Below are 72089 nucleotides of genomic sequence, written 5' to 3' on the forward strand. Positions count from 1 at the left end.
GGCCTGAATGTTTATGTCCCCTTTCAAATTCATATGTGTATAATTTTAAGCGTGAGGACTTTGGGAAAGTGGTGAAGCCAAGAGTTCTTCATCTTCATGAATGGAATCAGTGCTCTTTCAAAGGAAGTTGAAGGGAATGCCCTTGTCCCGTGTGCGAGATGGTACCATCTATGGGGAACAGGGCTCTCACAATATACTAAATTTGCTGCTGCCTTGATCTTGCACTTTCCAGCCTCCATAACTGTGAAAAATACATTTCTCTTATTTATCCTTTACCCAGTCTAAGGTATTTTGTTATAGCAGCCAAGATGCACTATGACACTTTCTTAGGCACTTTGGTTTATTTCTGAATTTTTAGTTTCAGTGATCTATGAGATTTTTAATCAATCAAGATTTTTCACAGGGCTTGCCAGTGTTTTTTTTTTTTCAGAGTTTTCTTGTCTATTCTTGTTTGTGTTTTCATCTATATAATATTTTATAGTAACGTGTACTTGCAATATTTAATGGTATCAATATAGGAACAAAATTGAATTTATAAATAACTTTAAGGACAATTGATGTTGATAATATTGAGTTTTTCTGCCTAAGAATATGATACAAATTGTCTATTTTCTTATGTCTACATTCATATATTTCATAAACTTTCTATGTTTTTTCCATATTCCGTACACATTTTTGTAATATTTATTCCTAGCTTATTCTGCTAAAAAGTAATTTAAGAGACAATGAAATTGCAAAGTGTTTATTTGAGTAAGAGAAATTGATAAATTATAAAATATCAGATGGAAAGATATTGAGTGCTTCATTGACAGTGTAAGAAGCAAGTATTTATTTGAAAAATGTAGAAACAAAGAAATCATTTGATTGGTGGTAGCACAACTTTTTTTATTGTTTTTTGTTTGTCTGTTTACCTTGTTGGACAGTTTCTATTTATATAAGATTGTTGGCTACTCCTGACTGGTTGAGCTTCATTTCTCTTTTTTAAATATGCAGCTACAAGAAATAATTTAAGTTTTGTTTGTATTTGCAAATCAAGCAAGGTTGAGATCACTTATGAGACCTAACTGATTTTGTCTGCTCAGAGATTATTGAGACATGATCTCCATTTTAATTTACTTTAACAAATTTTCTGTACTTTTACTTTCCATCCAAACTGTAACTTATAAATTATTATTGTTGTACATATGTAGGCCCATGTTGTGTATGCTTTGAAGACCTGTCCTGCATTCAAACTCATTTGTATTATGTTATTATTGAATTTGCCCCATTTATTGGAATTATAAACTGCAATCCCCCAACTACAAGAGGTATGAGCTCTGATGAGATAAGAGTAAAGATGAATCAGAAGTGAAAACAGTCCTCCAACCCACACATGCAGTAAAAACAAATTTCACATGAATACAATGAGTAATTATCTAAAATTTTAAATACCCTGAAAACATTAACGTTTATCTCATTATTATGTAATATGGAAATTACAAGACAAAAAAATCCAAAGACTTACTGTTTAAATATAATTGAAGCTTTTTATATGATGAAGTGGTCCATAATTTAAATGTAAAAAGCCAATAGGAAATATATGAAATAAAATAAAATTATATGTAAAAGTGACAATGCCTGTATTAGATTTAACAGTATCTTACAATAAAATAAGTTGAAACCTACAAAATGGAAGAAAGTTTAAAATTAGGCAGATATTATCAGCCAGATGAAGAATAAATACATATGTCAATAAGCATTTAATATATTTTGTCTTAGATTTTATATGAAATAATAAAAAGTAAGCAAACCAATAGCATGGTAGTTTCACCGTGATTGATTCAAACTGAAAAAATATTAACATTTCTGCATTAGAAGTTGGATTCATGGATTGGCCTCATGCTGCATTCAAGGCACTTTAGCCAGCATCCAACACTCATTGCCAAGAGTCAGCAGGCTAGAAGTTTGCTTTTGAGATGTTCCCTGGCCTGCGACCAAGACACTTTTTCCTGACTACTTTTTCAACTCTGACATAGGTTTTGCTGATATAAATGCAAACCCAGCTCTACACCTACCAAGCATCTACGTGGCTAGAGCTGTAAATGGAGCATTTAGGCACTAGGCAAGAGCTCTTCCCACGTTTCCGTGCAGATTTTCTAGAATTTCCCAAAAATACTGACATTGTCTTTTTCAGACCCCATCTCCCAAAGAGAATCAGAGAGGCGGTCTGGAAGCCATTTAGAATCTCCAGCCTCCAACCTAGTAACAACGGACTTGGATACAAAGACGCAACCTACTGACCTCAAAGACACCAGCCCAGATTCTGGGCATTGAATTCCTTCCTCCCCGTGAAAGATCTCATCTGAGTCACATCAAAGCCCACACTCTTCTTCAACGTTCACCTTCCAGACACGTTCCAAAAGAGCCCCTCAGAATTGTCTTGAGATGAAACAAAAGGTGATGAAGGTCCAGGTTTGGAATGCCTGCCTCATTCCTCACTCCTGAAAAGTCTACACCTGCTGGTTAGAACTCTCACACCTTATGGAGCCTGGCCTCTCAGACTGCATCCTCTAACAGGACCTCCTGGCCTTTTCCTCCTTGGAGGAGAGTGCTCAAGAATAATAGGGAATACATGGCCTCCACTCTCACATGACTTGATTGACTGATGAACTGATGTTAGAGGAGGAAACATATGTAGGGAACAACCTGGTTCTTGTGAATCCCTGTTTCCCCAGGTATGATGCCTGTGCAAATGGAGGGAGAATCCTCAAGTATTATTGGGTGGTAGACAGACACTGCCTAATAAAATTAAGTAAATGTGAGGTGACTTGAAGGTGAATTTATCATATGTCATATACAAAATTTTAGTTGGTCAACTTTATTAAAAACAGTCACAATTTGTAAGGGCATTCAAATATAATTTTAATAGGGAGCTATGAAAATTATCTGCACTTGCTATGTAAATGATTGAGTTAGGGGTAACTATCTGAAGGTCATGAGCTTGATATCTGCTACTTAATTTCATAAGACATTTACTTGCAAATGGTTGCCATTTTTGCTCTCACTGTATGAAAATTTTTTCTTGCAAAGAGCATTCTTATGAAAGAAAAAGTAGAAATTTTGCCAATTTCGGCTATGAAAACGATAAAACTGGTTTGTTTGTTATTCTTAACCAAATGCTGTTACCGATAGCACATAGTACCCATGCTTTGATACTTTTTTGGGTTTTTTTCCACCTTAGGTCAATTGCCTTTCATTTTATTCATCAAACTGCATTTACTGTAGATAGACATTGCAGTTGTCATGTGCCCTATGGATTTGTACTTTGTTAGAAATACGAATTCTCAGGCCGAGTATATTGGCTCACGCCTGTAATCCCAGCACTTTGGGAAGCCGAAGCGGTTGGATCACCTGAGGACAGGAGTTCAAGACTAGCCTGGCCAACATGGTGAAACCACATCTCTCTACTATTTGCAGTTCACATTGTACCTTGCAATGAATATACATTTTATCCAAAAAGCCTAAAAAGTAATGAAATTGGGGTGGGAATGGTTGGAAGTATAGGTGAAACAAAAATGACACATGACTAGTAGCTGTTAAAGCTGGGTGAGTGGTCTGCTATCCTTTTTTTGTATTGTGTATACGTTTTTAATGTTCTGTAATAAAACACTTGTAGAAAATGACAAAGTTTATCTACACTTAGCTCTTAAGGTCTTGGTTACCTTTGGGAAGGAGAAAGTGTCAAGGACATGAGCAAATCTGATTCTTACATACACAAGTGTATTTATTTAGTAATAATTCATCAAGCATTCCATAAATATTTTGTTCCTATATTGCTGTATGCATGTTATTCATCAATAAATATTTAAATAGTACATATTTGCATAACAATCCTAAATTAATATTTTAGAATAATAGCAATGTTTTGTTTTGTTTTAAAGTGGGGCGTGTTCACTCAGGACATCATCAGGTGTATATTAATGTTCCAAGTTATTTATTTATGTTTTAACTTTTGGATGAGTCCCCTAGGTCTTTTAATTTTTACCTCAGTACAGTAAGTAGCATGGTTTTAACTTTTTGGAATGCAGCTTTGTTTTCAGAAAGGTTCTCCCCGAAGAATGATGCTTACCTAGGCAGTAGCACACAGCACAGTGACGCTTGCACAGGATGCAATGAGCACACACTGCACTCGGTGAACCAGGAACAGAAGGAGAAGCCAGCCTGGGTCTGCAAAATATACTGTGCAGGAAAAGCAGGTAAAATTGAAAGGTCACAATTCAGCAGCAAACGTTTTTACATTCATTTGAGAAATCATTTCTAACAAAAGCTGCTGGTTAAAGCCATGGTTTTCTGGCTTGTCTACACATTGTAATCATCTGCACAACTTTCAACCGTATTTTTTTTTCAGATCCAGCTCCCATGATTCTGATTTAGTTGTGCGGTTACAACTTGCGTTTAAGGGATTTTGGAAGTTTTCCTCCCCGCAGGTGATTCTCTTGCGCCAGGGGTAAGAAGCGCTGGATAGGGATGAGGGATGCTTTAGCTGTGAGAGATATCCATGTACGCTTCAGGATTTGCCCCATCGCATATCTGGAGTTCGGGGTCTTAGAAAATATTCTTGCCCGGTTAAAAATTAAAGGATGGCTTCAATACATACTTAGCTAGTTGGCTACGTTGCAGAAAAAGAAAATGCCTTTCCAGAGATCAGTTTTTTGAGTCAGAGTTTTGTTCTGTCAGTGAGGCTGGAGTGCAGTGGTGTGATCATGGCTCACTGCAGCCTTGACCTCCCAGGCTCAGATGATCCTCCAACTCCAGCCTTCTGAGTCGCTGGGACTGAAGGCATGCACCAGGCCTGGCTAATTTTTCAATTTTTTTTTTTTTTTTTTTTTTTTTTTTTTGTAGAGATGGCTTTCTCTATGCTGCCTGGGCTGGTCTCAAACTCCTGGCCTCAAATGATCCTCCTACATCAGTCTCCCAAACAGTTCGACCTACAGGCACAGGCAAGGCATGCCTGGTGTATTTATTAAAATGTAGCTACTAGAATATTTAAAATTTACATGTGCCTCACATAGTATTTCTTAGAGAATTGCCTCATTTTTGAAATCTCAGGCTGCCTGCTCTAAAACCTGGATGTGCCAGGAAAGTAAAAAATCTGAAATTTTAAAATAATTGTCATTATATTGCTTCCATGTATGAATAACACATATATATTTTTCATAAATACAAATAATCTTACACACAAATGTAAATGCAAGTATTTTACAGGCAGGGCCAGTGTCCAGTGCATGAAGGAAGCCCTGCCAGAAAAGGATCCAGGAAAAACCTATAATTCTTTCTTTATTCAATCCAGTGTCAAATCACATATGTCACTCATGGCCTGAGGGGGCGTGGTGGGGAATTGAACTATATCCAATCATGGGTGCTGGAGTGGAAATTATCTAATCAGATGCACAGCTGGAGAAGAATGGGCAGCTTTTTGGATCTAGGGAGGCCTTTGCCTGTCTCTCCACTCAGAGCTCAGGACACTAGAGCCACCTCAACGCAATCGCCTGTTTTTTAGTTGTTTTAACACTCCAAAAGAGAATTAGTTTTCTCATTCATTTTCCAAATGTGTGGCAAGAAGAGCCTCAAGTCTACCACCCTGTTACCCCAGCCTAACTCTGGCTTGCAGTCAGATTTTAAATTTCCAGTTCTTTCCTGACACTCACCAACACTAACTAACCTTGTGTAACTCACAACATTATCAACTGTTCTTTATTGTACATTTTAGAGACAGTATTTTAATTCTGCATTTCTTCAAAAAGTAGTGGGTGACACTTAAAAAAAAATTTCATTTGTAAACATTTTACAGGACATGAAAGCAGACAATAATCCCCTGACAATCCACAGTAAAAAAAAAAAAAAAAAAAAAAAAAGGAAAGAAAATATTTGTGCCCCTTTCTTTAATCTTCCCTTGGCACAGACACCCCGTCAGAATGTCTTTGGGTTGAGGTTTCATTTCGGAAACCTCACAGGGCAATACATCCTCAGCCATCCTGTGTTATTTTCTTGGTTTTGGGTTTCAAAAGTGTTTGAGAATCCCCAAGACACCAACACTGGCCATGACTCTTGAAGTGTCTAGTAAATAGCATCCCTTGTGTCATCTCCTCTCAGGGAACAGCCCAAGGTATGGGAATGCAGCCTCTTTTTGGAGTGGTTGGATGCACTATACCTGGAAGGAATCTCCAGGTATACCTTTGCGTTAAAAGCAAACCCCTTAGGACATTAAGAATTTCTTACCCCAATGCTTAGTTTCCATTCCTTAGAGACACATTGCAGGCCAGGCAACTGGATGCTGATATTGAGGAAAAAATGTCCTCAGATTGAAGGGAGAGAAAATATTTCAAAGGACAAAGAAACCCAACCTAGTGAGGCAGTGCAAAAACCTGCAAAGTAAAATGCACCTCACAGACACAGTGGAGCACAGCGTAGCGGATTCTGGTAGGACGCTCATGACCCACTTCACTGAACCAGATGGGAGTAGGGAAAATACCCCAAGTAATAGAATGGATTGACTTGACCCTTGGGTCAGATATGTCTGTGTTTCAATCGTCATTTTCACCTTCTAATTTTGTCACCTTGAAAATATGACTGTATTTATTTTAACTTCACTTTTTCATTAACTGTAAATTATGTTTTATCAGTAGAGCTTCAAAAGTATGAAAATATTTATAAAGCACATTAAGTTGGTGAATTTTGAATAAAATTAAGTAGTAATATATTTCATTTGTTAAAAATTGTTACTTACCTATTTCTTCAGCAGAATGAGTGTAGCATGTCTCCCAGGTCTGTTTTTTATTTGTCTGAGAGGTGATTTCAAGCAGAATCTCACAGCTTACTTTTGGAAATGCTACCAGGTGTAAAGACACGGATAGTCTCTCTTCCACTACGGTGGTAGGAAATGAATACATATCTGCAAGCACATGAGGTAGATTAATTGTCAAATTACATATATTTATCACATAAGTTATTCTTTTTTTCAAAACAGAGAACTTGTGAAAGTGAATATCTCTATTTCATATGCTGCCATCTGGGTGTTTGAGGGTAATGCTAAGTTTTAGGAGCTGGGACTTGGCACCTCCTGGAAGTGTTCACATATGATTAATTGTTTACTAAATGATTTGTTATGAACATAATTAAATTACATGTTTATTTTCTGAAAGAGATAGATACTTTGGCTTTTCTTGATGAGTTATAAGATACAAGCCCCTTATAATGTTTTTATTTTATTTTATTCTGTTATTTTTTAGAAGTAGTTTCACTCTTGTTGCCCAGGCTGGAGTGCAATGGCAAGACCTCTGCTCACTGTAACCTCCATCTCCTGGGTTCAAGCGATTCTCCTGCCTCGGCCTCCCGAGTACCTGGGATTACAGGCATACACCACCACACCAGGCTAATTTTGTATTTTTAGTAGAGACGGGGTTTCTTCATGTTGGTCAGGCTGGTCTCAAACTCCTGATCTCAGGTCATCTGCCCACCTAGGCCTCCCAAAATGCAGGGATTACAGGCATGAATCACCATGCCCGGCCAAAATTTCCTCTTTTATACCTTAGATTTGAATAATTTTTGCTGGATTCTTCAAACATGAAGTATTTTTTAAATTGAAAACTAACTGAACGACTAACTGGTAAGTAGAAGTCTTAGACCATTGACTAAAAGCTAAGGCCCACCTTGACCCTTCAAAAGAGGACCACTGAAGGCACAGTTGATTATTCCTGGGTGTCTGCCCTGCAAGTGTCCAAGCCTACTCACACCAACCACGGAAGGAGCCTTTGTCACTGCCAGAAGATATAGAGCCTTGGTAAACTGGAAGTTCACAGGCAGATGCAGTTGAGGTTGAGAAAGAAGAAATGTTGGGAGATTCTTTTTAGAATGGAATTGTTATTGTCCTGAGACTGTTTCTAGACTTGGTCTATGAAGTTACCTAAGAAGTATTGCAACAAAGAAAAAGTACAAATGATTAGATCTTTGAGGATCTCAAAGGTTAAGTGGAAAAGGGCCTTATTTCATAGGGAGGAGAAAACAAGTTTACAAAGAAGGTTGGAAAGGAAACACAGGATGAAGTGTAGCAAAATCAGATCCCAGATAAGATTATGTTTCACCTTGAAGTCAGCCTGTTCTTAGGAGGGGTATGTATAAATAAGGGTTGTAGGTTTGCTGAAACTGTGGATGAGTCAAAGTTCAGGGGCTGGTTGGAAGAAGAGAAACAAGCAAAGTTTCTGTAAAGAGTATGTTATTTTGACCACTGAAGACTAAATTACTGAATGGTTGTTCATTTTTAAAAATGGGAATTTGCAATCTGTGTCCATCTTTGTGATAGGTTAAAAAAACAGTGGGGAGCATCCTCAAAGTCATCAGGGCAAGCACGTTTCTCTTCACTAAGCTGTTCTTTGAGAATGTAAAGAATGGGGGAATTTCTTTAAATATAGCTATTTCCAGGATTACCTTCACCCACAACTGTTCCTTGCCCTACACATCTCTTCAATTTGGCTGTTTCTGAGTTATATTTTTATAATAAAGTAGTAAATATAATTACAGTTATTTGTTGAGGTTTTTTTTTTTTTAGTAATTCTATCAAATTATTTAACTTGAAAAGGGATTTATGATAGTCTCAGATTTATAGGAGGTCGCTCAGAAGTGTAGATGGGCTTCAGGGACGTGTAACTCTCCTCTGCAGTGAGAGAGGTGATGTGGGACTGAACCCTGAATTTGTGGGGTCTGTGCGAACTCTAAGTTGTGTCAGAATTAAATTTTGGGGCAACAAATGGGTGTTGGAGAATCAGTGGGTTTTCAGGGAACTTTCCACATTTAGGATCAAAAGCATTGTAAAAAGAAAGACAATGTGGGGTCCTCCGCTGGAGAGAGACTCCAGGTGTCTCGGGGAAGGTAGGCTCTGCTCTGCACACAGGCTAATACACCATGAACTGCCCTGTGTTTCCAGGCATCCTCCCAGTGTGAGAAGGACCGAGGACTCTGAGGGAAGAAGTTCTGAGAACAGATGACTTCTACCCTCCTGCCAACCTGAGGCCACCACATGTTTTTCACCCACTGAACATACGCACCGCATGTTGATGTGGTCAAGCCCCTCCCAGGGCAGGGCTTCGGCATCAAGATTGTTGCCCATCCTACCTTTCCTCATAGACTTTCCCACCAAAAACCCACACACGTGCCTACAAGACCCCTGGCATATGCTCTACGTCAGACACCGAATCTGCAGTGGCAACCTGGTTTCTTCACCATCCCAGGTTTCTGTGCCACCTGATCATAATCTCATCTTCCTGCATGAACATAGAAATAAGTCAGAGCAATGTTTCACCTAAATCAGTATCTGTAGCATGAACCAGTCCTTCCACCAACCCTGTGCTATCTCCCAATTGTGGGTTCTTAATAGCACCTTCCCCTATTTTACCTTTTAGTTCACCTCAAACCTTTTTTTTTACGTGCACTCAGTGTGTCCAAGCCACCCCTCAGTTGCCTGAATCCAGCACCTACTAAAATTCAGATATCCAGTAGTTCAAGACCATGGGCCTAGACCATGTTTTTTCAGAAGGAAATACAAATTAGAAATGAGAGGCTCTATTCTCCCATTTGAAAATAAAAAAAGATATTTTTTCTTTTCCCTTTTCTTAAACAATGTAATTTAGAAAACTTTTATTATTAATTTTTTGAGACGGAATCTTACTCTTTTGCTTAGTCTGAAGTGCAATGGCATAATCATAGCTCACTATAACCTTAACTTCTTGGGTTTGAGCAGTCCTCCTGCGTCAACCTCTTAATTACCTAGGACTACAGGCATGCACCACCATGCCTGGCTAACTTTATTTATTTATTTATTTATTTATTTATTTATTTATTTATTTATTTATTTTTTCAAGACAGTGTCTTGCTCTGTGGGCCAGGCTGGAGTGTAGTGGCATGATCTTAGCTCAATGCAACCTCTGCCTCCCAGGTTCAAGCAATTCTCTTGCTTCAACCTTTTGAGTAGCTGGCATTACAGGCGCACACCACCATGCCTGGCTAATTTTTTATTGTTATTATTTTTAGGACAGAAAGGGTTTCACCATTTTGGCCAGGCTGGTCTCAAATCCCTGACCTCATTATCCACCTGCCTCTGACTCCCAAAGTTCTGGGATTACAAGCGTGAGCCAACATGCCCAGCCATATTTATTTTATTTATTTTTTTATGGTGACAGAATTTCACCATGTTGCCTGTACTGGACTCAAACATTTGGCTTCAAGAGATCCTCCTGCCTTGGCTTCCCCAAATGTTGGGATTACAGGCATGAACAACCATGCCTGGCCTGGAAAACTTTTATATGTACCTTTTTTTCTCTGCTTCTTTGAAATATAAGCAAATCATTTTAACAGCTAAATAAACCTTTCACCTTTCTTCATGACAAAGAATTGTCTTTGTCTAAGACCTGGAAACTATTGTTTTGTTTTTTAATTTGGCAAAGATTTATTTATTTTTTATTTTCAGTCTTTTGAAGTAGGCACAGCTCAGTACAGTGGCTCATGTTTTTAATCCCAGTGTTTTGGGAGGCTGAGATGAGAGAATTGCTTGGGCCCAGGAGCTTGAGACCAGCCTGGGCAGCATAATGAGTCTCGTTCTTTATAAAAAATTAAAATCAACTAGCAGGGCATGGTGGCACAGGAGGCTGAGGTGAGAGAATCATTTGAGCCCAAGAGTTTGAAGCTACAATGAGCCATGATCATACCACTCTACCACTGTACTCCAGCTTGGGTAACAGAGGGAGATCCTGTCTCTAAATAAATAAGTAAATAAAAAAAGTGTTATTCCATACATAAAAATAAGTAAATAAACAGATAAATAAAATAGACATGGATTTGTTGAGAATAAAGCTAATTACAAGATAACAGAAAAGTGAGCACCAAAGATGGGGTTCACCCTAGCAAATGATTCCAGCCTATTAGGACACTCACAGAATTTTCCCTGCAGCATGACCGACATGAAAGTAGGATGTTATCATGCCAGGCTGTACCAGCGTTGGAAGACTAAACACTGTGGGGAAGAACCTCCCTTATGGAATATTATCAACAGGTGAGAGCCCAGCTCCTGCCCTGATGGGCTACAGAAATGAGTTCTTGAGATAACACATTGCAGAAACATGCATAGAGTAGTTTAACCTTTTTTGTGTGTAACCCTTTCTCCATTTTCCTGCGAAATCCTCCCTAGTAATACTGTTAGCTTTTAAGTTTTGAGGGTCCGATAGGACTGAAGCTGCATGCTGCAGGAGATACCTGGGGCAGGAAACTAATACAAACTGCAGCCACAGGCATAAATACTCATGGTCTAATGTAAAGTGAAAACAATACAAAAGTCTTTACTGTTATTCGCACAAGTGTGTGAAGAGAGATTTTCCATATAACCAACTTGCCACTGAGACGAATGAAGGCCAGATTCCACTGGAACAAGACTATGAGTTACTCATGGGAAGGCCATAGGACAAAGCCCAGAGATTTTTCATATTTGAGTCTGGGCCCTGGGTGTGTCCCGGTCTTCTCGGCTTTCTGTCTCTAGAGACCCCTATGTGGCTGCTCTCAGCACAGCTCAGTGCTGGCTGTGTTTGCTGGTTTAGAGGGAGGAGTTGGCCACATCAAAGTGAATGATGAAGCTCCTCATCAATCTGAATGCAGCTTTGTAAATGTGCCTAGAAACCACGCAAAGAAAAGTCTGTGATCTGCCTTACTTTGACCGTATGTGACACCTCCATTAGAAATTCTGTTTTTCTCTGCACTCCAGCCTGGGTAACAGAGTGAGACTTCATGATAAATAAAAAAGAAAGAGAGAGAGAAGGAAAGAAAGAAAGAGAGAGACGGAAGGAAAGAAAGAGAAAGAAAAAAGAAAGAAAGAAGAAAGAGAGAGAAAGAAAAGAAAAGAGAAGAGAAGAAAGGAAAAAAGAAAAGAAAAGAAAAGGAAAGAAATTCTGCTCTTCAAATTAGGCCCATAAGGAGAATCTGTATAAATCTCCATGAAGGAAGGAAACCAGAGGACAAGCTAAAGTCTTGGAATTCACATCTGAGTACACAGAATCGTTCTCCAACCCTCTTCTTTTTATTCTGCCAGCTATGGCCCAGGTATGAACATGACAGGTACACAAGAGTTCCAACACCAGACAATCTACTTCAGTCCAAGAAGAGTGCCCTCCCTCTTGCTCCCCATCCAACTCATGGTACTAAGAAGTGGTGTGGGACTGCCCAGATGAGTTGACAAGAGAGGCTGGCGTGGAGGGGCCTGTCCTTGGCTGCCCTGTGTTATTTGTAGGTTCACCCGGCCAATAGCCAGGGACATCAGTGATGAGGGCTCAGTTGACATCAGTTACATCTGTGTTATCAGATAAGACTTTTACATTGAGCCTTTGTAAGGCTGAAACTCAGAAATTTCAGGGCACAATGAAAGAGCATCTCACTCTCTTGAGCAACTCTCACCAACAGAGGTGGATACAGAGCTGTCTCAAGAATGTGGATTCCTGGTTTGTTAACTGCTGTTGGGTTCTGACACCAAGAAAGTGTGTTAAACTCTTCAAGGTTCCATCTACTGGGCCCCTTGTTTCCGAAAGACATACCGAAAGGCCCCACTATGCTACTGATTGCTCAGTCTCCTTTTCCATGTCAACTCTTTATTTGTACACAATTATGCAAACACAACTTCCCCTTAATTCCCTGGAAAGACCTAAATGCAACCTGGGTTCCAGGATAGAAGAGACAGCTGGAACATAACCTTGTTTTTCTTACCATCTCTGGGACCAGGTAAAAGTCACTGTATTCAAGGCTTCCCCAGCTTCCTAGCATGCACAGTGGGGATGATGCTAACATCTACTTCCTAGGGAATGTATTAGGTGTATATAAGATAAGACATAAAAATAATGATGTAGTGTCACCTGTAGATAATGCACACACTTAGAGATGGAAGCATTAGGAGAACAGGTGGGAGGTAGCATGGGCCACAACTCAAACAGGCCTGATGTCTGGCAGGGTGATCTTGGGAATGTCACTTCTCCACTGGGCCTCATTTTCATTCTGCTCCAGTATGAAGTTGAAATTAAATGTAGATACTGTCCACTGGCATTCATATATTTTAGCTGTGTGTCCCCACCCAAAACTCATTGTGTATTATAACCCCCAGGTGTTAAGGGAGAAACCTGAGGGGAGATGATTGGATTATGGGGACGGGTTCTCCTCATGCTGTTTTTGTGACAGTGAGTTCTCACGAGATCTGATAGCTTCATAAGCATCTGGTACATCCCCTGCTCTCACTCACTTCACTTGTCAGCCACTGTAATTGGAAGGTTTCTGAGGTGCCCCCCCAATTATGTGGAACTGAGTCAATTAAACTTTTGTTTATAAGTTACCCAGTCTCAGGTACTTCATCATTGCAGTATGAGAATGTTCTAATACAGGAATTCAACATTCTAGTGCTTTCTCTTTATATTTAGAATCATATCCATGTGCCTTATCACGCCTATGACAAGGGAAGTCTTCACAAAGTCTCCCAGTACTTGGTGGTGAGTGACTCAATTTTTTATTGAATAAAATGGAATACTTCCTGATGCCAGTAGTATGGCCCTTCGGTTTTGAGGAAAATATCATCTTGTAAGTTGGCTAACAAGGAGATAGGAGATCAGATCAAATTTGTTTTGTCATACTGGCTTTAAGGCAGTGATTAGAAAAGGCCTAAGAGGTGGGTTCTGTAGGGGATTGCTGGAAGGAAAGTAGGAATATGGAAAGTCATGAGACATACACAGTCATCTCTTCTTGCTTCCTCTAAGGTCACATGCAAATTCAGGGAGAGTTAGTATGAAGCACACAATGGAAATTTGGGCTTCAACATCTGCAAACTGATGCTTCATGGACTTCAGTTGGCCATATTGGTTCCAACAATTTCAGCCAATGTTTAAAAATCTTATAGCAGTTAAAATTTTAGTGTTTCAACAAGCCGTTTCCTATCTTTCATTCTGAAGATCCATCTTTTAAGTCTTTTTTTTAACAGTATAGGGGGTACAAATTCAGCTTCTGTCCAATGAAATACAGAAAAGGATATCACTTTTGTATTAGTTCAGGCTGCTATGCCAAAGAACCATAGATAGGCAGCATATAGACAACAGGACTTAATTTCTCATACCACCAGAGGTTCAAATTTGAGATCAGGGTGTCAGCATGGTTGAGCTCTGGTGATGACTCGCTTCTGAATTTCAGCCTGCACAGTTCAGGTTTTACCCTCATTTTGCAGGAGGATGAGAGCACTCTGCGGTTTCTTGTATAAAGCCAGTAATCTCTATTATGAGGGTCCCACCCTAAGGGGTTAATTACATCCTACCTCCTTATAGCATTACACTGGGGGTTACAATTTTAACACAAATATAGAAGAAAAATTATAGTAACTCTCAAGTTTTTTTTCTTTTTTCTTTTTTTTTTTTTTTTTTTTGAGACGCAGTTTCACTCTTGTATCCCAGGTGTGATTTCGGCTTATTGGAACCTTCGCATCCCAGGTTCAATTGATTCTCCTGCCTCAGTCTCCCAAGTAGCTGGGATTACAGGCATGTGCCACCACATCTGGCTCATTTTGTATTTTTAGAAGAGACGTTGGTTTCACCATGTTGTCCAGGTTGCTTTCAAACTCTTAACCTCAGGCGATCCACACGTCTCAGCATCCCAAAGTGCTGGGATTACAGGTGTGAGACACCGCACCGTCAGGATTTTTTTAAAGCTCTAATTTTTCTCCTACTGGGTTTTTCTTGTTTGCGCCCTCGATCTTTCTCTCTGTCTCTTTTTGTGTAAACCTTTTTGTCTAATTCTCTCTCTCCATTGTATTCCTCAAACACAGGAAGCAAGCTCCAATGCTATGAGATGCTCCATGTAGAGACCCACATAACAAAGGGCTGAGGGGGTGCTCAGATGAGTAGAGAGAAAGTCAGGCTCTCTGTCCACACTAAACCCTGTCAGTTTTCACATGAGTCAGCTTAAAGGCTCATGCTTTCCAAGTCCAGCTTCAATTAAGACCACAGCCCCCAGTCTCATAAAAGACCTGAAGGCAGAGGTAGCCAGCTGAACTGTGTCCAGATTCTGGTCCACACAAATTATGAGATATTATATGTTGTTGAAAAGTGCTGAGTTTTAGGGCAATGTTGTCAGAAAGGAGCAGATATCTAACCTCATCTCCCAGGCCCTAGGATTCTCCATCCCTCTGCTTATCTCTTCCTCAGGCTGTCTGCAGCCAAACTATTCCCTTTTTACCTCTGCCAAACTCACACCTATGAGTCTTTTCACTAAGGGTGGCTTCTCCCTGACACATGCTTGTGCAGATGCCTCCCTGCTGTCATCATGGATTAGAAGTCACCTCAGTGAGGCCTGAGGTCCTCCCATGCAATAATTTTCCAGCTTTTCTTCTCAATAATCTACTTTATATTATAGTCTTTGCTCTTTTCTTTCACAAATACTTGCTTTAGTGCTTTTTTCCAGTGGTCCTCAGACTGTTTGGTCCTGCATTGGGGGGTGCAGGCATCATGTAATAATTTTCTGTACCACATGTTGGACCCACCAGGGTAGCTGGCAAATGGTGAGTGCAAGGGAAAGAAGACTGGCTAAGTGATTACATGGGGGATCTCTAATATCCCTTCCTCTTTTGACCACATGATAATGTGGAGATCACTGATAACAACATGAGGTGTGTGACTCTTACTTGTTCCAGCTGCTCCAGCAAAACTCAGTGGGCACCAGAAACACAGCAGGCTGTAACCACCTCCAGGCCATCACTAACCCTACAGCCCCATGCAGGAGCACTACGGAATAAATCTGGTACCTTGATTTTTCTGTCCTCAAGACACTGGTTCTTCAAGGTCCTAGGGGATAAAGTAGCAGGATCTGAAGGCCCCAAGTATAATGAGTGACCTAGGAATCCCGTTTTGCCCTCTCTTTGCCTCCACCTTTTGGGTTGTGCTATTTACTCATGAGGTATCCTCCCCTTATCCAGTGAAATTATTTTCTACCACTTTCAAATGAGGACCTTAAGAACCCAACAGTAGCTGAGATTTTCCGTGGACATCAGCCTCAGAGTCAAATGCTCTGGCACATTTAACTCTGTCTCATCTTCATCTACCCAAGATGCCTCTCAAGTGGCCATGCCTCCCTCTGATTTGAAGGATCTGCAGAGAGTGGGTGCATTTTTGCAGTCTCAGAGCAAGAATCCAGGCTGGCAGACACTTATGAGTATGTGAAATCATTGAGGTCACCCACTTCAGGCACCACTATTTATAAGGAAGAAAACAGGCTTTCCTGTAGGCACTGTCTACATTAGGCTGAGGTGGAGCATAGTTCATTTTACTTCCAGTTGCCCTCAGAGCTGGATGCAGAACCCCAGTCCTGTTATCTTGAAACTGACATGGAGAGGTCCCCATGTGAACAGAACCCTGAATCTGCTCATTTTCTGTGCTCCTGAATGTGTAGCTACAGACTCTAATTTCCAAAACAAGCCTGATAGGTGGGACAGAGCCAAGGCCTAGGAAGCTGGAGCCCTCTCTAATGCTCTGGAGCCTGCCCACCTCCTGAGACCTGGACCAGCATCTGCCTCTTCTGGGGCCTCAGTTTCCCAACTGTAATGTAATGAGAAATTAAATGTAAAACTGCATAAACATATGCTCTGTGAGAATTTGGTGTCAGAGTTCTCAATACTGGATGATATTTTGGGATGGGGTGGGTTTGGGACCCATGGGTTCTCAGGCCTCCTGTCACACCCAGTGCAGTAGGTGTAGAGCTCTGGACAGCCAGGTGTTCTTTCCTGAGCCAGCTGATTACAACACAATGGACCAAGGGGTCTGATCTTAAATATGGTTTCACAGGATACCCCACCTTCAGCCACCACCTGCTCTGTGCTTCCCATATTTTGGGGAGCTGATGACAAACCCCATTATAGTGAGGAAGACCCAGAAACTAGACTTGTGGGCCTGGGGAAAAGAAAAAAACACTTTTCTATTTCTCCCAAACTGTAGAATCTCTTGTCAAATATTTAATTTTGATTATATCTGAGCTTGATAATACGTTCATGTGTTAACAGCTGCTTAAATTTATTTTTTCTGTGAAGTGTGGGCTAATGTCTTTGCCACATTTTAAATCAAATTCTAAAAGCTCTCTTTAGAGTGGAGAAGTGAGCATCTTTGTAATATAAACTTCACATATTTGTTGCCAGTTTGTTCTTTTTATTTTTGTTAAAATGTTTTGTTTTATTCTGATTTGGATGTCTTTTGGGGTTTTGCTTTGTGGCTATTTATTACTGCAGTGTAACTTCTCCTCTAATTGACTGACAGGTTTGTACATTCTCAATAAAATATTTTTGTAAAATCTTTGTAAAAATTGTGTAGTCAATTTTACATTACATAAACATAAAACAGTCAAGACTATCATGATGAAAAAGAAAGATTGAGGGCTTAAAAAGTAAAATATGACACAGCTAAAGTAGTGTGTAAAGGGAAATTTACAGCATTAAATCCCCACAAGAGAAAGCAGAAAAATGTCTAAAATCGACACCGTAATATCACAAATGAGAAAACTAGGGAAGCAAGAGCAAACAAATTCAAAAGCTAGCAGAAGACAAAATTTAAGATCAGAGCAGAACTGAAGGAGATAGAGACACAAAAAGCCCGTCAAAAAAATCAATGAATCCAGGAGCTGGTTTTTTGAAAAGATCAAGAAAATAAATAAACTTCTAGCCAGACTAATAAGGAAGAAGGGAATAATCAAATACATGCAATAGGAAATGATAAAGGGGATATAACTATTGATCCCACAGAAATAAAAAGTATCATTAGAGAATATTATAAATACCTCTTTGCAAATTAACTAGAAAATCTAGACGAAATGGATAAATTCCTGGACACATATACCCTCCCAAGTGCAAACCAGTAAGAAGTCGAATCCCTGAATAGGCCAATAAAAAGTTCTAAAATTGAGGCAGTAATTAGTAGCCTACCAACAGAAAGAAGTCCAGGACCAGACGGATTCACAGCCGAATTCTACCAAAGGTACAAAGAGGAGCTGGTACCATTCCTTCTGAAACTATTTCAAACAATAGAAACAGAGGTACTCCTCCCTAACTCATTTTATGTGGCCAGCATCATCCTGAAACCAAAACCTGGCAGAGGCACAACAAAAAAAGAAAATTTCAGGCCCGTATCCCTGATGAACATCGATGTGAAAATCCTCAATAAAATACTGGCAAACTGAATCCAGCAGCACATCAAAGAGCTTATCCACCACGATCTAGTCAGCTTAATCCCTGGGATACAAAGCTGGTTCAACATATGCAAATCAATAAATGAAATCCATCACATAAACAGAACTAATGACAAAAACCACATGATTATCTCAATAGATGCAAAAAAGTCCTTCAATAAAATTCCACACCTCTTCATGGTAAAAACTCTCAATGAATTATGTATTGATGGAACCTATCTCAACATAATAAGAGTTATTCATGACAAATGCACAGCTAATATCATACTGAATGGGCAAAAACTGGAAGCATTCCCTTTGAAAACCTGTACAAGACAAGAACACCCTTTCTCCCCACTCCTATTCATTATAGTATTGGAAGTTCTGGCAATCAGCCAAAGAAAGAAAGAAAGAAAGCGTATTCAGATAGGAAGAGAGGAAGTCAAATTGTCTCTGTTTGCAGATGACATGATTGTATATCTAGAAAACCCTACCATCTCAGCCCAAAATTTCCTTAAACTGATAAGCAACTTCAGCAAAGTCTCAGGATACAAAATCAATGTTCAAAAATCACAAGCATTCCTATACGCAATAATAGGCAAACAGAGAGCCAAATCATGTGTGAACTCTCATTCACAATTGCTACAAAGGGAATAAAATACCTAGGAATCCAACTTAAAAATGATGTAAAGGACCTCTTCAAGGAGAACTACAAACCACTGCTCAAGGAAATGAAAGAGGACACAAACAATTGGAAAACAATCCATGCTTATGGATAGGAAGAATCAATATTGTGAAAATGGCCATACTGCCCAAAGTAATTTATAAATTCAGTGCTATCCCCATCAAGCTCCCATTGACTTTCTTCACAGAATTAGAAAAAAAACTACTTCAAATTTCATATGAAATCAAAAAAGATCTTGCATAGACAAGACAATACTAAGCAAAAAGAACAAAGTTGGAGGCATCATGCTAGCTGTCTTCAAACTATACTAAAAGGCCACAGTAACCAAGACAGGATGGTACTCGTACCAAAACAGATATATTGACAAATGGAACAGAACAGAGGCCTCAGAAATAACACTGAACATCTAGAATCATCTGATCTTTGATGAACCTGACAAAAAAAAGTAATGGGGAAAGGATTCCCTATTTAATAAATGGTGTTGGAAAACTAGCTAGCCATATGCAAAAAACTGAAACTGGACTTCTTCGTTACTCGTTATACAAAACATAACTGAAAATGAACTATATCAGAGTGAACAGGCAACCTACAGAATGGGAGAAAATTTCTGCAATCTATCCATCTGACAATGGGCTATGTAGAATCTACAAAGAACTTAAACAAATTTACAAGAAAAAAAGAAACAACAACATCGAAAATGGGCAAAGGATTTGAACAGACACTTCTCAAAAGGAGACACTTATGCAGCCAATAAACATATGAAAAAAAGCACATCATCACTAGTTATTAGTCACATGCACATCAAAAACACAATGAGAAACCATCCCACACCAGTTAGAATGGTGATCATTAAAAAAATCAGGAAACAGCAAAGGATGTGGAAAAATAGGAAGACTTATACACTGTTGGTGAGAGTGTAAATTAGTTCAACCATTGTGGAAGACAGTATGGTGATTCCTCAAGGATCCACAATGAGAAATACCATTTGACCCAGCAATCCCATTACTGGGTATATACCCAAAGGATTATAAATTATTCTATTATAAAGATACATGCGTACGTATGTTTATTATGGCACTGTTCACAAGAGCAAAAACTTTGAAACAAACCAAATGACCATCAATGATAGACTGAATAAAGAAAACTTGGCACGTACACATCATGGAATACGATGCAGTCATAAAAAGAATGAGTTCATGTCCTTTGCAGGGACATGGATGAAGCTGGAAACCATCATTCTCAGCAAACTAACACAAGAGTAGAAAAGCTAACATCGCATGTTCTCACTCATAATAGGGAGTTAAACAAAGAGAACACATGGACACAGGAAGGGGAACATCACACACTGGAGCCTGTCGGGAAGTGAGAGACTATGGGAGGGATAGCATTAGAAGAAATATTCCTGGCCTAGGCCACTATTTTGATTTTCTAAATTTTGTTTCTAAAACATGATATGTTTCAAAAATTGTTATTGGTACGTAATTATATAAATATATAGTTCAGAAAAAAGAATCAACATTAATTATGCTTTTTCCAAAATACTTTATGGTTTTGAGCTCTTCTAGCAGTGACATTTTTGCTGTAGGTAGTTGCTCTATATCTGGTATATTCATCATAGCATCCTTTGTGCCCTTTACACTTATCCTTCAATTTCCCACTCTCCTTAAGTGTAAAAGTTCAAGGCCAGAGCTCCCATATCATCCCAATATTACTTTTTGAAAAGAAGCTTCTATGTACTGTTTTCTCTGGGTCTTGGTTGGATATAATGCTAAAAGAGCTGAAAAATAATAATTTTTTAAAAAATTCGGTGATGAGATTAAGGTAAATATATTTTATAAATCTAATGTACAAAACGAGGTCAGCTGAGAAGACAGTGATAGTTGAAGCAGAACCTGAGATCCTGTTTCTCTCAGTTGACATATGAACTTAACTACAATTGGGTGAGCAAAGCCAGTTGAGTTTGTAGCACCCCACATGAGAAAAAAGCCAACCATAACCACATTTAGAAGAAAACTTGGTCACATTTGTGCACTACAGAACAGCGCAGTTAAATAAAAATATGTCCATTCCATGATTCTCCTTCGGGAAAGAGAAAAGAGTGAAATGCGTATGCAAGCTTCTGACTTACTGAGTTGTACCGGGGTTATCCAAAGACTGGAAATTGCTTCCTTTAACACTTAGTGTTGACGAGAATAGAGACAGAGTTTAAATGACAGCTTGGGTTAACTGAGAATAAAGATAAATGCTTCTTACAACAACTGAGACTGTAGTGCCTACAACAGTGATGAAAGGAAGAGACTAAAGGCTCCTAAGAGGAAACAGAGGTAAACCTTATTAACAAGAAAATACATACAGTAGTCCAAAGAAGACACATTTTGACAACAGATTGGAGAATCTCCCAGAATGACTACTGTGGTTGAATGTTGCCAATTTTCCCATGTATAAAGCTCTTTCATAAAGGATAAAATAGGTAGTGGTTTCTTAATTGATCAAAACCTTAACAAAACTACAGTATGTAAAAGCAACCAGGAAATATAACCTAATCAAAGGAGAAAAATATATATTCAAGGGAACCTAAAGAAGTGGAGATCTAGGAATTTTTTTTAACTTAAAATCATTTATTTTTCTTTACTTTTTCATTTTATGCACAGGATCTTACTTTATCTCCTGGGACAGAGTACAGTGGTGGAATCACAGCTCACTGTAACCTCAAATTTCTGAAGTCAAGCAGTCATGCCACTTATGTCTCCTGAGTAAATATTACCACAGTTGTGCACACTACCACTCCTGTATAGTTTCTTTAAAAAAATTTGTACAAACAGTATGTTGCTGTGTTGCCTCGGCTGGTCTCAAACTCGTGGTCTCAGGCAATCCGACTGCTTCAGTCTGAAAGTGCTGGCACAAGCCACCATACCTGGAAATGTTTCTCTTTTAAGAAAAAAGAGCTTTAAATCATTAATAGTAAAATAAAACAAAGAAAGATATTGCGTAACGATAAAGGGTTCAATTCAACAAGAAGACTTAACTATCCTAAATGTAGATGCACCCAACTTTGGGGAACATAGAGTTATACAACAAGTACTGCTAGACCTACAATAAGACTCAAGTAGACACACAATAATAGTAGGGGAATGCAACTCCCCACTAAGTGTTTGTCAGATTATCTAGGCAGAAACTTAACAAAGAAATTCTGGAGTTTGATTCGACACTTGATCAATTGAAACTAATAGACATTTATAGTATACGTGACACATCATCTAAGGAAAGTACGATACATTTTAAAAAAATCAAAATTATGCCAACCATCCTGACAGGCCACAATGGAACAAAGATAAAAATCAATACCAAGAAAATCTCACAAAATCACAAAATGATATTGAAATTAAACAACTTGCTCCTCAATGAATTTTGGATAAACAAAGAAATTAAGGCAGAAAATTAAAAAGATTTTGAAATAGAAGAGACACAATATAACAAAATGTCTGGGATGTAGGAAAACCACTGTTAAGAGGAAAGTTTAGAGTGCTAAATACCTGCATCAAAAAGTTAGAATGATTTCAAACGAACAATTTAACATCACACTTAGAGAAAATAGAAAAATAAAAACTAACTAACCCCAAAGCTAGCAGAATGGGAAAAATATTCATAACCTATGAACCTGACAAAATCTAATACTCAGAACCTGTAAGAAACTTAAAGAATTCACAAGGAAAAAACTACACCATGAAAAAGTGGGCAACAACAGACACTGTTCAAAAGAATACATACAAGTGGTCAAATAACATGAAAAAGCTTATCATCACTAACCATCAAGGAAACGTAAATAAAAACCACAGTAAGACACCATCATACACCAGTTAGAATGGCTTTTGTTAAAAAGTAAAATGATAATAGATGTTGATGAGGTTTTAGAGGGAAAAAACCACTTATACACTGTTAATAGGAATGTAAACTAGTTCAGCCACTGTGGAGAACAGCTTGGAGATTTTCCAAATAACTGAGAGTTAAACTGTGATTCAACCCAGCAATTTCACCGCTGGGTATATACCCAAAAGAGAATAAACTATTCTACCAAAATAGCACATGCACTTGTTGGTTCATCGCTGCATTATTTATAATAGGAAAGACATGAATCAACCTAGGTGCCTATTAATGGTAATTTTTTATTTTTTTGAGATGAAGTCTCACTCTGTTGCCCAGGCTGGATTGCAGTGGCACAATCTCAGCTCACTACAACCTCCGCCTCCCAGGTACAAGCAATTCTCCTGCCTCAGCCACCCGAGTAGCTGGGACAATAGGCGCATACCACCAAGCCCAGCCAACTTTTGTATTTCCAGTAGAGACGGGGTTTCATTATGTTGTCCAGGATGGTCTCGATCTCCTGACCTCATGATCTACCCGCCTTGGCCTCCCACAGTGCTGGGATTACAAGCATCAGCCACCGTGTCCAGCCTATTAATGGTAAATTGAATTTAAAAAGTGTCACATGTACAGCAATACTACATAGCAAAAACAAACAAAAAAAACTTGTCCTTTGCAGCAGTGTTAATACAACTAAAGGCCATTATACAAAGCAAATTAATGCAGAAATAGAAAATGAAGATACTGCATATTCTCACTTATAAATGGAAATTAACACTGGGTACACATGGACATAAAAACAAAAATAATAGACAACTCTTAGAGGGTGGAGAGAGGGAGGGACCAAGAACTGAAAAACTGTCTACTTAGTACTATGCTCCCTACCTGAGTGATGGAATTACTCATAGTTCAAACCTCAGCATTATACAAAATACCCATGGAAGAAACCTGTGTAGGTACCTCCTAAATCTAAAATAAATTTGAAATTCTGAAAAGAGGTCTTACTCTCTCACGCAGACAGGAATACAATACAATGATTATACCTCAATGGAGCCTCAAGTTTCTGGGGAACTCAAGGAATAATCTTACATCAGCCTCCAACTTCCTGAGACTACAGGAACATTCCACAATGCCTGACTAATCTGTGAAAATATTTTTTACCTATAGCTTCTCACAATATTGCTCCGGGTAGTCTCAAACTCCTGGCTTTAAGTAATTGATAGGGTTTGGCTCTGTGTTCCCAATCAAATCTCATCTTAAATTGTAATAATCCCCACATGTCCTGGGAGGGACCTTGTGGGAGGTAATTGAATCATGCGGGTGGGATTTTCCCGTGCTGTTCTCATGATAACAAATAAGTCTCACGTGATCTGATGGTTTTATAAGTGGAGGTTCCCATGAACAAAGTCTCTTGCTTGTTCCAATAATGGTGAGACCTCCCTAACCATGTGAAACTGTGAGGCCATTAAATCTTTTTTCATGATAAATTATGTAGTCTTGTTTATGTCCTTATTATCAGCATGATAATGGATTAATACAGTCGTCCTCTTGCCTTAGCTTTCAAAGTAGCTGGAGTTGCATGCACATGTCACTGTGCCTGGCTAAAACACCTAGCTTAAAGATGCTCAGTCAGCTAAAGAAGAATATAGAAAACTAAACAGAAAAAGAAAACAATGCATGAAGATAATGAGATTATCAAAGAAGTGATTAAAAGTGCAAACTAGAAACAAAGAGTGGAGCTGAAAAGTAAAATACCTGAGTTTAGAGATTCACTAGAAGGTTTGATCTAGCAGGAAAAAATTCAGCAAGCCTCATAAGAAGTCATTTGAAATTATAGGGTGAGGAGGCTAAAAATAATTTAAAAAATTAAGAGAGCCTAAGGGACTTATAGGATACCATTAAGATGGCCAATATACTCATAATGGGAATTCTAAAATAAAAAGAGAAAAGAGAGCAGCAAAGTTATTTCAAGAAACAAACAGTGACAGAGAACTCAGAATTTGAGGAAGAAAATGACCTAAAATTTAATGAAACTTTACCAACTCTAACTAGTAACAACACAGGGAGACCCATGACAAGACACATTATAATCAGAGATTCAAAAGTTAAAACACCGAGAATCTTGAAGTCAGCAAGAAAAAAGTGACTTAGCATGTACAAGTTTACCCCTGCAGGATGACCAGCAGATGTCTCAGCAAAAAAACTTACAGGCAAGAGGTAGTAGGATGACATACTCAAAGTGCTGAAAAAATGGCAAGTACCAGCCAAGAACACTGTGTCTGCCAAAACTATCATTTCAAATGAATTAAAAAATAAAAATAAAGAATATACAAGTTCAACAAAAACTGTATAAATTTATACCCACTAGGCCTGTCTAAAAAAATGCTAAATAGTCATTCACATTAAAAAATGAAATAATGATGAGAGCAACACAAAATTATGTAAAATATGACGTTTTCTAATAGAGAAAATTATGTACACAATCATAATATTATTTGTAATTATAATGCAGATGCACAGAATACTTTAATTCTGCTATATATTTGAGATAACAAAGACTTAAAAATGACTATAAATCTGTGCCAATAGATTCACAATACAAAATGATGTAATTTGTGACATCAATAAAACACATAGGGAGCCATAAAGAGGCAGGGTTTTATATGCAATAGTAGTTATTCATGGTAATATCTATAGTAACAACAAAGAAAATACCTACAGTACTTAGGATTTTGAGACTAGTCTGGGCAACATTGCAAAACCCTCTCTCTATGCAAAATAACAACTGTTAGCCAGGAGTAGTGGTGCACATCTGTGGTCCCAGGTACTCAGAAGGCTGTGGTGGGAGGATTGTTTGAGTTGAGCCTGAGAGGCAGAGCTTGAGTAAGCAGAGATTGTGCCACTGCACTCCAGCCTGGGTGACAGAGTAAGACCCTGTCAAAAAAAAAAAAAAGGAAATACCTATAGTACACACACACAAAGACATACACACACAGAGAGTAGTGAGAAAAGAATTAAAACATGTCACTACAAAAATCAATAGTACACTAAGAAAGAGAACAATAGAGAAAAACAGGAACAAAATAGCTACAGGACCGTCCAGGGGCGGTGGCTCACGCTTGTAATCCTAGCAATTTGGGAGGCCGAGGTGGGTGGATCAACGAGGTCAGGCGATCGAGCCCATCCTGGCTAACACGGTGAAACCACGTCTCTACCAAAAAAAAAAAAAAAAAAAAAATAGCCGGGCGTGGTGGCAGCCTCCTGCAATCCCAGCTGCTGGGGAATCTGAGACAGGAGAATGGCATGAACCCGGGAGGCGGAGCTTACATTGAGCCAAGATCTCACCACTGCACTCCAACCTGGGCGACAGAGCGAGACTCCGTCTCAAAAAAAAAAAAAAAAAAAAAAAAAGGTACAGGACCTAAAACAAAAAAGAAACAAAATGCAATACGAAATCATTCCCTTTTAGTAATTTTTTTATATAAATCAATTATGTCAATCAAAAACATACTTTCACTAAATAAATTCATGAAACAAGATTCAACTCTCTGCTTCCTACAAATAACCAAATTATGATCTGGAACACATATAACCTGTACATGAAAGAATAATAAAAAATATTAAATGCAAAATCAAATACTGTCATGGTAGACAAAATACATATTATATCAAAAACTTCCTCAAGAGACAAGAGGAAAAGGACAATAAAAACAACAACAATAAAAGCAACAACAATAAAGCAACATACAACAATAAAAGCAACAACATTAAAACAACATACAACAATAAAAGCAACAACAGTAACGTATGTGCCTTACATCACAGTTCCCAAATATATGAAGCAACATTTTACAGAATTGAAACATGAAGTAGCCAGCACCTGATAACAGTAAATGACTTTTATATCTGACTTTTAGTAATGTAAATTAAAAAACAAACATAAGATGGATAAGTAAACAGAGGATTTCAACAACACAATAGAACAATTAGACCTAACAGTCACATTTATATCTCTCCACTCAACAGTAGAATCTGCAATACTTTTAATCACACATGCCACAATATTCCAGATAGACCACCTGTTAAGTTAAAAAGTGAATCTTAGCAAATTTAAGCAGATGGAATTACAAAATTATTGCTAACTATGATACAATAAAACAAGAAGTTAAAAACACTAGCATGTCAAAGAATAAGTAAAAATTAAACAACAAATTCTCAAACACACTCTTGTTCAAGAGGTTATAGACTTAATATTGTTAACATGTCACTACTACCGAAAGTGGTTTACTGATTCCATGCTCTTTCTTTTCTTTTCTTTCTTTTTATCTTGAGATGGGTTTTTGCTCTTGTTGCCCAAGGTGGAGTGCAATGGTGTGATCTCAGTTCACTGCAACCTCCACCTCCTGGGTTCAAGCAATTCTCCTGCCTCAGCCTCCTGAGTAGCTGGGATTACAGGCAAGTGCCACCACACCTGGCTAATTTTGTATTTTTAGTAAAGACGGGGTTTCTCCGTGGCTGGTCTCGAACTCCTGACCTCAGGTGATCCACCTTCCTCAGTCTCCCAAAGTGCTGGGATTACAGGCATGAGCCACCACCCCTAGCTGATTCAGTATACTTTCTATCAAAATACAAATGAAACTTTTTGCAGAAGTTTTAAAATATTCTATAATTTTTATGGAATTTCAAATGATTGCAAACAGTCAAATAATATTGGGAAAAAAATATAAAGCTACAGGCATCATACTTTCTAATTTCAAAACATACTACAAAGGTATAGTAATCAAAACAGTTTGGTACTGACATGAAGACAAATGAATGATGAAACAGATGAGAGAGTTCGGACATAAGACCTCATGGGTTTAGTAAACATATTTTTAAAAACTGTTCCAAGAATTCACAATAAGGAAAGAACAGTCTCTTCAACAAACAGTATTGGGAATAATAAAAATTTACAAGGAAAAAATAACAAAGTTAGACCTTACCTTGCACTAATAAAAACAAGCTCAAGGCCAGGTGTGGTGGCTCACGCCTGTAATCCCAGCACTTTGGGAGGCTGAGACAAGTGAATCACAAGGTCAGGAGATCAAGACCATCCTAGCCAACATGGGGAAACCACGTCTCTACTAAAAATACAAACAAAAATTAGTTGGCAGTGGTGGCACACGCCTATAGTTCCAGACACTCAGGAGGCTGAGGCAGGAGAGTCTCTGGAACCCGGGAGGCAAGAGTTTCAGTGAGCCGAGATCACACCACTGTGCTCCAGCCTGGCGACAGAGAAAGACTCCACCTCGTATAAAGAAATAAACTCAAAATAACTAATTTTTGGTAGTTATTAAAATGGAATTTTAAACTTTATTTTTCAGATAGTTTGCTATCAGCATACAGAAAGCTGCTACTCTGTTGATTTTCTGCAGTGTTACAGAATTTGTTTAGTAGTTCTATTAGTTTTTGGTGTAGTGTTTAGAGTTTTTCACATATAAGATTATTTTGTCCACAATCAGAGACCATTTGACTTCATCCTTTCCTATTAGTATGAGTTTATTTCTACCTCTTGCATAATGTCCTTGGCTAGGACTTCCAGTACTATGTTGAATAAGAGGTCTGAAAGTGGGGATGATTTCTCTTGTTCCGGATCTCAGAGAGAAAGCTTTCAGCTTTTCCTTATTCAGTATAATGTTATCATTGCTTTGTCATAAATGGCCTTTATTGTGTTGAGGAACATAACTTCTATTCCTAATTTGTTGAGAGTTTTCATCATAATCAATGTTGAATTTCATCCAAAGTTTCTTCTGCATATGCAAAAGGTACAAAAATGAAAATACTTAATGTGATGGTTAATACTGGCTGTCAAATTGATTGGATTGGAGGATAGAAAGCATTGATCCTGGGTATGCCTGTGAGGGTGTTGACAAACGAGATTAACATTTGAGTCAGTGGGCTGGGAAAGGGAGGCCCACTCTTAATTGGGTGAGCACCATCTAATAAGCTGCCAGTGAATATAAAGCAGAAAGGAAAACGTAAAAAGGAGAGACTGGCCTAATCTCCCAGCCTGCATCTTTCTCCTGTGCTGGACGCTTCCAGCCCTCAAACACCAGACTCCAAGTTCTTCAGCTTTGGGATGTGGACTGCCTCTCCTTGCTCCTAAAACTTGCAGACAACCTATTGTGGGATCTTGTGATCTCTCTAGGGAGCCCGACTAATACACCTAGCAACAAACTTAACTAAAAAGGTAAAAGATCTCTACTCTGAAAACGACAAAACATGGATAAAAAATATAAAATACAAATGAATAAATGAAAAAATCTTGTGTTTATACACTGGAATAATATTGTTAATATAGCTACCCAAAGTGATCTACAGATGTAACGTGATTTTTATCAAAATATCAATGACATTTTTTCACAGAAATAGAAAAAATATTTTAAATTTATGTGGATCCACAAAAAACTCTGAATAGACAAATAACTTTGAGCAAAATAAGCAAAGCTAAAGGCGTCACTTTATCAAACTTCAAAACTTGCTACAAAGCTATAGTAACTAAAACAGCACTGTACTGGCATAAAAACAAACACATAGACTAATGTGCCCAATAAGCCCAGAAGTTAGTTTATGCACCTAAAGCCAACTGATTGTCAACAAAATTGCCAACAACACACTTTAGGGAAAAGCTAATCTCTTCAATAAATGGTGCAGGGCCATTTAAATATTTAAATTCAGAAAAATTATACTAGACCCCTGTGCCTTGCCTTATATGAAAATCAATTCAAACTAAAGACTTAAATGTAATGCCACCAATTATGAAACTATTAGAGAAAAACTAAAAAATGCTTTATAACATTGGACGGAGGAAGGATTATTAAAATAACATGTCAAAACATAGGCAACAAAATCAAAAATAAGCAAACAACATTATGTCAAACTAAAATGCTTTTTCATATTAAAAAAAACTAAAAGATTGAAGAGACAGCTTGGGCAATAAAAGAAAATGCTTTCAGGCTATACATATGACAAAAGACTAATATTCAGAATAAATAAGAAACTTTAAAATCTCAAAATAAAAAACACTTATAATCTAATTTAAAAAATGTAAAAGATCTTAATAGATGTTTGTCAAAAAGTGATACAAAAATGGCTAACTGGAACATAAAAAGATGTTCTACATTACTAATCACCAAGGAAATGAAAATCCAAACCACAATGAGGTACCGCCTCACTCCCATTTAGAATGGCTATAATAAAAATAAATAAATAAGTAAAACAAGTACTAATGAGGATATAAAATGAGTGAATGTATACATTGGTGGTGGAATTGTAAATTTCTATGGCCACTCTAGAAAATACTATGGAGGTTTCTGAAAGAATTTAAAAATAGATCTATTACATGATCCAGAGATTTTACTCCTGTGTGTATATACAAAAGAAAGGATATCACTGTGTCAAAAAGATATTTGCATTTCCATGTTAGTTACAGATCTAGTTATAATAGCTTATATATGGAATCAATTCAAATGTACAGCAACAGATAAATGGATAAGGAAAATGTACTATATATGCACAGTGAAATCCTATTCAGCCATATGAAAGGAAAAAATTCTGTCAGTTAAAAGAGCATGGATGAACCTTGAGCATACCATGTTAAGTAAAATAAGCCACACAGAGAAACACAAATACTTTATGATCTTATTAACTCACTCATTTGAGGAAGCTGAAAAAAAGGGTTGATATAAGCAAAGAGTACAACAGGGGTTACCAGAGACTGAAGCAGGGAGATGGGAAAAGGCTGCTTCAAAAGCATTGTGTTACAATTAGATAGGAAAAATAAGTTTTTGTTTTTTGTTACACAGCAGAATAATAATAATTAATGAAAAGGTATTGCATATTACAAAATAGCTAAAAGAGACCAGTTGTGGTGGCACATTCCTGCCATCCATACATTTTGGGAGAATGAGGTAGGAGAATCACTTGAAGACAGAAGTTCAAGATGAGCCTGGACAACATAGTGTGACCCCGTCTCTATGAAAAATTAAAACATTAGCCAGGAATGGTAGCAGGTTCCTGTAGTCTCAGCTAATTGGGAAGCTGAGGTTAGAAGATTGTTTGAGGTTACAGTGAGCTAGTATTGCACCACTGCACTCCAATCTGTGTGTTAGAGCAAGATCCTGTCTCTAAAAAAGTTAATACATAAAGATAAAAAAATAGGTAGAGAAGAAGCTTTTGAATGTTCTCACCACAAAAATAACAAATCTATGAGGCAATAAATACACTGAGTACTCTGATTTTTATTGCTATACAACGTATCTACATAATTGTTTCCCCAAAATATGTACAATTACATGTGTCAATTTTAAAAAATGAAGACTATAATGTAAAATCTATAGCTGTAAAATTCCTAGCACAATACAGAAGGGTGAAGCTTCATGACAATTGGTCTCGGCAATAATTTGGGGGACGTAACATCAAAGGATCAGACAACAAAAGCAAGGGAATACACATGGTACTAAATCAGTGTGTGAAAAATATCCCAAACAGCCAAAGCAGAACATGGAATAGACATATGCACATTTATGTACACTGTAGCATTACTCACAAACATACTACCTGGAAGCAAATGTACCCTTAAGGATGAGTAGATTCAACAAACAGGGCACGTATATTCACTGGGATAGCATTCAGCCTTAAAAATAAGGAAATCTTGAAAAGTACTACAATAAGGACAAATCTCGAAAACATTCTGTTAAGTAAAACAAGACAGTCAAAAAGGAAAACTGTATAATTACACCTGTGTAAAGTATTTAGTCAAACTCAAAGAAACCAAGTGTTGTAGTCTCAGCAGTGCACCAAGGGGTAACAGTCTCTCGTAGTCTGAGATAGCATCCAAAGTTCTTTGTTCTACTTCTGAGGAGATTAAGGAGCGTGAACACAAACGTGAGGTTAGAGTGAAAGTTTAATAAGCAAGAAAAGAAAGCTCTTTGCCAGCAGAGATAGTTTCTGAATGGGGTGACCTCTGTGAGGCTAGGGTCCAAGGTTTTTATGGACTGGGAAAGGAAGAGAAGGAAATGTGCCTAGTTCACAGGCTGTCTTGAAAAAAGTGTGGCTCAGCTTGGCCCAGGACTTTGGCCCGGGACCAATTAGGATCTGAAGGGATGATTCATAGATGCTATTTAGATTGGCCCAGGACTTATCAGAAGCTAAGGTGAAAGCTTGGCGCAGGAGCTTGTCCCGGGAGCAATCAGGGGCTGAAGTAATTATTCACAGAGGTCAGACTTACAGTCCAAATAAAGGAGGGTGTCGACCGGAATGCACCAGAGCCCACTGTGCTTATGCCCACAAAAGGAGAAGAAACTTTTTCCTGGGAGCTCACTGACTGCACAAAGTACAAAGGTGTTTCTTTTTTTCTTTTTCTTTTCTTTCTTTCTTTCATTTTTTTTTGGGATGTACTTTCTTATTATTTATTTATTTATTTATTTATTTTGAGACATAGTTTTGCTCTTGTTGCCCAGGCTGGAGTGCAATGGTGTGATCTCGGCTCACAGCAACCTCCGCCACCTGGGTTTAAGTGATTCTCCTGCCTCAGCCTCCCAAGTAGCTGGGATTACAGGCATGAGGCACCATGCCTGGCTAATTTTGTATTTTTAGTAGAGACGGGGTTTCTCCATGTTGGTCATGCTGGTCTCGAACTCCCGACCTCAGGTGATCCGCCCACTTCTGCCTCCCAAATTGCTGGAATTACAGGCATGAGCCACCATGCCTGGCCAAACAAAGGCATTTCTATGCCAGGTCGGTCTTGTTCCCTTATCTCAGTGAGCTGGAGGTTTGTACAAGTTTTTATCCAAATGGGCCAGAGGTTTTTCTGTCTGTGCAGCCATGGGCAGGTCTCCAAGCACAACACCATGTGCTAGTTACCTTGTTAGTGTCTGCAGCTTGATTTTTTCCAGGATTCCTTTTATGTTATGCAGGGATGAGACACTCACCCAAGGGCCAGGCACTTTCCAGGGACCCTTCTCTTGCTATCCAACTAAAGCAAGCTAACTAACTTGTTTCACAATTAATGAGTATTCACTTTTACATATGTAAGACAAAAATTATCTGAAACCTATTGCAAAAAAAAGAACTATACTTACCACTTCTAAACCATATACTTAAAATGTTAGAAAGGAAAATGTCATGTTTTTAACTACAATTAGAAATTTAGGACTGCCTAAAAGGCACGGTTACAAAATCTTCAAACATCCCCTTCAAATAACAAAGGGTTCTTCTCACATAATTATTTAGATTTAAACTATAAGTTGATTGTGAATTTAAGATTATTTCCCTGACTACTCACCAAGATAGAATAAAATAATCACTAGAAACCAAGAAAAGAGGGAAATTTACAGCACTAATGTCCACATCAAAAAGCTAGAAAGGGCCGGTCATGGTGGCTCATGCCTGTAATTCCAGCACTTTGGGAGGCTGGGGTAGGCAGATCACTTGAGACCAGGTGTTCAGGACCAGCCTGGCCAAAAGCAAAACCATATCTCTACAAAAACATACAAAAATTAGCTGGGTGTGGTGATGCACATCTGTAATCCCAGCTACTCAGAAGGCTGAGACAGCAGAAATGACTTAAAACCGAGAAGTGGAGGTTGCAGTGAGCCGAGATCATGCCACTGTACTCCAGCCTGGGTGACAGAGTGAGACTCTCCCACAAGAAAAAAAAAAAAAAACTAGAAAGATCTAAAGTTAACAGACTAACATCTTGATTAAAAGAACAGGAAAACCAAGTGAAAACAATCCTGAAAGCTGGCAGAAAACAAGAAATAGCCAAGATCAGAGTAGAGCTGAAGGAGATAGAGACACTGAGAACTCTTCCAAAAAAAAAAAAAAAAAAAAAACTCAACCAATCCAGGAGCTGTTTTTATGAAAAAAAAAATTAATAAACTAGATGGAGCACTAGCTAGGCAAATAAATAAGGAAAGAAAGAAGAACCAAACACAAATAGAAATAATAAGGGAGATATCATCACTGATCCCATGGAAATATGAACAACCATCAGAGAATACTATAAACACCTCTATGCCCATAAACCAGAAAATCTAGAAGAAATGGACAATTTCCTTGCAAAATAAACTCTCCACAAGACTGAACCCAGAATAGATCAATAATGTGTTCTGCAATTGAGGCAGTAAGAACTAGCCTACCAAGCAAGCTGAATTTGACCAGAGGTAAAGAGGAGATAGTACATATTCTCCTAAAATTATCCAAAAAAAATTGAAGACAAAGAAGTTCTCTCTAACTCATTCTATCAGGCCAGCATCATCCTGATACCAAAACCTAACATAGATACAACAACAACAACAACAACAACACATCATGCCAATGTCTTTGATGAACACTGTGCAAAAATCCTCAACAAAATACTGGCAAACCAAATACAGCAGCACATTAAAAAGTGCATCCACCACAATGGAATTGGCTTTGTCCCCAGGATGCAAGGTTGATTCAACATATGCAAATCAACAAATGTGACTCATCACATAAAGAGAACTAAATAAAAAAACCACATGATTATCTCAATAGATGCAGAAAAAGCATCCAATAAAATTCAATATTCCTTCACGTTTAAAATTCTCAATAAACTAGGAACTGAAGAAACATACCTCAAAATAATAAGAGCCATATACAACAAACCCACAGCCAATATCATACTGAATGTGCAAAAGCTGGAAACATTACCCCTGAAAACCGGCACAAGAAAAGTATGCTCTCTCTCACCACTCCCATTACGACTCCCATTCGGAAAACTTGTCCAGGAAAATCAGGCCAGAGGAAGAAATAAAGAGTATTCAAACAGAAAGAGAGGAAGACAAATTATCTTTGTTTACAGATGACCTGATCATATATCTAGAAAGCCTCTTCATCTCAGCCCCAAAGCTTCTTAAGATGATAAGCAACAGTAGCAAAATCTCAGGATATAAAATCAATGTGCAAAAATAGCTAGCATTCCCATACACAAGCAACAGGCAAGCAAGGAGACAAATCATGAATGAACTTTCATTCACATTTGCTATAAAGAGAAAAAAATACCAAGGAATACAGCTAAGAAGGAAAGTGAAGGATATCTTCAAGGAGAACTACAAACAACTACTCAGAGGAATCAGAGTGGACACAAAACAAATGGAGAAACATTCCATGCTTATGGAGAGGAAGAATCAGTACCACGAATATGAGCATATTGCCCTAAGTAATTTATAGATTCAATGCTGTTCCTATTGAACTACTGACATTCTTCAGATAATTAGAAAAAAAAACTTTTAAAATTCATATGGAACCAAAAAAGAGCCCAAATGGCCAAGCCAACCTTAAGAAAAAAAAAAAAAAAAGCTGAAAGGGTCATTGACTAACTTCAAACTATACTAGAAGAGTACAGTAACAAAAACAGCATGGTACTGGTATAGAAACAGACACATAGACAAATGAAACAAAATAAACAGCATAGAAATAAAGCCAAAAACCTACAACAAACTGATCTTTGACAAAGTCAACAAAAACAAGGCATTAGGGAAAAGTCTCCCTATTCAATAAATGGTGCTAGGATAACTGGCTAGTCATATGCAGAGAATTAAAACTGGAACCCTTCTTAACACCATAGAAAAAATTGGCTCAAGATGGATTAAAGACTTGAATGTAAAACCCAAAACTATAAAAACCTTAGAAGAAAAAATCTAGAGAATACCATTCAGGATATAGGCATGAGGAAAGATTTGATGACAAAAAGATCAAAAGACATAGCAACGAAAGCAAAAATTGACTAATGGGGTCTAATTAAACTAAAGAGCTTCCGCAGAGCCAAAGAAGCTATCATCAGAGCAGAGAAGCTAGAGAATGGGAGAAAAATTTTGCAACCTATTCATCTGACAAATGTCTAATACCCAGAATCTACGAGGGACTTAAAATTTACAAGAGAAAAACAAATAACCCCATTAAAAAGTGGTCAAAGGACATGAACAGACATATCTCAAAAGAAGACATACATGTGCCCAACAAACGTGGAAAGCTCAACATCACTGATAACTGGATAAATACACATCAAAACAACAATGAGATACCATCTCACACCAATTACAATGGCTATTAATAAAAAGTAAAAAAGAAATAAAAACAGATGCTGGTGAGGTTGTGGAGAAAAGGGAACAGTTTTACACTGTTGGTGGGATTGTAAATTATTTCAAGCATTGTGGAAGAGAGTGTGGAGATTCCTCAAAGACCTAGAAGCAGAAATACCATTTGACCCAGCAATACTATTACTGGGCATACACCCAAAGGAATATAAATCTATTTTAAATATACATGTATACATATGTTCATTGCAGCAATATTTACAATAGCAACGTCATGTAATCAATCTACATGCCCATCAATGATACACTGGATAAAGAAAATGTGGTACATATACACCATGGAACACTATGAAGCCATAAAATGTAATGAGATGGTGTCCTTTGCAGGGACATGGTTGGAATTTGAAGCCATTACTCCCAGCGAACTAATGCAGGAACAGAAAACCAAACACCACCTATTATTATTCTAACTTATTAGTGGAAGCAGATCAATAAGAACACATGGACACATCAGGAAGAACAACACACACTTGACACCAGTTTCATGGCATGGGGGAGGGGAAGGAGAGCAGCAGGAAGAAGAGCTGCGGATGCTGGGCTTAGTACCTGGGTGTTGAGATGATCTGTGCAGTAAAGCACAATGGCACACGTTTATCTATGTAAGAGACCTGCATATCCTGCATATGGACCCCTAAACTTAAAATAAAAGTTGAAAAAAAAAGCTTATCACATATGGACCACTGAACTTAAAATAAAACTTGAAAAAACATGAGTATCAGGTGGATTCCCTATGTTAGACCCAAACTGAGGATCCTGAAGCTCCTGCTGGGGGAATTGGGGCTGGGGGCACCCTGGGGAGCTGCTGCCAAGGCCGTCCACTGTCCCTACAGGCCGCCTCCCTTCCCGGCCTGTGATGGAAAGGAGAAGGGGTATGTGAACAGCTGTGGAAGTCAGACTCTCGGGAACTGAATCAGGCCCCAGCCCATGCCCCCCAGCCCAGTCCAGCCAACGTGCCCGCTGTCTTCCCACCCAGCCAGCCGAGCCCTCAGGATTGTTAGATGGAACCAGGCTCCATCATCACCCAGGCATGGAGGGAAGATGCCCTGGTCCTTAGCAAGCAAGGCTTGGTTTCCAAAGTGCTCTCCGAAGAGGCCTCATGTTTGTCACATCTTAGAAGGTACCTTTCTGCTGTTCTTGCACCCAGCATGTTGGCAAGTCAAGTTCCCCCACTGAGTTCTCCACACATAAGGAGGGAGTCAACACCATTGCTAAGTCGGATCAGCTCCAGGGTCTCCAGTATCAGTTTTATCAGATCCCAGGGACCTGCCTGCTCCCAGAGGTGACAGAGAAAAATCAAGGAACGATCTGTATGGTCACTGACATGGATGAAACCCTTGTGCATAGCTCCATTAAGCCAATCAGCAATGCTGACTGCCTAGTGACTGTAGAGATTGAGGGGACCATGAGGCCTTATATGGATGAGTTCCTGAGATGACTGGAGGAAATATTTAAATGTGTTTTCTTCATTGCTCTCTTCATTCCAGCCTGAACAAGTATGCAGATCCTATTGAGAGGTGACAGCGTGCTGGCAGTCCTCACAACCCTTGCTCGCTCTCGGGGCCTCCTCTGCCTGGGCTCCTACTTTGGCGGCACTTTAGGAGCCCTTCAGCCTGTCGCTGCACTGTGGGAGCCCCTTTCTGGGCTGGCCAAGGCCGGAGCCGGCTCCCTCAGCTTGCGATGAGGTGTGGAGGGAGAGGTGCGTGTGGGAACCGGGGTGGCATGCAGTGCTTGCAGGCCAGTGTGAGCTCGGCAGACCCTTCAATCGGAGCTGCCGGCTTGCCCCACCGGCCCCAGGCAGTGAGGGGCTTAACACCTCGGCCAGCAGCTGCTGTGCTCAATTTCTCTCTGGGCCTTAGCTGCCTTCCCACAGGGCAGGGGTTGGGTCCTGCAGCCTGCCATGCCTGAGCCTCCCCACCATCCGTGGGCTCCTGTGTGCCCAAGCCTCCTGGATGAGTGCCGCCCCCTGCTCCATGGCACCCAGTCCCATCAACCACCCAAGGGCTGAGAAGTGGGGGTGCACAGTGCCAGACTGGCAGGCAGCTACACCTGCAGACCCTGTGGGGGATCCACTGGGTGAAGCCAGCTGGGCTCCTGAGTATGGTGGGGATGTGGAGAACCTTTGTGTCTAGCTCAGGGATTGTAAATACACCAATCGGCACTGTGTATCTAGCTCAAGGTTTGTAAACACACCAATCAGCACCCTGTGTCTAGCTCAGGGTTTGTGAATGCACCAATCAACACTCTGTATCTAGCTACACTGGTGGGGATGTGGAGAACCTTTGTGTCTAGCTCAGGGATTGTAAACGCACCAATCAGTGCCCTGTGAAAAAAGACCACTCAGCTTTAACAATCAGCAAGATGTGGGTGGGGCCAGATAAGAGAATAAAAGCAGGCTGCCCCAGCCAGCAGTGGTAACCCACTCGGGTCCCTTTCCACACTGTGGAAGCTTTGTTCTTTCGCTCTTTGCAATAAATCTTGCTGCTCCTCACTCTTTGGGTCCATAATGCCTTTATGAGCTGTAACACTCACTGTGAAGGTCCACAACTTCACTCCTGAAGCCAGCGAGACCACGAACCCACCTGGAGGAATGAACAACTCCAGACGCGACGCCTTAAGAGCTGTAACACTCACCGCGAACGTCTGCAGCTTCACTCCTGAGCCAGCAAGACCATGAGCCCACCAGAAGGAAGAAACTCTCAACACATCCGAATGTCAGAAGGAACAAACTCCAGACATGCCGCCTTTAAGAACTGTAACACTCACCGCGAGGGTCTGTGGCTTCTTTCTTGAAGTCAGTGAGAACAAGAACCCACCAATTCCAGACACACTGTGATGGGTGTGCTGGACCAGTGTGGGGTGTTCTGGGGTTGCCTAGCCCATGAATCATGTTTGTTCCAACAGGGCTGCTATGTCAACGACCTCAGCCATCTGGGGAGGGACCTGAGGAAAACTCTCATCCTGGACAACTTGCCTGCTTCTTATGTCTTCCACACAGAGAATGCAGTGCCTGTGCAGTCCTGTTTTGATAACATTCCAGACAGCAGCTGCTGCACCTGATATCAATCTTTGAGGAGATGAGTGGAGCAGAGGGCGTCTACACTAGCCTTGGGCACCAGTGGGCCCTTAGCCTTTCCTGCTTCCCAGCAATGGCCATCACAGTAGGGGATTTTCCCACACTGGGCCTTTATGATCAGCCTGAAAGAGTGAAGGCTGGAACACCTATCCACATGGGCCTGGAAAGGGTGGGAAGTGATTGAAAAGAGCTTTAGGACAGCTTAGATGCCCAGTGGGTGAATGCCAGACCAAGGATATCCAGAGCTACCTGCCATCAAGTTGTTGGGTTCCCGAGATATGGGTGTGAGAGAAAGAAAGAGAGCATGTGTGTTTTGCGATGAACTGTGGGCCCAATATATAGTGTTTCAGTAGGGGAGAAGCTGAAGGACAAAGACTCTTCCCAAGTTAGCTTTGTCTCCTCTCCTGTCATCCTATGAGACTCTGAGTTCCATAGGGATGAAGACTGTTGAAGGCTCCACTGCAAACCTGGTCTTTCCTCAGTGCTGCAAGGCCTATGCCAAGGAGAAAGGAAAAGTATGCCTTTGGGTGTTCCAGACACACATCTTTCTGAAATATTTCTCCAGCCAGTTGTTGCAGACAAAAGACGATATTTCTGGGAAGATGGGGACTTATGTCCAGACCAGTACCCAAGCCATCAGGTCTTGTGGCCCAAAGGCTATGCTTACTTAAGTCCAGCCAAGTGCCTGGAATGGATACTTTCTGCATCTCCCCAAGACTCACCACTTAGGCATAACCTCAAACCTGTGGGGAAGGAATCTGTCTCCCCGCCCTGCAAGAGGACAAATAACTGATTTCTGTTCTTTCGACTCTGTTTTAAAATTCTCTTAAAAAAAAAAAAAAGCCTATCTGAAACCGAAAAGAAAAAAACAAAAAAAAAAAAGGAAAAAGATGTCATACTTACATAAATGAAAAACATACAGATATATCTATAAGCAACAAACACAGCTAATTCACACTTATATTAAACATCACATTGAGATAAAGTGTACCGAGCTAAAAATTATCTCTCGACTGATGATATCAAGCTTTAAAACAAAAATACAGTTAACTGATCTGAGAAAACATAACCCCCAAGAAAAGAAACACAATAACACGGAATTGAAAATAAGAAGAGAGATTTTCGTGCATAAAATCCTGAATACAACATAGATTTACAATGAAAAATAACCGTTTTTTTTTTTTTTTTTTTTTTTGAGACAGAGTCTTGCCCTGTTGCCCAGGCTGGAGTGCAGTGGCGTGATCTCGGCTCACTGCAAACTCTGCCCACTGGGTTCACGCCATTCTCCTGCCTCAGCCTCCTGAGTAGCTGGGAATACAGGCGCCTGCCACTATGCCCGGCTAATTTTTTGTATATTTAGTAGAGACGGGGTTTCACCATGTTAGTCAAGGTTGTCTCGATCTCCTGACTTCGTGATCCACCCGCCTTGGCCTCCCAAAGTGCTGGGAATACACGCATGAGCCACCACAACCAGCCAAAAAATAATTCTTTAGATATCTACAGCATTCAACAGTGTGCACTCATGAAAAGCAGACAATTTAAGTCATTAGAATTTAATAAATTGCAGTAAAATTATACAGAAAATACATTACAATCATTAATAACAGGCTCTAATGAGAGTAATTTAATAAATAATCATTAAAAATACAGGATAATTTTATTATGTTCTCAATGTGTTGCTGCACTTCTTACCACAAAATATAATAAAACTATATGACTATAATATAGCTTTCAGGAGCTATAAAAGCCTTATTTTCCAAAAGAACAACATAAATTTTGCAAAATATGACAAGCATTACTGCAGTATAAAGTAAATATCTGGAATTAAAATATACCATCATTTATATACAGACTAAAAAAAAGAATATAAACGTTAATGATTCCTTTCTGCCTGCAGTGAGATTAAAATTACAACCAAAAATTTTAATAAATATGTAGCACCTACAAGACATTTTATTAATAGCTTACATAATGTGGAAATTTGAGCAATTTATTTTAGAATTTTTGAATCTAAAAATCACCAGCTTGACATTCATTTCAGAAAGTGAAACATGAAGGGGAGTAACATAAGCAAGATGACAGAATGGGAGGTTCGGCATCCACATCCCCCACAACAGAATGCAGCTGCCACAGGAAACATAAGTGCATTCATGAAAGCCTTAGAATCCAGTTCAGAGTTTGTGACACCCAGCTGGAGGCAAAGACCAAGGAAGACATCTTTAGAGGGTAAGCACTTGACCAAGTGGCAAGCTTGCCAATCATGGTCCTGGCTTCAAAACAGAATACTACCACATCTTACTGTAGACTTGGCTATGACTCATTTTACTTTGGTCCTGCCACTGCAAAAATCTGTGAAAAACACAAGAGAATTCATACTCACCTGAGACTTAGGTGACAGGCCTGCAGAACTTGGTTCTCTCTATAGTCCCTGAATCAGGCAAAACACACCTTCTTTACTTCTCCAGCCATGGTCTGGAAGAAATCTTCACATTGATATGATGAAATGCTAACTAACAATATGAAAAATACTAAAGTATAAATGTCACTAAATGGCAAATACATACTGAAATTCAGAATACTCTAAATTGTTATCATCTTAAACTAGACTATTAAAATACAAGATGTTTTACATAAGTCTCATGAGAACCACTGGGAAAAAAAATAGTAAAGAAAAAGAGAAAGTAATTAAAGCATACACAAACAACAAAAATTACACATTGGATATGGTGGCTCTTGCTTATAATTCCAACACTTTCGGAGGCCAAGGTGGAAGAATCATAAGCTCCCTGGTTGTTGTGGGACATGTCCAAGTAGTCCAAGCTACTTGGGTGGCTAAGTTGGGAGGATTCCTTGAGCCCAGGAGATTGAGGCTACAGTGAGCTGTGATATGCCACTGAACTTCAGTCTGAGCAAGAAAGCATAACTTTTTCTCAACAAAAATGAGCAACACCACAGGAAAGACAGAACCAGAAAAAAAAGAAGCAAACTTAAAATGGACAGAAAACTACAAATGTACAATAGTAACTGCTTACCTATCACTACCTTACAAATAAAAAGATTAAATTATCTACTAAACAGATACTGCCGTAGACTGAATGTCATCTCCAAAATTTAGGATAAAATAGCCAATGTGATAGAATTAAGAGGCGGAACCTTTAAAAATTAATTATGCTATAAGCACTCTGCCCTCATGAATAGATTAGTGTTCTTATTATGGGAATGGGCTAATTTTAACAAGAATGGATCTGTTATATATTAAAAAAAAAAAAAGGTCTCTCTCCCTCACATCTTTGGCCATGTTATTATCCAGCAACTAGACCTTCAACAGATACCAGTAACATGTTGTTTTGCCTTCCCAGCCTGCAGAATCACGAGTCAAATAAAATTCTGTTCTTTATTAATTAGCAGTCTGTGATATTCTGTTATAACAGCCAAAAGAGACTAAAGCAGACAGAGTGGATAAATGAAACTTTTAAACCTCGTAATATGCTGCTTACAGGAGACTCAATTATGAATAAAGAGCATAGTCTAAAAGTGAAAGGATAGAAAATGATATTCCGTGCAAATAATAACCAAAAAAGTGCAATGGTAGTTATGCTTAAATTAGACAAAATAGACTTTCTAGCAATGTCTCTCACAAGCATGAAATGAGTTTACCATACAATAATAATAGAGGTTAATTTGTCAAGCAAATATAGCTATATATATTTATGCACCCAAAAGGGAGGCTTCTAAATATAAAAAGCAAATATGGGCAGAACTGTAGGGAGAAGTAGAAAGAAATGCAATAATAGAAAATTTAATGAAATGTATAATAAAGGACAAATAGTTAATAGCATTGTAAATTGGCAAGGGAAAGCTGTTCTCATGTGTTGCATTTGAGAATGCAGCAAAGAAAGTGGGAACTGATAATTTTACCGCAAGTCTGAGTTAGGCTGAAAAACAGGGTGGTCGATTAGAGGTTCCACTTGCCATATATTAAAAAAACACAGGAGAAAACCAGTCCTCCTCTGGAGTGTTAAAATAATTAAAGATCAGAGAATTAGACTAAAGTGGCTCTAGTGCCCTGTGTTCATAGGTTAAAAAAAAAAAATCTAAAACCTAACTCAAATACATTTCCTATAAACCATTATCTTAGCCTGAAACAAAATGCACGTTTAACCAATGGCAAACATGCAATTAACCTCTGAATATGTAACCAGGACATTTCCATCTGGATAGTTCAAATAAGGTGACTACATAACTGGAACCAATTCTTGAATTTGGGTTGCTTTCTCATGCATCTTATGAAAGCCTTTACTTTATGCCCCTCGGGTGGACCACAAATCATGGCTGGGTGCTTTCCATTTCACCAATCACTGTTTGTTCAGATAAACTGGTTAACGTTTTAACGTAGACGCCCCTTAATTTTTTTTTTTTTTTTTTGAGACGGAGTCTCGCTTTGTCACCCAGGCTGGAGTGCAGTGGCGCAATCTCGGCTCACTGCAAGCTCCGCCTCCCAGGTTCACGCCATTCTCCTGCCTCAGCCTCCCGAGTAGCTGGGACTATAGGCGCCCGCCACCACGCCCGGCTAATTTTTTGTATTTTTAGTAGAGACGGGGTTTCACCGTGTTAGCCAGGATGGTCTCGATCTCTTGACCTCGTGATCCGCCCGCCTCGGCCTCCCAAAGTGCTGGGATTACAGGCGTGAGCCACCGCGCCCGGCCGATGCCCCTTAATTTTTAACAAGAGAGACTGTGGACCATACGGGCCGCAGCTCCTCCCACGCAAACACCCAGTCGCGGTTTTTCCCTGATGACCCACCTGGCCTCCCTGAACAATCTGGGAAACACTCATGGCTGTGGGCAAAGAGCAGGGCGCTGCCCAGGGACAGGACCGGATGGGCCGGGCCGGACGTGGGGGTCCTCGCTGCTGGCCAAGCGGCCATCTTGCAGCAACAGGGTACTGAGGGCCAAGCTGCGGGAGGCTCGGAGCTAACCGTGGGGAGGCCGGTCCTGCCGGTTTCACAGCCTGCTCTCCCCTCTTGGGATGCCGAACCCGTATACTCACCGTTTCCCAGCTTCCAGGATGTCCTGGTATCTTAACTGTGGGTCCCCAAGGACCTACAGATCACAGGGCAACAGGGTCTGTGAGAGAGTAGCCCGGGGCTCCCAAGGTGGAGGAGGCGAAAGAGGAGATGGATCCCAAGTTCCTGTGCCAACGCCAGCGAGAGACAAAGATCCCGCCAAACGCCGGAAGCCACGCCCTCCTTTCCTGTCCTCTCCAACTGCGCGCCTGATTGGGCGGTTCCCACACCAGTGTCAATGATTGGATAAAACTCCAGGACTCACCCACCCCCACCTGACTCCTGCCCCTACCCCAACTCCCCCTCAGCCTTAGTGCATTTTTGTTAGTTTGTTTTACTTTAATTTCTGGAATACATGTGCAGAACGTGCAGGTTTGTTACATAGTTTTACATGTGCCATGGTGGTTTGCTGCTTCTCTCAACCTGACGTCTAGGATTTAAGCCCCGTATGCATTAGGTATTTGTCCTAATTTTCTCCCTTCCCTTGACCTCAACCCCCTAACAGGCCCCAGTGTATGATGTTTTGTTCCCGGTGTCCATGTGTTCTCATTGTTCAACTCCAACATATGAGTGAGAACATATGGTGTTTTGTTTCCTGTTCCAGTGTTACTTTGCTGAAGAGAATGGTTTCCAGCGTCATTCACGTCCCTGCAAAGGACATGAACTCATTCTTTTTATGGCTGAATATTATTTCATGGTGTATATGTGCCACATTTTCTTTTTCCAGTCTGTCAATGATGGGCATTAGGTTGGTTCCAAGTCTTTGTTATTGTAAACAGTGCTGCAATAGATATATGAGTGCATGTGTCTTTATGCTAGAATGATTTATATTCCTTTGGGTATATACCCAGTAATGAGATTGCTGGGTCAAATGGTATTTCTGGTTCTAGATACTTGGGGAATCACCACACTGTCTTCCATAATGGTTGAACTAATTTACACTCCCTCCAGCAGTGTAAAAGCGTTTCTATTTCTCCACAGCCTCACCAGCATCTGTTTTTCCTGACTTTTTAATAACTGCCATTCCAAATGGTGTGAGATGGTATCCCATTGTGGTTTTGATTTGCTTTTCTCTAATCATCAGTGATGATGAGCTTTTTTCTTTTTTCTTTTTGTGTGTTTGTTGACCACATAAATGTCTCCTTCTTCTTCTTCTTCTTCTTCTTCTTCTTCTTCTTCTTCTTCTTCTTCTTCTTCTTCTTCTTCTTCTTCTTCTTCTTCTTCTTCTTCCTTTTCTTTTTATTTATTTTATTTATTATTATTTTTAAGATGGAGTCTTGCTCTGTCACCCAGGCTGGAGTCCAGTGGCAGGATCTCAGCTCACTGCAATATCTGCCACCCAGGTTCAAGTGATTCTCCTGCCTTATCCTCCCAAGAAGCTGGAATCGCAGCCTCCCGTCAAAACACCATGCTAATTTTTTTGTGTTTTTAGTGGATACATGGTTTCACCATGTTGCCTAGGCTAGTCTTGAACACCTGACCTCATGATCCACCTGCCTCCACGGCTGAAAGTGCTGGGATTACAGGCTTGATCAACCACGCCCAGCCAAATGTCTTCTTTTGAGAATAGTCTGTTCATATTCTTTACTCCCTTTTTGATGTTTTTTTTTGTGTGTGTGTGAATTTAAGTTCCTTGTAGATTCTGGATATTAGACCTCTGACACATGGATAGATTGCAAAAATTTTCTGTCATTCTGTAGGTTGCCTGGTCACTCTGATGATAGCTTCTTTTGCTGTGCAGAAGCTCATTAGTTTAATTAGATCTCATTTGTCAATTTTAGCTTTTGTTGTGATTGCTTTTGGTATTTTATTCCTGAAGTCTTTGCTCATGCCTATGTCCTGAATGGTATTGCCTAGGTTCTCTTCTAGGGTTTTTATGGTTTGGTGTTTTATATTTAAGACTTTAATCCATCTTGAGATAATGTTTGTATAAGGTGTAAGGAAGGGGCCCAGTTTCTGTTTTCTGAATGTGGCTAGCCAGTTCTTTCAGCACCATTTGTTAAGTAGGAAATCTTTCTCCATTGCTTGTTTTTGTCAGGTTTGTTGGAGATCAGATGGTTGTAGATGTGTGATGTTATTACTGAGGCCTCTGTTCTGTTCCATTGGTCTATATATTTGTTTTGGTATCAGTACTGTGCTGTTTTGGTTACTGTAGCCTTGTAGTATGGTTTGAAGTCGGGTAGCAGGATGCCTCAAGCTTTGTTTTTTTTTTGCTTAGGATTGTTTTTGGTTGACAGGCAAACAGGCTCGTATAGCTGGGGTCACATGCCCAGAGTAGCGCAGCTAATTAAGACGTGAGCTGAGACTTGAAATGCACATGCTCCTTCTCTTACCTGGGTCTGTTGTATAATGCATCTTAGCAGCTATTTAACAGCAGGAATTAGAACATTTGGACATCTTTTTAACAACTTTTTAACCTGCATTTTGATAAAGCAGGAAAGACTTCATCCCATCCCTGAGCCCCTCTATCACCACGCTACATCCCACTGCTGACCACACTGTGGTGTGGCCGTTAGGAATCAGGCGGGCAGCGGGGGCCGGGAATAAATAAGCAAGGATTATGTTGCCCAAATTTGCTCATCTTAGAAAGTCTCCTCAACCATTCTGTGTGAAGTGATTATTCCAGGGTAATTGTGCCCTGACTACGCTGCATGTCAGTCTGACTTGTCTTTTTGAAAATCACTGGATTACTCTCATGAACGGGGGTATTTCTCTTTCTATTTGAAAATGGCCAACTGTCCTCTGCAGGTGTCCTGATTTGCTAGTTTAGACCCTGAAGGTAGCGGTGAGAAAATATTTGGGCCACATCAGAATACCTATTCTCAGCTGGAAGATATATAGAAATTTCTTAATAATATCTAACCATTTTCTCAATAACCATTATATTTAACATTGATAGCTTGGAGGGCAGGGAAGGACACAGATGACATAATCTTAAAATTTAATTTGTTTATAAGGTTTTTTTTTGTTCTTTTTTAGTTTTGCTTAGTTTTTGGATACAAGGTCTTGCTCTGGTGCCTAGGCTGGAGGGCAGTGGCATAATCATAACTCATAATTTGATTGTAACGTTTCTTTAAAATATATTTTTGCTGAGAGTGCTAGCTCACACCTGTAATCTAAACATTTGGGTGGCCAAGGTGGGCTGATCGCTTGATCCCAGGAGTTCAAGACGTGTCTGGGCAACATAAGTAGGCTCAGTCTCCAGAAAAATATTTAAAAATTGTCTGGGTGTAGCTTTGAATGCCTGTAGTCCCAGCTACTTGAGAGGCTGAGGTGAAAGCATCACTGGAGCCTAAGAGTTTGAGGCTGCAGTGAACCAAGATTCAGCCTATGCACTGACAGAGTGTGACGTGTGTGTGTGTGTATAAACAATTTGTATGTGAAAAAAATTCAAGCACAGGAGAAAAGCGAAAGCCCATGATGGGGGATGTGGAGAAATGTGAGTGTGGCTCCAGCAACTCAGTGAGACTTGGTTTTCCATCTTGAAGAATTGCCCATCCACACTGAAACCATAGCCTAACAAATGCTCGTTCTCACACGACACCTGCTGGGATACCAGTATGTAGCCTTTTGAAAAAAATAAAATCTTTCACCTAAGAGAAGGACAAGAGAAAAGGAGGGTTTCACATCTAAAGCCTTCATTTTCTTTATGAATCAACAGCCACTTGTCATTTGAGTTGTCCAAAGGTGACTGACAGCACTAATACACTTAATGAATCAACCAGGAAAAATAGGCCTCTCAGGTGAGGAGGAGGCACAATGGTCACAAAACCCAATCCATTCTCAGCTTTGCATGGTGCTCGCATCTCAAGAAGTGGTGTTAGCCATGTGAACCGTGTTCACTGGACAAGGCCAGAGGAAAGAATATTTAGTACAACACAACTATGAGGCCGCAAATCAAACTGGTAGTGGGAGCATGCATGAGGCTTCAGTGGCCGAGACACTGGTGGCTACCCTTCGGTGTCACTTAAACCTCTGAGGTGAAGGACGTTGTTTTTTCCCAATTGGCTCAGAGAAACTAATCAACATTGAAATTGAGATTTGTTTTTCTTTTCAAGATTTCTAAGACACAGAGGACTTTCTAACACTCCAAAAGACATTCAGATATTCATGTAGCTGAGGACTTGCCTGCTTTGTAGAGGGATGGCAGAGCAGCAGCCACCAGCTTTAGGAGCTTTAAGCTCCTCCTCTTATAGGGACAGGCCACCCCCACACAACCCCCCTAACTTCATAGGCTCTGGGTGTCAGGTGCACCTGGGGGACTGTCTTCCTCCCATCTCATTAGCTGTCCAAGACAGTCCAGCTCAATCTAAAACCTACCCTAGGATAGCAGGATGTAGACTCTCCTCCATTCTCCCAGTGCAGTGTGACTTCTGGAGAGTGCTCCCCCATCGTCTTACCTCAAATAATGTGAAAAGAGCTGGTTCCCGTGTTGTTAGATGTTCAGTGACCTAACAGGCCCAGCATGCACAGGGCCTGGTGCCACAGCGTGGCACCTCTCCCCTACCTGGCCTTCATGTAGGCCTTTTCTCCTCTGTCACCAATGTCAGGTGATGGTCACCTGTGCCACACTCTCATGAGCTTGGTAAGTATCAGGGATGTAAACCCCAACAGATTTCCTGTGACTCTACCCTCTTACCTCCCACTCAAGTGACATTATAAGCATAATGTTATATTTGATCTAATTTATGCATAACTTTTTTTATAACATTTATGACAACAGCCCACACAACCAAATGAGTCTGGGTTACAGAACACACGGGCGAGGCTCGGGTAGCAGGTTTCACTTTCTTTATTCCAATGTGAAATGAAGATTGATGATTTAAAAACAAGACAAAGTTGTTTATCAGCTGTGGGGTGGCTACATTTGCTAGCTCTTGCTCACTTCCTTTGAAACAAGGTATCTGGACAGACCATATTCATAAGTAACGCTTTGCAAAACCCCAGACAGAAGCTCCAGTCAGACACAGCTCCCTCAGGCTGACAGGGTGGCAACCGCCTCCACGTTAGGCTCTGACAGCAGGCAAGGAAAGGAGCACAGGCAGCAGGGGACAGGGAGGGCCCGGGACTGTAGGGATCCCCAAATGCCCCAGAGCTATTCTCTGTAGAAGGGTGCACACAGGTCTCACTCTGTCAGTGCAGTGGCTGAATCATGGGTCACTGCAGCTTCAAACTCTTAGGCTCCAGTGATGCTTTCACCTCAGCCTCTCAAGTAGCTGTGTGGCAAAAAGCATCCTATATTTTTACTTAAAACCTGGAGTTTAAACCAGGTTGTGCCTGGGAATAGTGGCAGCAAAGGCAGCAGCCAAATGTATACACTCCAGATGTCTACACTCATGGGCACAGGCATATTCCACACTTGCTGGAGCACGAGAGGCCTGAGAGGCACCTGTTTCCCAGCTGCTAACTGATGTCCACACACCCCATTCACGTGTCTTCATTTAGGTCTGTGCGTCGTGTATTTGCTCAGCCAGTGCAAATACAGCTTCTGGGGGGCATCATTAATTGCATCACCTGCCCCACTTGTTCTGGGAGGGAATCAGGAGGAATCTGGTCAGCTCCTAATCCCCCAGGACAAAGATGCTGCCCCCTTTCAGCACTCACATCCGGCAGCGCCATCTCGGGATGGGTTTGTCAAACACAAGCAGCATGAGGTAGCAAGCATGGTGTGACAGGCTCAGGGCCATGGGCAGCCGGCTGCTGGAGAAGCAGCACAGGGCAGGCACATCTGTGGGTGGCACCATGAAAAGCCAAGGCAGCCACAGCCCCTACCCCCAACAGCCCCAGCCTAGATGGTATTCAAATCTTCCCGGATAGTATTGGGGTGCCCGATGCCCATCACTCGCCCTCTCATTAGCATGGCCTTGTTTGTTACTCAGGGACTAAGGAGAGGGGGCGGGGGATGGAGATCCAGGGTGGGCACCGCCTCACAGCCAGAGTCCACCTGACTGCAGTCCAGCAAGCAAGCCCAAGCAGCTCAGCTCTAGTCACCTCTGGCTGCACTTTCAATGTATACTTTACACAAAGCCAGCAAAAGGAGGTCAACACTAGCTGTTGTGACATGAAAGTCTATGCCTCATTAAGACCTTAAGATGCTATTGTCTTAAGCCCTCTTTATTCTAATAAAATTTATACAAATAAACACATACAAGCTGAAACTACTATAAATGAAATATTAGGATTTTTTAAATCCATAAACAGACACGAAAACAGTCACTGTTTGATTGCAGAGAAAGTGAGATTCTAAAGCAGCTGACCACAAAACAGCCTCACCAAACCCCAGGCAGGCCAGGCAGTCTGGACACTACAAGGCCACGTGATGGTCACAGAGGATGACAGCTCTCATGAGTATTCTAAGGCACTGTGTTAGCTTCTCACTCACAGTCTCAGAATACCCTGTGAGGGGAGGCCCCTCCTCACTAGAGCACAGGAGGTTCCTGAGCTCTTCCCAGAAAATGGTCATCAAAGTGTGGAGCAGGGGGAAGCCCAGACAGAATGAGAGAGTCCCTAGGGTCTCCTTAACCTCCCTCAGCTCCTCCACATGGGTCCCTGAGGGAAAGTGAGCAGCCTCTTAACCCCCTTGATATGGTTCCAGTCCTGCAGGTCTGGACTCTCTCATTTTATGCTACCATAGGGGGTGACAATGCAAACACAGGCCCCTTATTTGCCATCCCTCAATGCCAGGCCAGGCCCAGAGCCCTTTGCTGACACAACCCAGGGGATGTTCAAGGCCCACCTTGGCACAGTCACCTGTAGTGTACTGAGATGAGCAAGGAGGTGCAAGTAGACACAAATCCCCAAGGGCATGGCCTCAGGCATGTTCCACAGGCTCAGGGCCTCGCTGATGAGCTCACAGCCCTCCTTCAGGAATCCTGCAGATCACACCCTCAGGGAGCAGTGCTCAGATGAGCAGGCAGGCCCCATATCCCCTACCCCATGATGCTCTGTTCCACTTTGCAGGCTTCTGCATTGGCCAGTCCCCACTGCTTTCTGGTGAGATGTCCGAGTTGAAGTGAATGTTGAAGGCCACGCAGCTGATGGAGCTCACTGCCTAGCACATGTTGTAAATCACCTCCTGGCTCCAAGGCTCAGCTGTGGAGACACAGCTTGATGGGAGGTAGCCCCACTCCACCATCAGTGGTGCTGGTTTGCCCTGATCTGCACCTTCCAGATCTTTCCTGAGATGTCTGCATGCTTCTCTAAGGGACTGGGTCATGAGGCACCCCTGGCAAGGACCAGCTGGAAACTCTCCCTCAACCTCCCCTGCAGCCCCGCCTGTGCTGTCATCTGTGCTGATGATCTCCGTGGTAAGATTATGGGAAACTTTTACAGCAAGTTTTCCTTTCTCACTTACCTATCTTAATAACAGCACTGATAACTTTTAAGCCCGAGCAAGCTGAAACTGGAAGGCACATGATCTTCTGCCTTAGAAGGGCCATGTTTGGGCAGTGTGTGCCCCGCTGAGAGCCCCATGGTTGTTAGTGGAAGCGGGCGAGCTGGATGGGTCTGGCCTCATAGCCTAGTGAAAAGTGGGACCCTCTCCTTCCAGAGCATGGAAGTCTCAGAGGCCAGAAAAAGTGCTTGGGTGGCCTGCCAAGAAGCAGAAGGCTAGAAGGCCTGGAAGGAACCCCAACAGCCTTCAAGGTGCCTGAGAGGTGTAGGCTCATTCCAGCTTTGTTTTCTTTCATCCTGTTAGCAAGAAAACCTGCTCACAGATGGCAGGCGGGCCTGAGGCTGCAATTCCCTCATCAGGAGCAATAGACACATTTAATGTGGCTCTTTCTTGAAGAAGCTGCTCAGGCTGGTTCTTGAAAGCAGTTCCCTTATTATCCACAGGTCCTTCTTCCAGCCCCGTGTCTGCAGAGGGACTAGGGAGGGAGACAAAGGCTCAGCCTGTGCCCCACAACCTGCTCTGAGATATCTCTTTTGTTACTTCCTCACAGATAGCCTCAAACTTCCAAATGAACAGAGCAGCATGGAGCCTCCAGGAAAGTGTACAGAATTCTGTCTAGTACTCAGATGGAAGGGGGTTCCCAGTGAGGTCAGGGCCAGGCTGCATGTACCTCTTCAGGAATGTTCTCCTCATGGTCCAGCTTCAAGGTATGCATCCTCTGTGTGCATGCAGTCCATGGCAGGCTCTGCCTGGGGAACTGTCCAGCTGCACACCTGCAATGTGGTGGTGACCCTCTTGAATGGGTGGTTGTGGGCCCCATGGCAGGTAGCAGAGAGGGAGATAGATGCTCAGCCCACCAAGCCCAGAGCCCTGCCACAGGCTTCTGTGAGGCCTCCACCTGCTCTGGGTTCTTGCCCTGAGAGACTGCCCTGAAGTCCAACAGAAGCAGGTGGGCCTCTCTTCCAGGGCTGATCTCTCCCACACTGACAGCTCCCTAGAGGGAAACTCAGATGATGGCAACAGATTCCTCAGGCAAAAGAACTGGAGTTTAGGCTGATCGACTCATTCCATACCCCTACATGACATGATACAAGGCAGCGGCTGTGGGACAAAGACATTGCCTTTTCTTCTGGCATGAGGAATGGCTTAGGAAGAAGGGGCTGGTGGGGCTGGGGTTGAGCGATAGGCAGTAGGCCACAACGAGTGGTTGAACACTGAGTAAGTGTCCTGGTTATCTGTCCACAGACCCAGAACTAGTGGCATCCCAGGAGCCTGAGAGGGGCTGGCAGAGACCTACTGGTTCCAGCAAAAGCCCCATGTGGATGCGGTAATGCTGCCTGCTGGTCCTTGGCTGTAATTACAAACAGGTACATGAGGTCCCCATGCATTTTGCAGTTCTCAGAGTGTGTTCCAGCTGCTCATGGCAGGCACTTTTAGTCACTGAACATGCTTCAGGAATGGCCAAGCTTGATTAAGCCAGGCATCTTGCTGTGAGACCCTCCACCCAACTGAGGACCCTCTTCCTTGTTCCCCCTGGCAGTTTCACCTCCCAGTTCTGGTTCTGGAGACACGATGGCCCCTCTTGGACCCCTGGGAGAATGTGCTCAGGTGACACACAGTCGACAGGGCCTATTTCCCAGCCATTCTTTCATTTCCCATTGTTTGAGGGGCCGAGGCCCGTGGTCAGCACAGGGCCACCCAGGGCCAGCTCTCTGCACCTAAACGTCATGCTGGTCTGGATGTCTCAGGGCCAGAACCCTCCAGGTGAGATGGCCTGGTCCTCAGCACCTGGCCTCCGTGTTCCTTTTTCCTCTGTTCAATCCTGGCCCCAATGCCTCCCGCAACTCTCAGGTCACCATTGGAGAAGATGCTCAGGAAGAACAAGCCGCTGCAGTCAACTCTGCTGAAGGTGGCATATGGTTCAAGGCTCTTGAGCTGGTCTTGGACATGGTACATGTAGATGCAGGCTTTAAGCAGTGTGCGTAGCTCTTTTCGGAAGGAGGGGAAAAGGGTATTACCGGGGTCCTACACCTTAGAGCGACCCATCTAGCACAGAAAATAGTTTGCAAGGTGCTATCAGGTGTGATTTTAATTTTCAACTTTAGGCTTTCATTTCCAAATTCCACAATAAACACATAAGGTGGGGTTCTGATTTCAACACACACACACACACACGCACACGCACACACACACACACATTCTCGCTCTCTCTCTCAGAATCTTCCAGTGCATTCACATTGAAAGCCAAAGTCCTCCCAGAATCTTGTGAGAACCTAAATGATCTGAATAGTTTGTCATTGCTTTTGGGGATCTGGGAAAATCTCTGCACATTTCTGGAGACCGCTGTTATGCCATTTTTAATAAATCTGTTGTGCTTCAATTGAGAAGTGTGTGAGGGGAGCTGTGGAGGAATTGGCATTTGGGTTAGAAATTCCAGGAACACCAGAGACAGATGACACCTGTTTCCTGCTTTCTAATGTCAAGTCTTATGAAGGCTAAAACCTAATTCTACAAAAAAATTAGACTGAAAAACTTTATAGGCAAAAATTATCTTATTAAATAGGAAAATCTAATTATTTTATTTTAAAATTTTCTTTTTCTTAGTAGGACCTAATCATAGAAATGTAAACTCTATATGCCAACAGCCTCTACTGTAGGATGGTTTATTGTATGTACTCATTTTACAGATTTCTTACAAAAACTTTTTCCATAAGGGAAATTAGAATATTGTTCAACATATATTGAATTCCCAATTATTACGTTATTTCTCACTTATTAATTTATGATTCTGTCTTCTTTAATATGAAGATTACTATGACTGTGTTTTCACTTTCTGAATTATCATGTGTCACATTTGTCTGTAATTTCAGTTTCAGAAGTTGTAAAATAGCATGCTCCAAGGTATATATTATGTATAAATTATATAATTAATAACTTATTAAAATATTTGGCTTGTATGTTTAATTAAATCTAGGCACAATGTTACTATTAGCATTTTCTTCCAGTTTTCCCAACTTTTATTTGACTAATAGTACAATTTATTTCCAATTTTTATTTTATATATCAATGTTTTATACTGTATTTACAATATTTATATTGTTATCATATATAAAAATGTAAGACCTTTCTATTAAAGACTAGATTACAGCCTTACCCTTTTGTGTAAGGAAAACAACAATGCATCAGTAGCATAATTTAAAACTTTCTCTAGTATTACCTACATGCTTATTCCTTAAAACTTTCTCATCACAGCTCTTTGTAATAATTATAATGTGTTTTCTCTGCAATGTTGTTGCCCTAACTGTATCCAAATAATTCAAAATTTATACTTTTCATGGATTCACAGGAAGAGTTGAAAATTGTAGTTACCTAGGACTCTTTTTCAGTTGGACACTATGTTTATTCAGGAATTTATGGATTAAAATTTCTCTTATTTATGTTTTATAATTTTATGTTTTTGTATTTTTTAGAGTAGGCTTCTCACAGCAGTTAATTGTGTTTTTACTTTCTACTTATTTATTATAATTTTGAATTACATTATTCAAATAAGAATTCTGGGGGTTAATGTATCTTTTAACTTTGTTTTGCAATTTTGTATTTCTGTGTTTCATATTTTAGGGTAGGGCACCTTACATCAGTTTATTGTTTTTAGTTTTAATTTACATAATAAAATTTTGTATGACAATATTCAACTCTGTACACCTTAAGACAGTGTGGGGCAAAAGTCAAATATGAACCATCCCTATGTCTTTTGTTAATATAATGATTTAAGTGTTTGTTTGCTAGTATAAATATTACACCTATTTTGTTTATGACTTATATATTTTCTTCTTGTTTGATGGCCAATAATTGATTCTGTCTAAGTGAGTAATCATGGAAATTGTCTTAATTTCAAAATCTATTGTTTATATTATCTTAGTGTGAAAGAAAGATTTATGCGATTTGAAGAAAATTTTTCAAAAACTTTGTAACTCTGTCTCTTCGGGTGTCTTTTTTTTTTTTTTTTTTTTTTGACAGACTCTCACCCTGTTGCCAAAGTGCAGTGGCACAATCTTGGATCACTGCAACCTCCACCTCCCAGGTTAAAGCAATTATCCTGCTTCTGCCTCTTCAGTAGCTGGCATTAAAGATGTGCACTACCATGCCTGGCTAATTTTTGTATTTTGTATAGAGCTGGGGTTTCACCATGTTGTCCAGGCTGGTCTTGAACTCATGGCCTCAAGTAATCTGCATGCCTCCACCTCCCAGACTGCTGAGATTACAGGCATGAGCCATCTCTCTTGGCCCTTGGGTGTCATTTTTAATTTCGATTGTGGTAAAAATTCATAACATAAAATTTAGAATCTTTAATATTTTTTCCTATACAGTTCAGTCATGTTAAGTGTATTTACATTGCTTTGCAACATATTTGTAAAACCTTTTTCCTTTGCAAAACTGAAACTCAGTACACATGAAATGACAACTACCCATTTTTCTTACCACTTGGCTCCTGATAAAAATCATTCTATTTTCTGTTTCTAAGTTTCAATATTAGAGATATTACATATAAGTAGAATCATGGAGTATCTGTTTTATTGTGACTAATTTTACTTAGCATCATGTTGTCAAGATTTCTCTTTATTGTGGATGGTACAAGATTTTCTGCCTTTAAAACCTGAGTAATATTCCATTACTTTTATATTACAAATTATATTTATTTATTCATTCTATGAGGAAAGTTTGTGTTGCTTTCACCTATTGACCTTTGTGAATAATGCTGCAATGAATATGGGTGTGTAAATAACTGTTTGCTCATATGTGCGAGGTTTATGTCTGTGCTACCTTCTGTTTTATTGGAAAAATCGTCTGTCTTTATGCCAGAAACTGTTTTCACTACTGTTGCTGTGTAATGTGCTTTGAAATAAGAAAAGGTGAGTTCACTAAAATTGTTGTTTTTTAAAACATTTTTGGGCTCTTCATGGTAACTTGAGATTCCATATATTTTGTTCGTTTCTTTTTCAATTTCTAAAAAAAAAAGTTTTTAATTTAAAAGGGATTGCATTGAATCTGTAACTCGCTTTAGGCATCATGAGCATTCTTCATAATATTAAGGCTTACAACCCTTAAACATGAGCATGCTCAAAAGTGACTTGTTTAATTTCCATATATAAGTCACTATTTTTGTTTTCTTCTGTTATTCATTCCTAGTTTTATTCCATTTTGATCAGAAATAATAGTCACTGAAAGGCTAAACCACTCTGGGAAGTGACCACCATTATAGAACATTACAAAGGTATGTGAGGGCACCGCTTCTGCCCTGACGGGCTACAGGGATGTGTTCTCTGAGATGACACATTGCAGACAAATGCAGGGAACAATATAACCCCTTTTTCATGTAAACTTTTCCTTATTTTTGTAGAGTATTAGTGATAGTGTGGGTTTTAAGTCTTGGAGAAGGTCTGACAGTGCCGTGAAGCTGCCTGCTAAAGGTGATACCAGGGGTGAATAATTAAAACTATACAAACTGTAGTAACATGAATAAACACAGCCTAGTGTAAAGTAAAAACAACAGAAAGGCCTTCTCTGATATTTCTACAAGAATGTAAAAAGGGACTTTACACTTAACCAAGTTGCCATTGGGACTAGTTGAGGTTAGATTTTTGGGGGGCAGAACTTTGGGTCACTCATGGAAACCCCCTAAGAGAGAGCCCAGAGAAATTCCATATTTGGGTCTAGATCTTGGGCCCATCCTGGTTTTTTCAGGCCCCTGTCTGTAGAGACCCCCATGTGCCTGCTCTCACCGTAACTCACTGTAGGCCATGCTTGGGGATGTGGTGAACCTGCCAGTTGTCCAAGGAGATGGGGGAGTTGAAGCCATCAAATATCTGCTCACTGATTTTAATGCAGCTCTATAAAGAGTGTTCCCAGCAGCGAAGCCAGAAAAAAAAAAAGAAAATGAAAAAAAAAAGTTAATTGTCTCCTTTGTTTTTACCACCAGATGACATCTCCATTAGAAATTCTGTTTCCTAGATCAGGAACATAGGAGTATCCGCATAGACCCCCAGCCAATGAGGAAACCAGAAGACAGCTTAAGGCCTTGGGATTCATATCCGAGTAGACACACTTGGTCCACAGCGCTCAACTTTTTATTCCACCAGCCATGACCTGGGTATGAACATGACAGACCCACCAGGGTTCCAATGCCTGATAACCTGCCCCTGTGAGGAAAAGCCCCCTTCTTTTCTGCTCCCCCTGCAACACATGGTAATGGTAGGCAGGGTCGGGTTGCCTAGATTAGATGACAAGCGTGGCCTGGAATGGACGGACCTGACCTGGGCTTCACTGTGTTACCTGTGTGTGCGTCTTATTGAATGGCCAGTGGTATCAAGGATGTGGGCTGAGCCAATATGTATATTGTCAGAAAAGGCTCTCACTTGGAGCCTTTCTCAGGCAACAGCTTAGGAATATAGCACACAATGAGAACACAGTGCTCTCTCAAGCATCTCCCATGAAATTAGCTAGATACAGGGCTGTCTCTAGAATGTGGGTTTCTGGTTCCCAAAGTTCTAAATTCTGTTAGGTTCTATCACAAGGGAAGTCTGTTAACTTCTTCAACGTTTTATCCCCTGAGCCCTTTTCCTGCATAAATCTATGCGAAGGCCCTGCTGGGCTGCTGATTGCTCACCCTCATCTCCCATGTCAACTCTTTTCCTGTAAACAGTTACGCAAACACAATTATGCCCGTTACTCCCCAAAAAGATCTAAATACAGCCAGGGCCCCAGGTTTGAGAGAACAGAGTTGGGTTAAAATCTTCTTTTCCTTTTCATTTCTGTGACCATATAAAAATGACTGTGTGCTTCAGGTCTCCCCAGCCCTGAAGTATGCATAAGGGGATTTCGCTAGCATCAACTTCCAAAAACAGTCTTTGGCGATATATGAGATAGAATGAATAAAAATCGGTTGGGTGCAGTGGCTCTTGCCTGTAATCTTAGCAGATTGGTAGACTAAGGTGGGTGGAACACTTAAAGAAAAGGGTTTGAAACCAGCCATGGCCAGCATGGCAAAAACCCTTCTCTACTAAAAATGCAAAAATTAGCCAGATGTGTTGATGCTTGCCTGTAATCTCAGCCACTCAGGAGCCTGAGGTCTGAGAATCACTTGAGCCCAGGAAGCAGAGATTACACTGAGCCATGATAGTGCCACTGCACTCCAGCCTGGGTGACAGAGCGAGACTCTGTCTTAAAAAAAATATATATATATTATGTATATTTATATTTATATATTATATTTAACTATATATAATATATAAACTTACATCTATATCTTTATATATAAAAGATATATATCTTTTACATATATCTTATATATATCTCTTATATATATCTATCTTTTATATATCTTTTATATATAAAGATATATATTTTATATATATGGCCTTATTTTTCCATTCTACAGCAGAAGACGTTGAAATCAAAAGAAAATCAGATACTGTCTTCTGGCATTAAATACTCCAGTGCTGTGCATTATATTTAGAATCATATGTATATGCCTCATCTCAGCCTATGTGGTGGGCGCCCCCAACAAAGTCTCACAACAACAGTAAGTTGTGAGTGACTCTGTTATTTAAAAACGCAGCTCACAGCTCAGTGCCTCAGAAGCCGGTAGGATAACACCGGGTTTCCAACAAAGAGACGGGATTCCAGCTCAAGTCTGTTTCCCTGTGCTTACTTAAAGGTAGTAATATTCTCGGAAAGGTTTAGGAGGTGGGTTAAAGATTAATACGGAACCGATGAAAGGAAAAATGTATGGAAAGTCATTGGGCGTGAACAGCCATCTTTTCTTGCTACACACAGGTCACATATGCAAATTGGGGGAGAGTTAGTATAAAACAAGTGATGGAAATTTGGGCTCTGACATCAGTGAGCTTATTTCACACAGACTCCAGTTGACCATATTGGTTCCGACCAATTTTAGCCAGTTTTTAGAAGTCTCATAAGTGGAATAAATTTCAGTCTTTCAACAAGTTGTATCTTTTCTTGTCTGCCATTCTGCAAACTGAAGAATTTCTGCTAGTCATTGCTTTAACTCTTTGGGGACCTGGTTCTAGTTTTTGTCAAAGAGAATACAACAAATGTGATAGTTTATCACTTCTGACTTAGTTCAGGCTTCTATACCAAAAAACATAGGCTAGGCAACTTATAAACAAAAGACTTCAGTTCTGGAGGCTAGAAATTCGAGATTGGGCTTCCAGCATGGTTGGGGTCTGGTAAGGAATCTCTTCTGAGTTTCAAATTCCAGACTTCAGGTTGTATTCTCATTTAGTAGACAGAGGGAGAGACAGCCTTCTGCGGACTCTTTTACAAAGCAAGTAATCTCTATCATGGGGGCCTCATGCTTAGGACTTAATTACTTCTGATCTGCTAAGGCCATTACACTGGGGATTAATGTTCTGGAATGTGAATATGGTGGGGAATCACATAGTCTATTGCAACTTCCAAAGTTATATTTCTAAAACAGCTATTATTTTCCTCCCACTTGCTCTGTCCTGTGCCTCCTCTCTCAATCTCTCTGTTTCCCTTTCTCTCTTTTTCTGTGCATATGTCTGTCCATCTCTTTGATTTTCCATCTCTCCATTGTATTCCTCAAGATGAGGAAGCGATCTCCAGCATCCTAAGATGCTCTGCGCACAGACCCACATGATAGAGAACTGAGGAGATGCCCAGACCAATAGAGAGGAAGGGACTTCGGCTCTCAGTTCACACTGAATTGTGCCAATTTCCATGAGGCAGATTGGAGGCTGATCTCTCCCCAAATCCAGCTTCAGATGAAATCACAGCTCCAGCCTCGTAAGATACCTTGAGGCAGAGGCACCCAACTAAGCTATATCGAGATTGCGGTTCACAAAAACTGTGAGATAGTATTTGTTGTCAAAATGTGCTAAAATTCAGGGCAATGTTTTCAGAGATGGGCAAATGACTAACCTCCTCTTTCAGTCCCCAGGATCCTCCCTCCCCTCTGTTCCTTTCTTTTTCAGGCTGTCAGCAACCACACTGGTCCCTTCCTAACCTCCTCTGCTGAACTCACCTGCGCCTGTGAGTCTCTTCACAAAGAGTGGCTTTTCCCTGACACACTTCCCACACCTGCGCAGTTGTCATTCTGGTCACAACATAATGTCAGCTCAGTGAGGCATTCATGTTCCCTCCAGGCAACCTCTCCCCAGCCCTCCCTCCCAACATTCTACTTTATTTCCATTATAAAATGCTCTTTTCTTTCGCATGTACTTGTTTTAGTGTTTTTGTCCAGCCGTCCTCAGACTGTGGACTCCCACCGGGAGGCAGGGATAACATAATCATTTATGATACCACATGGTGAATCTACCAAGGTAGCTGCCACAGGGTGAGTGCTAGGGGAAGAGTCGCTGAGTAAAATAACATGGAAAATCACAAAGCCCTTCTTCCTGCTTTTGGCCACCCAATAATGTGGAGATCAAGAATGATAACAAGAGGTGCAGGACCTCAGCCTGACTCTCCCCCGGCTCCAGCTGCTCCAGGAAAGCCCAGCGGCCATAAGAAAAAATGGAGTCTGCCGCCACCTAGAGGCCTCCACTAACACTACAGCCCCAGGCAGAAGCATCGCAAAACAGGTACCTGTACTGGGGGATTCTCAAGGCAGTGGCTCTTCAGAGACCCCTGGGGAAAAGAAGCAGTATCTGAAGACTCCAAGGACCATAAAAGTGACCTCGGAAGCCTCCCTTGATTCCTATTTTCCTCAGCCGCTTTGGGTGTGCTGTGCACTCATTAAACATTTTAACAACATTCAGAGACATTATTTTCTTCCACTTCCGAATGAAGACCTCAAGGACACCCCAAAAAACTAGTATTTTTTCTGGGCCCCACACTCCACAGCCCAGTGCATTGTCACATTCGGCTTTATTCCAAGTCCTTATCTGCCCAAGTCTCTAGGCCTCTCTCTTCTCTGAAGGACCTCTAGAAACTGAAAAGCCTCTTCCCAGAGTCTCAAAGCACAGAGTTACCAATGAGGAGCCAAGGGGAGCAGACACTTATGAGTTTCTAGAATCTTTGTTATTATTCCTTCTGAGTACCCCTATTTATGAGGGAGAAAACGGATTCTGTCTTTCCCGTAACCTCTCTTTATATCGCATGGGGTGGTGGGGGGAGGGCATAGCTCATTTTAGTTCCAGGTGCCCACAGAGGTGGGAGTCACAACCCCAGTCTTGTCCTCTTGAAACAGCTGCGGAGGTCCCCAGGACTGGCAGAACCCAGGGAACCTGGAGGATCCTTCATCCCATGCTGTCAGCTCCTGGACATGTAGCTGGGGGAGTGGAGGCCTCTGCCTCACGGCAAAGCTGCCTCTAATATTTCTTCCCCTTTTGTCACTTCTCTGCTTTCCTCTTCCCTAATCTCACCTCCATGATGTCCACTTTAGAAGCCTGTGTGTGTGTGTGGTGTGTTTGTGTGTGCATGCCTGCACACGTATGTGAGAATATGGAATGGTGGAAAGCCCAGGTAGAAAGTAGAGCACAGGGTTTTCCAGTACTTAGGAGCTCTCATTTCCAAAGCAAACCTGATGGGTGGGGTGTATGGAAGGCCTAGGAAGCTGGATCCCTTCCTAATACTCTGTGCTCTTCCCAATTTCTGGGATATGGACCAGTCTTTGCCTTTTTTGGGGGTCTCAGTCTTCCTGTTGTAAAATGGGGAGTTGGTCACAAAACTGTATAAGCACATGCTCAGTGAAGACAGGGTGTCATGCTCAATACCAGATAGAATATTGGGATGGCGAGAGTTTGGGCAGACTTAGGTGTCCACGGGTGCTCAGGCCGCTGGACGGGGCCAAGGCAGGCGAATATAAAGCAGGGCACAGCCAGGTTTTCTTTCCAGGGCTGCAGGATGAAAAAATGCACCACAGGCTCTGCTCTTGAGGCTAGTCCCGCAAGATTTTCCCACCTTCAACGAGCAACGGTTTGACGAATTTCATGTCCTGTGAAGCCCATATCCACCTCCATTACAGTGAGGGGCACAGGGCACTAGACCTGTAAAATAATGTCTTTTGCCTTTTTTTCTTTTTTTTCTCTTTTTCTTTCTTTCTTTTTTTTTTTTTAACTGAGTGGATGTTACTTCTTTCTCTTTTTCTGTTTTGTTTGTTTTTTAACTCGTTTTTAAGAGGTCTCTACAGCTCAGCTGTGGTTCCTCACATCTGTAATTTCAACACCTTGAGAGGCTAAGGCGGGTGGATCATTTGAGGTCAGGAGTTCAAAACCAGCCTGGTCAACCTGGTGAAACCCCGTCTCTACTAAAATTACAAAAAATTAGCCAAGAATGGTGGGCCAAGCCTGTAGCCCCAGCTACTCAGGAGGCTGAGACAGAAGAATTGCTGAAACTTGGGAGTCGGAGGTTGCAGTGAGCCGAGATTGCACGACTGCACTCCAGACTGGGTGACAGAGTGAGTCTCTGTAAAAAAAAAAAAAAAAAAAAATAAGAGAGGGAGAGAGAGAGTGCTCTTTATGGAAATGCTAGCCCCTTTGTAATTTCATGAGTTGCAAATATTTATTCCAATTTTGGAATTTCTTTTCTTATTGTAGTGTTCTCTTTAAGTTTATTTTGGATATTATTAGTGTTTTGTTTTGCTTTGTTTCTATGTAACTTCTCCCTAAATTGATTTATAGATTTCCATTTTCACAATACAATATTTTGGCAGAAATCTTGTGGAAACTATCTAATCAGTTAAAAAAATGTAAATACATAAAAAAATCGAAGAACTGTGAAAACTGTCCTGAAGAATAACAAAGTTTGTGAGCTTACAATGGCATATATTCAGACTTAGATTAAAGCTATAGTAATAAAAGCTATCTATGGCAGTAATGCAAAAATAGGCACAAACTAGAGAAACTCGAGAGTCCAACTCAGACTCACACATTTGGACATTTTGTATATTACAAAACAGGCACAGAAGAGCAGTGGAGAGAAGACAGTCTTCTCGGTAAATAGCCTTGGGTCAACCGGTTATTTATGTGAGAAAGAAATACTCCTATCTTATATTATTAATACATTTCAATGACAAGTGGATTTTAAATTTTAAGGTCAAAGTTGAAAACAATATTTCTAGTAGATAACATAGATAAATATATCCATGACTTTGGCACAGGCCAAGATTTCTTGGGACACAAAATGCATTAATTATCAAGACAAAAATATGACAAATTGGACTTTATTAGAATTAAAACCTTCTCTTCATAAAAAAAAACCTTCAGGAGAGCTGAAAAGCAAGAACAAAGTGGAAATCAACATTTGTCATATATTTATATGGCAAAAGCCTTTTATCTAGATTATTTAACTAAATCCCATCAATTAATAAACAAAGATGCAATACATTGAACAAAATTGGCAAAGATGTGACTAGGAGTTCCACATACAGAACCGAAGGGCCAACAAGTAGATTAACATATCCACATCCTTATTCATCAGAAAAATGCATATTAAAACTACAATTGAATACCACTATGCAATAATTAACATTTTTGAAAACTGACAAAATTAAGTACTAGTGATGATGTCAACCAACTGGAATTTTCTTATACCATTCTGTGTGCAAACTGTTATAACCACATTCAAAACCACTTGAGTAGTATCTCCTTACATACACGATGTACGTAAGCACATTCTAGGACCCTGCAACTCTGCTACTAGGTATATACACCCAATAGAATTGCCAGCATATTTTCCAATGCAGAAAAGTGCTCGAAGCAGCATTATTTGGTACTTGTCCAAACTGAAAAAAAATCAAATGTGTATCAATAATAAAATAAATAAATAAAACAGCTACATATTCCTTTATAAGGGGACATTATACAGATATAAAATTAATTGGAGATATATTAAAATATACAAAAATCTAACAAACACAATTTAATTAGGTTTAGAAGTCCTATCCAGAGCAATCAGCCAATAGAAAAGAAAAAGGCACACAAATAGAAAAAAAATTGAATTCTCTTTCTCCATTTGCAATATAAGTCACTACATAGAGAATGCTAAAGCCTTTCCAAAACTTCTTTTGGAGAAAACTTGAAAAGTCTCCTGAAATGGATAAGCAAGTAAAGTTTTAGGACACAAAACCAATGTACAAAAATCAATAGCATTTCTATGCATCAACAACTTTGAATTCCTGAACATCTTCTGGCTTTATTGCATTTTCAATTTCTTCCCTCAGTTAACTATACATTTTTTCTTTTTTCAGCTAAACTAATTAATTCTTCTGTATAATTTCACCTTGTTAATAAACCCCAGGCCAAAAAGTGAGAAGAAAGTATTTGTCTGCATCCTGTTTCCTCATTTTAAAAACTAGCCTAGATGAAATCGATACTTGTTCTACGGAGCTGGCATAGACAGCATTTATTTCCGTTCTCAGCAGGGATGCCAGCCAGAAAGAGGTAGTTCCGCATTTCACTTTGGTTAGATAGGACTCTGGATGGTTGAATGGGAAAAGATCCAAACTCTAAGGGAGTCAAATCGGACATTGCAAAGATTGATGCTTTTATTCCGGGAGCAATTATTGTGTTAAATTTTGTGCAAAACACTGCGCAAAGAGCAATTAAAGTGAAAATTATTAAGGCATTACCTTTACCTTGGGAAACTCACACTAATCAGATTCTCCAAACCCCAGAACTAAACAACAACCTAGTAAAACCTTGTTCAGAGTGAAGAGAGGGTGGGAGCAGGAAGGTAAGTTTAAAAATTAGGCTGGGTGAATGAGATAATTACCCCTAGTAATGCAGTGGAAGTATGGATGGCTTTGGGATGGGTGAAGACAAAAGAATCTCAGCAGAGGGTGTAGATAAAAAAGGGCAGAAACCCAGGAGACTTATGCAGAAAGAGGAATGAGTTTGCTGGACTGCAGAGAGTTATAATAAAAAGCAGAGGATAATAGGCATCTCTGGTCATCTCGGGACAATAGGGTGGATTAGTTGGGGGTTACAGAATCAGTGAGGTACTTTTGAACAGTAGGATGGGTAAATAAGAGCTATATTTTGGAATAATTATGTAGCAATGGTGGTTAGGAGCAATAGAAACTCAAAGTATTACATAAATATGTTTTTTTCTTATTCTCCCATACAAGCGTTTCGCCTTTCCTCTTAAACTGAGAAAGGAGTGGTCTGCTATGATGTTTTTAAATTCTCACAGGCAAGCATTACTCTTTGCTGCCTTTTAGTAAAGGTTAGTTTTAACCAAATTAAAGAAGATTGAATGGATTTTCTGGCTCATAGTGGTTGAGTACAACATCTCATACCTTCTACTAGTTTTCAGTATAACTGAAATAACTGAGTGTCAATACTCCATGGAGGGGTGCTCCGTTTGCTAAGGCTCCCTCTTTTGGGCCAGGCCTTCTACACCAATGAGTGTCCTGCTGTGGCTGGAGCTGGAATTTGGATTGACCTCTGTGGGTCTTCCTAGCACACAGTAGGTGTCCAGTTAGCGTGTCCAGAATCAAGCTCCTCCCTCTCACCATTTATTTCTCCATTTGTCCCTTGTTGGGAATGGAGAGTCCTGCAACTGAGTTCAGCCCAGAGTTGAAGTTCAAATCTCAGCTGATACTTGGTGGATGTTGACTTTTTTGAGAATAACTTGGAGAATAAAACATTATAAAGGCCCTGGCCAGGCACGGTGACTCATGCCTGTATTCCTTGCATATTGATTGGCTGAGGAGATAGAATTGCTTGAGGTCAGGAATTTGATACCAGCCTTGTCAACATAGTGAGACCCCCATTTATACAAAAACTTGAAGCATTAAAAACATTTAGCCAGGTGTGATAGTTCCAAACTGTAGTCTCAGCTATGCTGGAGATTGAGGCAGAGGATCACTTGAGCCAGGAGTTCTTGGCTGCAGTGAGCTATGATCATGCTACTGCACTCCAACCAGGCAACCACGCAAGATGTTTCAAAAATAAAATCTTTTATTTTTCTTCACCCCTATAATCTCTCCAGAATTTGTGCACTATGTAGCAGAAAGAGTCAAACTCCCCAAGAGTTTGGTTCTTGCTTATGATTTGGTTTTCTGCTGCTTGGCTGCCCCCTCATGTCCCCATTTTGTATAAAATAAGAATCCCCAGGTGAAGTGGAGTTTCTCCCCAGCAGAGGGTCTCATCAAGGCCCCAGGACTGGCATTTTAGGTGGAGGCTTGCCTTTCAACCTCTGAATGATAATTGACATTAAAATTGAGAAGTTTTCCAGACACCAGCTTCCTGAAAGGAGCATCCAGTCAAGGCAAGATGAGGTCAGTAGCGAAGGTGACCCAGGCAGGGTGGGGAAGTCCACCAGCATATAGGAAGACTGAGCTAGGGGAGGGTTTCCCTGATGTTCACTCCTTCTGCCCTCCATAAATTCCTCTACGTTTCCCAAACTTCCCTCTGACATCTTCCAAACTTTCTAACTTCCCAGGGCTTTCGTGCCATGGAGTCTAATGAAGTAAAAGCTTTAAAATTCCTTTGATTTTAAAAATAATTTTATTGATTCTTAAAATGTACTGACACAAAATTAGAATATCAATTCTTGAAGTGTTTAAAAAGTAAATTAAGTGTAAGTTGACATTTAATTAACTTATTTGATTCCTAATTAAAATACAAAAAAAAAATTTTGAAACAAGGTCTTGCACTGTCACGCAGACTGGAGTGCAGTGGTGAGATCTTGGGTTATTGCAACCTCCACCCCTTAGGTTCAAGCGATTCTCATTCGTCAGCCTCCCAAGTAGCTGGGACTACAAGCACACACCACCAATGGGCTAATTTTTGTGTTTTTAGTAGATATGAGGTTTCGCCATGGTGCTCATACTGGTCTCAAACTCCCGGTCTCAAGTGATTCACCTGCCTCGGCCTCCCAAAGTGCTGGGATTACAGGTTTGAGTCACCACACCTGACCTTAAATTTTTTAAAAATTATAGGTAAATTTAAATTACTCAGAAATAGTCAGAATTAACCGTTGAACATCCTGAATATTTTTCTCATGCATAAGCCTTTCTAATCTTTCTATTCAAATTTAGGATTTGATTCAGTTCTAGCGTTTTAAAACCTGCTTTTTTTCTTCAGAGAAATGCAGACCATCTCACAAGCCAATGGACATCGCGGACTTTCTGATGCTTAGTGGCTGACTGGTTGTTTATCTATGAACTCCCATAATGTACTTAAGTAACACCCTCTTGATGATGGGGTTAAGTTGTTGAAATTACCTTGTCTTTTCTGAAGCACTACGTGGAAAATATTAGATCTTGAAAGAAACACATAGGCCCATACCACACCCTTCCTTTGAAATTCTCTACTGCTTATTTAAAGAGACGCTTATTCCTGACTAACGTCCTACATTACACTCTCTGTAGAACTTTTGGAAACTATAAAAGTACAAGAGAATCAATAAAGTAGTTTAATTTCTCATAGGATCCTGATTCCTATAAGAAACACCTCAATTCCTATAATTCAGCATATTTCCTCTCAGTCATTTTTCTACACATTTTAAATTTTGAGCTCTAATGTATAAGTTTGGTTATGCTTTTTAATGTATGCCTTTAATTAATATGTTTAATGGTACATCATCTCATAAGCACTTCTCCATGTGATAAAAAATTCTTTGTACATCCCATTTTTAATACATATCTGTAGCTCCAAAGAAGAGGCATAACTTGTTTACTCTTCTAATCCCCTATTGCTGGAAAATTTTGTTTTTCCAATTCTTTGAGATAATAAACTGGTTAGGGTTAGTATTTTTGTCCCCATTTAAATTTTTTAATAGTTGCCTTTCTGTAAGTGGCTAAGTGACTGTTACAAGGAGAAAAACCCTCCTGAAGGGGTGTGCCATGGGGTTGAGGTCTCCCTCAAAGTGCCTTCCTTGTGGCAGGTCCCATGAGTCTTTCTAAAATGAGCACAGTCAGTCTGAGCATGCTTGGAATTCTGCAGCTGTGACCCCTCTCGAATCTTCCTTGAATTCAGGTGCAAATAATCTCCTCCATCGTGGACACCAGGAAGTAGGCTGTAGAGCATTCTGTGACCCTGAAGAATGACACGATGTTCTTGATGAAGAGGGTGGATATTCCTGAAGGAGAAATAATGTTTTTCCAACAGCCGAAGTAGATAGCGAGTCTATTCAATGACTAGGTCATGGAAAACCCTGTTCTCTACAGGTTGATGCTACATTCCAGGCAAACCCACACCCTCGGTGTATGCCAGAGGCTTCAGAAACACAAAGGAGCTCATACGAGATGAGTGCCAGGTAGCAATGAAGCCTCAAGAACTTCCACTGGAACAGAAGATAATAACTTACTCTGAAGAATTGTTTGCATCTCCCTGCCCATCCCCTGGCTACTGAGTGCAACTATGCAACTCAATTGCGTGCAACTATAAATATAGCTACAACTATGGAAAGAGCTGAGATTCTAAACCACAAATACAGACAACTACGAATATAGATGAGATGAAAAACTGTAAACCTTCTTAAGGGTGTACAAAATGTAGCAACGACTCCCATTAGCTCATGTTTATGTACCACGGAAATAATAGAAATAATAACAGGAATGTTTTATGTTCACTTTCCAAACAAAACCTATTATCATTCATCATCAGTTCATTTAGTCCTATTTTACTCATATTTGTTTTAATCTATCTTGTAAGCACATATGCTTCTCTGCTAGAATTAGAGAAATAACTTAGTCCACTGATACTGTCTCAAAGTTACATAAGTCATTCTATCAGAAACCTGTTTATAAGAGTACTTGGTGCAGTTATTTCTGTGGGTCTCTGAGACATTCTTATTTTGTGGAAGACAATGCCCTGTGGCCTGGAACTGATTTGCAAGCACTTTTAGAAAAATAGCAGAGCACACCCAAAAGTATATACTAATGAAAAAGTAAGCCATGCTTTCAGGGATGTAGTTAGTTGATACACTAAAATGTTCTTTTATATAATGAAAACAGCACTAACACTTTAAAAAATAGAATTATATTATGCACAGTGAGGGCACTGGAAATTTTTTTTAAAAAAATTTAAATAATTTCTGGATTATTTATGTTAATAACAATTACATACAAAATTTAACCTAGGGGAAGCTAAGCATATGTCTGATTATTTAATATAACAAGATGCAAAATAGGCAAATTTCCATTTATGATAGTAGGACATAAAGAGTTTGTTCTGATACAAATATGAAACATAAAATATAAGTAAGGAATAGAAAAAACGATGTGTGTATATTGATTATTTATATATGTGTATATTACTATGCAAAATTATATATTTTTAGTAGCAGATTATGTAAATATGTATTATATTTTAGGCAGCAGCAAATATTAACACATTTTTTAATGTGCAGCTTTGAAAAGAATTGATGATTAGAATTTATTAATATTAGCTACTTACAACAAACGTTATGCAAAAAGAAATTCTAAATATAATTTTGTATTAACTGAAAATTTTAAACTCTTTTCTACAGAAGTTTTTAAATTACAAACAATAAAATAGAAAGTTTATAATAAAGAAAATGCTACTGAGAAATAGTTGGATTTTGATTCATTATTTTTTCTGAATATTAGTACTTGGAGCTTCACTGTTAACAATTCCAATAGGCTACACAAATTTTATCTTCAGTAAAATGGCAAAACAGAAGGCATTCAATTTTTAAATATATGATGCAATTTTATTACCCCTTTTCTATATAAATGACACAAAATTTAGACCAATAAAAACAGAATTCCTTCCATGAAATTTCAAGAGCTGAGCTGAGCTGGGAAGAGCTAACCTGCTTAATATCAGAGTTTTAAATTAAAGCAAGATGCCCACATCAAAGTAATAGTTAAGCCTTTTTGTCTTCCTTTCTGTGATAGTGGTAAGCAACAGGCAACATCAGATCAAGCACCGACTCCTCATTGTTCCATTTTTCCCTCATGGAAAAGCACGAGGAAAGGGTCAGATGGATGGGCACAAACATGGAGCACTGTCTCACTGCCGAGGTGGCAGCCTCATAAAAAACAGGCCTGCAATTTTGTTGAAAGGGGTAGGAGAGTGTAGAGGAGAATGTATGAGCAAGATTAAAAAGAATTGAGTATTAATAGGAATGTATAAAAATTATTATCAAAGTTCCATTTCTTCTCCAGAAACAGGGATCTGAACAAAAGTTTCTGAAGAAGACCTCAGGCAAAAGCCCCTGAAGAAGGTGCCCCTGAATCTAGATGGCTGGACTGGGAATGAAAATCTACATGTGAGCCTCAGTGGCCAAGATGTCCGGTATTGTTTGTTTCAACCCCTCAGAGACTGCAAAGCGCTGACATTTACATGCTTCTCCTAAATGCACATGTCAGCAGCAGTGTGACAACCAATGTTTTCAAAGATATAATGCGGGTATCAGAGTTTCTGGCAAAAATTTAGATAATCTCATCTTTTCAACCTCAAATAACAATATATGCTGAGAAACTTCAAAGGCATGTACCTCCATAAATAATTTTACAGGAAAGAATAAAGAAGCACAGCTGTAAAACAAAAATTAGGCTGGAAGTTGATGCTACCTGTGGGAATTGCTAATAATGGAAGCACAGGTTGTTAGAATTGAACATGTCTGATTGGTGAATATAATGTCACAGCAGCATAGATGCAGGAGTATTTGGATCTGACTACGCTATCTAAAGCTAGAATCCTTACATTTTCAAAAGTTTAGAAAAAATAGGTTAGAGTAGTTAGTGGAGGCGGTATTTCTCCTCTTTGTTTGATTTCGGAATTAACACCAATCCTCATATTAGTTCGTGGTTCATATGTACACCCTGTGTTTTAATCAGGACAATTTAGGTAAATATATTGACAATCATTTTCAGATGTCTGTAAAGGGAGCATTATTAACATTACAGATAACTTTTCACTGAAATAAAATACCTCGACCCAGAATCTTCAATGGCCACATCAATTGAGGTCAGTCATTTATAATAAAATGAAATCAACTATTCTTTTTAAAATATACAACGTAAAAGTCATCAAGATCAAAATAATTAAGAAATAAAATTATAAGAAAAACAAGGCTGTACCATTATATCTTAATAAATCCCCAAATTGTATATATAGTGTAGAAATAATATAAGTAGTTATAATGTTTAAATATATTAGAGGAAAAGTTTAAAAGTAAGATCAAAATAAGGTATATTATAAAAATAATTAGGTAAAAATTTTAAATATAAAGATAGAACACATAGAAAAATTACATTATTGAAAAAGAAATTATGAATTAGAAGATATGATGAAGTGAATCTTTAGAAGTCCCAATAGGGATAAAACAAATAAACAATATGAAAAATTAAAATACATAAAAATCTAGAATAAGTACTGTTGTTTAAGTACAAGTTCAAATAAATAAAATGGAGTGAATGTCAAATAGGGAATAAAAATATATAATTATTAAAATAATTATAATAGCTTATAGGCATTCTGATCAAAAGAAAAACAATAGTTAAAAGCATAATACCATAATAGAGAAAATCACATAAAACTATCTAAGATAAAATTCAAATTAATTATAAAGCAATGAAAAGAAACATATTTCTCAATATGTGAATAAGATCAAGAATCCAATAGGTTATGGTCTTCAAAGTTCTGAGG

General features: G+C 39.9%; 1 long non-coding RNA gene across 4 annotated transcripts; it reads right to left on the reverse strand.

The window, feature by feature from the left end:
* Positions 1 to 3956: 3956 nt before the first annotated feature.
* On the reverse strand, positions 3957 to 44290 carry LOC129529423 (uncharacterized). Of its 4 annotated transcripts, XR_010133098.1 has the most exons (4): positions 44072 to 44290; positions 41403 to 41505; positions 6767 to 6931; positions 3957 to 4218 (listed from the first exon to the last, which is right to left on the reverse strand). It is a non-coding gene; the product is annotated as an uncharacterized lncRNA (long non-coding RNA). The 4 variants fall into 4 exon arrangements; XR_010133101.1 differs by lacking the exons at positions 3957 to 4218; positions 6767 to 6931 and adding an exon at positions 16562 to 16628; XR_010133099.1 differs by lacking the exons at positions 3957 to 4218; positions 6767 to 6931 and adding an exon at positions 25304 to 25723.
* Positions 44291 to 72089: the final 27799 nt, after the last annotated feature.

This window comes from Gorilla gorilla, chromosome 23, assembly GCF_029281585.2.
Source record: "Gorilla gorilla gorilla isolate KB3781 chromosome 23, NHGRI_mGorGor1-v2.1_pri, whole genome shotgun sequence".
Taxonomy (NCBI): Eukaryota; Metazoa; Chordata; class Mammalia; order Primates; family Hominidae; genus Gorilla; species Gorilla gorilla.